Source organism: Platalea leucorodia, assembly GCF_965183815.1.
Source record: "Platalea leucorodia genome assembly, chromosome: 5".
NCBI classification, from domain to species: domain Eukaryota; kingdom Metazoa; phylum Chordata; class Aves; order Pelecaniformes; family Threskiornithidae; genus Platalea; species Platalea leucorodia.
The window spans coordinates 19618705-19672381 of NC_138827.1; the positions used below are offsets into that span (position 1 = coordinate 19618705).

At 38.7% G+C, this 53677-nt stretch overlaps 1 protein-coding gene across 1 annotated transcript; it reads right to left on the reverse strand.

Annotated features, from left to right (window-relative positions):
* Nucleotides 1-481: 481 nt before the first annotated feature.
* Nucleotides 482-50329, reverse strand: CPPED1 (calcineurin like phosphoesterase domain containing 1; the record flags this gene model as incomplete). The annotated part of the gene is made up of 4 exons (XM_082311850.1): nucleotides 482-852; nucleotides 17588-18010; nucleotides 38542-38760; nucleotides 50266-50329. 4 exons carry the CDS (start codon nucleotides 50327-50329, stop codon nucleotides 620-622), a joined length of 939 nt encoding a protein of 312 aa, XP_082167976.1. The 3' UTR covers nucleotides 482-619.
* Nucleotides 50330-53677: the final 3348 nt, after the last annotated feature.

Here is a 53677-nt window from a genome sequence, read left to right on the forward strand (position 1 = left end):
GGAGCCTCCTAGATAAACTGTTGTGACTAAAATGTAATGAAACTGACTCTTCAGCACAGCATTTAATCTCTCTCACCATATTTAAATATCTGTAATATCCTCTAGGAAAGGATGTTGTATGTGAGCATACATAAAAATGGATAGAATGCATTACTTTTTCAGCCAGTATTGTTTGTGTTCTTCTCTCTTCAGGTGCAAAAGCTGTGCTATCTGTATTTTAGATAACCCGTGGCACGGATTATAATGTGTTCAACTAAATACTTAAAAAGTAAAAACAGGTATGTATTAATTACATGAAGACTTTATTTTTTTTTAATTAAAGTAAACAAATCAGAAATACTTCCTAAAAAAAAAAATAGCTGGATTGCAGCGTGTAAATTTCTTTTTGTATCGTTTACTTTTAAAGACTTACTCCAGTGAAGAAAGTATACTTTTTAGGGTTTTCAACATTTCATATTGTATAATATTACAGTAAGGCACTCTTAAATTGCTTTCTTGTTATTTAGGATAATAAATTGAGAGCTGTTCTGGGGCTTCAGCTGTTCTTCAGCTTGGGGAAACTTTCTGAAATGGTTTCTATTTGTCTAATAAGGCAAAAAATCACATCATTTGACATAGCCTAATTTTGCTTAGCAAGCATGTCTAGCAGCTCTTTCTCTATGCCTTGGCTGCTCAGTACATCTAAACTGTAGTATCTATGAACAATCTTTTCATCTGTGACAACAACCACTCGAAGCCCATGCGTATCTTCTCCCAGCTGACATCCTATTGCTGATGAAACCACCATTTCCAGTCCTCTGTAGGACCCTCCAGCATTCCTATGGTAATGTCCAGAAAATACAGCTTTAATTCCTGTTCAAAAAAAAGAAAAAAAGAGACTTATGTATTTAGTTAGCAGTTGCAGTTTATGTATAAAATGTGTTTACAGTAAAAGATACTGCTGAGGTTATACGCTGAGGCTTACACAGCTGATGGGCTTGCAGAGAGAGTTCTGTAGCAAGTACAGCTACAGGTGTCATGTTTACTTTCATTCTTCAATGGTTCATAAAGCATAAAATTAAAAGTAAATCATTTACCTGAACTTGCATTTTAAACAAATAATTAGTAAACATCAATAAATAATTCTAATAGTAATAAATAATAAGTAATTAGTAAAAACTTTATTCTGCTCCACTAGCTCTGTTTTGGGTTACTGGACTCCGACTTCTTTATGCTTACTGCAAGGTGTGTTTGTCATCTTGCTCCTCCTTTGGCTAGAAAGAAGGAACACTCTAGAGGTAGCTGATTAAAATGAGAAAAAAATTTTCAGTAATTGATAACTGCCTAAAGAATGATGCTACCGAAACATGAGTTGAAAACCAAGGACTGTGGAGCCGTATTTGTCAATTAACATGCAGAAAATTCACTAAGGAGAACTTAAACCTGTTTACCCAAGACCAGTGACCTTAAAAAAAAAAAGAAAAAAAAGCAAAGACAAACAAATAAAAAAGTAAATGAGAAGATAATTTATAATCTTTTCTCAAAGACATCGGGGGTTATCACAGATGGAATAAAGCCAGGTACATCAAAGAAACCTAATAAGCAGAAGAGGTTGTGAGTTACACTAAGAGGGGAAGAAAGATGAGAGCAACCAAAAAAGGAAAGGTTGACAACCCGCAAGAGGAGTCAGGCTTCATAATGACATGAATTAACAGTTACCTATTATGGGGTACAAACAAGGCAGGTTTATGCTGATTTCCTCTGTATTTTTAATGACTTAAGGCTGTTCTGTTTCTTTCTTTTTTTAAAATGGACTATTTATATTTTGGACTGTATTGGGGTAAAAAAGCACTCCATTATAAACTTGAAAAGAAAGAAATACATTTGATCTGTTGCAGGAGACAACAATATGCTATATTAAAAATTTCTGGGTAGGTCGCATGCAAGTTATCATCCAAGCTTGGTCAGGAGTAGAAGAAAAGCTAAATGACAAGCAGCAGCAGGTAAAGAGGACAAACATACTTCATATTTAAGGCTTTATAATGTACTTTGACATCCTTGGTTGAATCATTGTCTAACTGATTAGCCAAATGAATGTTTAAACAAGTCCAACCATTCTTCCCCTTCTCTCAGAATATGATAATTTAAGAAAAAATTAATTAAGTTTGCAAATGCTATCTGATTTTGACCAGCTTCTAGAGATGATCCATATGCCAGGTCTGCTTTCCTGCCACACTCCTCAGTAGCTATGGGATTTTTGCAGAAACTTTGAAACAGTTTCAAATTAAATGAAATTGTGTCATCCTCATCTCCAAACTAGTAATTCCTACTTTTTGTTTCTTCTGCCTTGCAAAAATAAACAAAGAAATTAGTAGAAGCTGTATTCACTACTCTGAGTGCCTTTCTGATTGTCTTTACAGGTCAAATTCATGCTACCAAATAGATTATCTTCCCCTCCCCATTTGATGTTTTATAAATGTTAATCAAATGTTTTTATTACTACAAAATAATGAAACCTGGTTTAGTCTCATGAGTCAAAAAAGTAAAGAAAAAGTCACTTTGATGCTAAGTACTTATCTTTCATGTCAAAGTTAGTAAACCCATTAACAACAGAGTTGAGAACTTAGCTTCTTCCTACGAGAGAACATGCTATCATAGACAAGCATTTCATTGCCAGGTTATGCCAGCATCTTTCACCATTTAGCCATTCTATGCACTGTTGATAGATACAGCTGAGCATCACAGTCAACAGCATTCGTGGTTTGGCAAAAAATCATTCATCAGCTTTCTTGCTAATTTAAGATGGTGCATATTTTATTTTGAATGAAAATGTGGAGTTGGTATAAATAGCTAATTCTATAAACAGGTTTTGGGATTAATTTTTGGCATGCTCAGTCTAAGATCCTTGGATTTCAGACTATTACAGCTTCCTGAAGCTGCATCTAATGATGTTTTATACTGTTGTGAAACAGAAAAATTACTGGACCAGATGGCTGAAAATACTGGGAATTTTGTTGTTTGTTTATCATCAAGTGCAAAACGTGATTAATTTTATATTTTGTTTCAGAAAGTGTTTAGATCTGGTGTTGGTTTACAATACTATGAATGACAATTCAAAAATTTTCAAACCCACCTAAAGGATTTAGGTGTAATTTCTCTATTGAAATACAATAGGTTGTGTGCTCCTTAATCATAATGACACTTTCATGGTTCTACATAAAGCACCTGAAAATATATTAATACTGAGTGACTCAAAAAAATAATAAAAAGTATTCCCTGACAACTATGACTAGACAGCCAGCAGGTTATCAAAATAATTGGCTACTTTATGAAACTGAATCTTTCCTATTAGTTTGCTATGTTGGCTAAAAACTGCTGTGCTATAATAGAAAAATATTTTGCAGGCATTATTCTATAGATGCTGTACCTTGCTGAACATAATTTGTGTTTATATTGAAAAACAAACTAACAAGCAAAGGTCTAAACATGTCCTGAAGAGGACAGCAGAGAAGAGTGAAGCTTAGCACACGTGGGGACAAGTGCCAGCTATTGTGGGCCGTGTGAGGTGCTCCCCGATGGCACTCCTTTCCTCTGCACACAGCGAGGCTCTTGCTCACCACCCCAGGCTAAAAGCTATCCTTAAATATGCAGCACTGATAATGACCTTTCCAACCACTGTTTATACCAGAATAATAAGCAAGCCTATAAAGATACACGGGGATGGACACTGTGATGACACCACCAAACTTCATTTGTTATTTTTCATATATTCCAGCAATCTGCCATTCCATGCTTAACACAAAAGGTAACACATGCTTAGTCCTGTTCAACTGGTAGGCCAGAGAATGGGTGATTTGTGAGATACTATAACCTTAAATGACATTTAAAAAAAAAAAGGCTAGCAACAACTGATTTTGCCTTCAGATAGCAGAAATTGTGGAAAAGAGTAGAGGCAATTTAAAGGCAGAGAGCTGTGATTAGGAACACACTATAACTTCACAAGGAAATCCTTATTTCTCTAGCCAGAAAAACCTTCCACCCTTTCTCCTGTAGTAGAGTTAGACCTCTCTCACAGTGATTAAATTAAAAGGAAAGTAGGTGAACCTGTCGTAAGACAGTTGGCTACATCAATCCTTTGCTTTTGTGGGAGTGAGTGATTTGAAGACTGATATAAAATATATAAACTAGGCTCAAAGTATAGTTAAAAATTAAGGAGCTTGGAAAGCAAAATATAAATTATTCTGCTGTGTGCCTGGTAAAAGCTACATGGGTTTTCATATTTCAAAATCCAAACCCTTCTCAAATAGCAAATGACTTAAGGTGGAAAACAGAGAATGAAGTTACCTCTACATTGAATAGTGGTATATGGTCATTGTCAGCTAGAACTTGTCTGTTATCATATTTTAGTTTATCAGTACTAATTCTCTTTCTCAGTGTACCTTGCTCATCTATCTGGTGTATGAGTTACACCTGTAAGTCAGCATAATAACTTTCAGAGCTTGCTCTGACTCAGCTGCAGGAACCTAGCAAAACAGTTCAGGGTTGTTTTTTTTTTTTTTTAAATCTTGGGAGAAACCCAATCAGAATACCTCAAAAGGCGATGGTGGAATATAAAAGCCCTGTATAACAGGCTCTTGCAGAGATTCTGTACTTTCTAGATGTTATTTGGGTCCTTAAAATCATAATATAAAGATGTTTTACAACCGATGCTGCAGTCAGTTTGAGAGTGAGCAGTCATTTCTCAACTCCTACCATGTTGCAGCTTATTATAGAGACTGTCTAATGTAACATACTTAAGCAATTCAAGCAGCAGAACTGTTTCTTTCTTTCTCATTATATGCACACCTATCCAAACCATGAGGCTGCACTTGCCTCCTCCATCCCCCCAGTCTTTCTGCAGTGACAGGCAGAACGTGCCCATCCTTATGGTGTGGCTGGGCATTCTCTTCTCTTCCTTCTTAATATAGAGAGCAAAACTGAACATTATGGGAACTTTACGCATGACATCCTACTCGTTAAAGTGGAACCCATCTTGCCTTGTGGCATTGTCCATAAAAGAGCAAGCCCTGATGGGCTAGGAGAAGGTGCTGAGTAGATGAGGCTGCTTACTGCAGCCTCTGAGGTAAGGCATTTGTGGGGAGGACTTAAGACACACTAAGCTTAATGTTACCAACTTGCTTTCAGCTTAGAGCTGCCTGTAATGTAATAAAGATCTGTAAAATACCCGTACCAGCTTCCAGTAAGTGACAGTGCTACTACAGTAACAAGTTCTTTTCAATATTTTCCACTTTCTCTGCAGGTAAGCAAAACTACTTTTGTCTATGAAAAAATTAGGAAAAAGTAACAATCATAAAACCATAGTAAGGTGTAAACCCATGTGACACACTTTTAGTAAGGGAAATAAGTGATGTCTTTTTACTGGAAGCATCCGTGTTCCTAAAGTAGCATCTTCCCACCATCCAGAGAATTTAACCTTTTGAATTAAAAGAGGAACAGAAGCCAAGACTTCGTGTCATCATATATGTAAAGCAAACCCCGACACACAGTTTCAGTGTAATTAGGACAGAGGATACAAAAGTAATAAAGCAATTTTAATTATGCTATAAGAAAAACTAAAATCTCCCTTTTTCTGAGAATTCAAGGGAAGATTTTGAGAAACTCATCCTAGACAGAAGACAGACACCAGGTAAAAAGTTTGGCCCATGAATCATGCAGCTTTTTTCTTCTTAAGTAAATACTGCAACTTCACTACAATTACGTTTAATGTCTGCTAACTGCCTACACTCAAGAAGGTATTTTGGTATAGAACTAAGAGTGATTTGTAAGCAGTGCAAATATGATACCTGACACCAGAGAGGATGTAATTTAAAACCTCTTTTATCTCCTGTTGGCTATAGGAGGCAGATTCTGCCTAAACAAGCTGGTGTTTATGGGTACTGTTCATCCAAATTTCCCCTTTTAGCATATGTATGTCATTCAGATCCTAACAACCGAGATGGTTGTTCAGTGCTGAAATGCCCTTGTGGATCTATCTGCTCGGCATCAGCCTCTGCTGGAATTTAGTACCTGCTTTAGATACCTCCCAGTGAAAATTTTGCCCAGGCTTCAGTTTTCAGGTACTCTCTATTTCCAGTGCTAGTATTAATTCTTGTTATTGTTGTGTTACAATATGTTACATCTTGAACAAAGAAACAAACAGGTCACTGCTGTGTATTAATAGAAGTCTAACTGATGTTGTTCTTTCTTCAATAGCACTTTTTTGTTCACTCAACTGTATTCCACTCACTTTTGTTAGTCAGCGTAAGAAGGAAATCTGCACCAGTCAATGCAATAATACTAAGATGACAAGCAGGCAATTTACTTTGCTCTTGCTTTTGATCTTAAACATAAAAAGAATCTTAGAGATGTATGCACTCAAATTTAATTTATTAATTTCAGACGTTTTTCTGAAGTAATTCTGTCAAGTTGCTAGCAAGCCCTCCCCACTCCCCTTTTTCTTTTCTGAACTCTGTGAAAAAAGAAGGGTGTCCTGGCAGGCCTCATGTTTATAGCCCACTTTAAAGCATCCTCAGGTCAGCTAAATGCATCCAGCTATACACAAAAAGGTACAGTCCCTTGCCACTACCAAAAAAAAAAAAAAAAGAAAAAAGAAAAAAATAGAGCAGTGATTTGTTTTTAATCCCTGGTTTCTGAAATAGCAGTTGGGAAAAGCTTTGATATAAAAGCTGTTATGAAACACTAAAAAACCTACTGTTTAAATAAATGTCCAAAGGATGGCACCTTCACAAGCATTCATTACTTCATTTTTTATGAAATACATAGTGATTTGAATTTAAATGTGACTGGAGGTTTCACAGTATCCATTAACCAAAAAAAGCAGGATCCATTACTGCAAGACACTATTCATACCTAATGGATTATTCATTAAAAGAAAAAAAAGGGATTAAAATCAGAATAAAGTAAAAATCTGTGCAGATAGTTACTATTAAAAAAACAACAACCCAAACCAAAAAAACCCCAAACAAACCAAAACAAACCACACACACTGACTCTGATGTCAGACTGCATAACAATACAACAGTTACCGAGTATCTGCTAGGGAAAAAAGGCCTGAACTGCCAAATTCATTTTCGATCAGAACAGGACTGGAAGCCAGAGACTCAGGATGGGCACCATCCAGTGTTGGACACCAGGTCTTGCTCTGTCTGTTCTAAAACTGTACTTGGGTCATGAAAACACCTAAAACCAATGAGCTTCATGCCTGCACACCAAACGTGAGCTTTCAGAATCAATCAATCTGCAAAAAAAAAAATCAGTGTCTTTGTAAAAAAAGGTTTAAATACAGGAATTGATTCTGATTTTAGTAAAACAAAGATGTCCTCCTGCCAGCATGCAATTTACCATCATTTTCTGATCAAGCACAAAAAGTCCTTTTTAGTTCTGATCTGACAAAGCTGAATCTGAAAGACAAAAAGATTTACTGTTTCCAAAGATCTGATCATAACTCTCTTTCCCTGTAGAATAATGCATTCCTTCTGAATAATGAAATACCTATTATGGTACAAATTCTGTGAGCCCAAAGCAACCTATTTAGCGTAAATAATTCATGACTTAACAACCAACCCAAACATGAATTGTTCAAGACTCATCTGAAGAGATGTAATACTTACATATGTTGATAAGCCTTAGACTCTTCACTAGCTTGACCATGAAACAAGTTAATAAATAGAATCATAGAATCATAGAATCGTTAAGGTTGGAAAAGACCCTTAAGATCATCGAGTCCAACCGTTAAATACTTTGTTTTTATGCTAATTCACACAGTACATGATGTCACTTCAGATTGCAAGGCTACACAGTGGCTTTGGCAAGGCAAGAGGTAAGTGCTAAGGAGGGTAACTAATAGCTCATGTAATTCACCATGCTACCTTTGATGCTATCTGTACGTTCATTCATAGGCAGAACATTTCAAGCACAATTCACTTTTTAAAAAATTTCAAACAAAATTCATGTTTTAATTTTGATACCTTTTGCCAAGTCAAAAACATGGTACGAACATTTTGCTCGTGGTTTTTATTGCAGACATTTCTCAACGGAAAATTAAAAAACACCTCTGAAGACTTCCTACCCCCCCCCCCCCCCTTATTTCCAGTGTCTGCTTTCTAAAGCCAGGTCACCAAATAAGTAGTCATCACAAGAGCTTCAGCAAGCTCTTTTTGATTTGCATCTTTCTCAGTTTAACAGCTCTGGTAAGATGGACAATTTTTACTGGCATTTCCTATTTTCTCTTTTTCTCTTGGTTCTCTCTTCAAGCTTTGTGAACCAAAACAGCACACTGTATTAAAAAGGGCTTTTCTTACAGAGATGATGTAATGGGTACTGTTAAACTGACTCACTGTCGTAATAGTGAAAGAGATCTAAACAAGTATCTGAGATTTGCTTTGGATGCTTCATGGAAAAGACTGGTACAGAAAGGGATGATCAGGCCAACCAGGCTCAGGAGCAACTGCATGTGTATAACCATCACATCCTCGCAGACTGCAGTAGCTCTGATTTAGAAGAGATTATTCTTTGTAATGATGACCATCTTACAGCACTTCTGAGTTCCCAAACAACTCAAAGCAGAATAATGTTCTGAAAGAAACTGAGTCCTATATGAAATATTCACCACCTCTTTCAGGCCTGCTGATACTGAAAAAAATTTGAAAGGAAACTTTAGCTACCCCAGTGTTGTCAGCATGCTGTTGATTTCACTTCTGACAAGAATCAGATGAGAATAGTTCATTACATGAAAAGAAACTACATACTGAATATCATGCAGAAGGCAGTTTGTCTGTTAGCAGGAGAAGCTAAGGTTATTTTACAGAATTTTAGAAGTGCAGCATCTTCTTCCCACAAATTATAGTTTATCACTCAGAGAAACCCTTCTAAACAACTGTTCTGTGGCACCAGGGAAAAGGGTCAGCATGATTTTGACATAATTGCACTGTAAGAGAACAAAGGCATTTAGCTGTTAGGATAATTCCCCTGAGAGTGATTACATACCATTCTTAGCTTATTGTGCAGTTGCAGTCCCATAATTCCCAGGCTTTTCTCCCTTAGTACTCTACTGCTGTTGTATTCTGTAGCATAGGAAAATGCAAGGATGTGGAAGACTGGGCATGTTTTCAACTCCATTTAGGGGAGGAAAGAAATGGGACTATGGCTTGCTTTCTCTATGTGGACCAACAGACAACAACATCTTTTTTAATCACTGTTTTGACCAGCGTTTCTGTTCAAGGAGTAGTTAAGTCATTATAAAATGTCTCTATTTTAAAAGTGAAATGCTGGCCAAGTCATCTTTTTGCTTTATTAAACAGACAACAGGTACATTCCATAACACTATGCTACTGAACTGCAATGTGATTTTTAAAACTTTGTATTTTTTTCCCCTTTTTCTCTGTGTTCTTTTCTTTTATCACATAAACATTATTATTAGAAATACAATGGCTGGCCTTCTGTCCGTCCGCATTAAGGCAGGACTGAGGGGAGAGAGCAGTTTCATGTATGAGCGAGGGGGTTGGCCATGTCCCTCTCCCCGTGGGAGAAATCACCCCTAGGCAATCAAGACCATGTCTGTGTAGGGGCATTCAGGATAATCTGACACCTGAGCCTGCCAGAGGTGACAGTCAGCATGCACAGGATGCATGGGCTCTTCAAAGACCCTGGTTTAAAAAAAACAATAAATAAAATCAAGTGTGCCCTTTGGAAGATCACTCAGAAAGCTTACACTGTTAAAGTATTGTCATAAGCACCAAATGTCTTCCCACAGAGCGGTATTTCAATAACAATGTGAAGGAGAGACTTGCTTTTTACTGGCAAGACTTCCTCTACCAAGTTGTGAATGTTGTCATAAGTCTCCAGCTTGTGGTAGTCTGAGCTCTTAGGGTGGCAGAGTTCAACAGCTTATAAGAATAAAAGAACTGCAGTGGAACATTGTACATGACAATATTAATGAGATCTGAAGTAAGATTTTGTGAAATACATCTGTTTTCCTAACTTCTTGAGAACTTTGATGTTTGCTAGTTTAATTCAAGAAATAGAGACTGAGCCCCAATCTCAAAGGAAATCTAGTTGCAATGATTACAGAAATCCAAATAGGTTAAAACAGGATGGAAAATAATGCACCCACATTTATCTTGAAATATTAAAAATAATTTCATAAAGAAACATGCACCTAGAAAACAATTTTTCTCACACAATCAGATGATACTGGGCTGGAATTCAGACTGGAACTAGTTTAAATTCCAGGGGTGTCTGACTCCAATTTCTATAATTACACTCACTTCCATGGCTTGCTTCCAAAAAACCCTGAATTCAGAAGAAGCTGTTTTCCAACTCTAGTTCCTAAGGTACAAAAACCATTTTGAGGCAGGTTTGCTGTGTCCAAAATGCAACTGGTCTAGCCTCAGTTGGAAATCAAACTGCTCAACCCAGCACTATGGACAGTGCAAAAATATAGGAAGAAAATTACCAATATAAAAATAAGCCAAAGAAAAGCAAGCAAATTTTCCAAATTAGGAAGAGACTGCCCGGAATAATCAGCATAGGCAATCAGTAGCATGCTTTATTTAGACTGAGCCTTCAATTAAATAAATGCTTTTCTCAGCAAAAGCAAATGAGACTGTAAGAGAACGAGAAGGCTAAATTAGTGCAATATGAATGACATAATAAATATGTAATGGGTACAGTACAGACCTTGCTTCTCCTCCCATGCACTCTGTAGAGAATTTTGGGAAAAAAAGTGTTTCTGACCAAGCAATGAAATTTATCACACTTTAAGTGCTGATTAATGAACTATTTTTTACAGTAACTGCAGACATGAATGAATGTTCATTGCCTTTCATTTACAGATTTATGGCTCTCAATACAGACTACAGGTGAAGTTCAAAGCAAACAAAAGGAGGCATTTCTTCACATACCTGTGAAACATGAAACTCCCTCCTGCAGACCATTGTGAAAGCTGAGAGTTTTCAAAAATCAACTGAACAAATCTACAAAAGAATCACTAAATTGCACTGTATTGATAACATTAATATGATACAGTAAGTCCCTGAAAGAAAAACTGCTGGAGATAGGAAGAGTACTTGGTAGAAATACCATTACGCCCTTTGCTGTCTTGTGCTCTTTGCAAGGGTTTGGCTAGTAGGACAAGCAGGACACTGGGCTACAGGGATTGTCATTCTGGTCTAGTTACTCTGCTTTTATGTAAGCTATTCAAGTTTAATGATAAAATCAGGTTTGAAATAGAATTATGCCTGTCTAAAAATCACTGCTTCACCGGCCAAACCTCTTGCTCAATCAAGGACTGAAGAAAGAGGATATACTAGCAAAAGCTGATCCTATATATACTTGTCCCCAAAACTGCAGGAGCTAGAGAGGAAGAGTAGAGCCAAAATGGAAGCAAATAGGTGGAGAAGCAGTTCTGTAAAGAGATGAAATTGTACTGAGTGAAAAACCTGAATGTTATCAACACTCTAGTACCCTTTCAGAGCTTTCATAGGCAGGAGAATAAAATAACTAGTACCCAGGCACAGGAAGATGCTACTACAAGAGACGCGTGTGTGTGTGTACACCCACACACATGTATGTGTAGATACATACTTTTTAAAAGGCAATGTTTCTGGCAAATACAACCATTTAAGTCACAAGGATAAATTGATCTGGAGCACTTCCCCTGGAGTACGAGGCACAAACTGGCTTTTCTTTCTTCCTTTCACTTGCAGCATACAGCTGCTTTTTTAAGTGCCGAACAACGTGGTCGGTTCAACAGTAATACCTGTTCTCAGAACAATTTTGTGCTCCAAAATGATGTTCTTTCAGCTTCCCTACAAGAGCACACATTAACCATAGGCATTTTTTGCTGTACCTTTTTTCTCCCCTAGGCAGGTACTGTACATCATTTTTCCAAGACTCTAGCGCTACAAAGCGAATGATAATATTTAGTAGTCTTTGTAAACAAAACCTCTTGTGTGGAATTGAATTGATTTTATCTCATTTGAGAGTGCTCACATCACCCCATCTGCCAAGCAGGTGTTAGAGCAGCAAACAAAGATGTGAAAGCATCAGTCACAGCACTGTTAACAGAACTGTTCAGTGCTCAGGCGGTTCTCAGACCCTGTTATCCAAAAAAACATTTCCCATCAACAGAGCTCCAGTAGAAGGAAATAGTCCCACTGGTGAGTGTCAGGGATCATCACCCTCCATTTCATATCCTCTTCAGTCAACCTTAAACATTATAGACTAATTTTATGTAGCTCTTTAGAAGTTCTGTGTTATCCTACATTCTTCATCAGTGAATAAAATAGAACTGAATAATTAGAATTTACAGTGCATAGCACAATACGCATCTTAATAAAAATATCCCATGTACTGTTTGCAAACATGATCCTTCAAACTTGCAGGAAAACTCTTCCTTAAATTTGCTTTGTAGACTAAAGAATCCAGAGCTTGATGCAACTGGTGGTCAGTGGGTCTGTGTAAGTGGGAGACAAGATATTAGCTTGCAAAGTAATCTATGTCAAAAGTATTTTTATATAGGACAACACTGAATAGAGCTATACAGAAAAGGATCTTAGTCTCACTTGTTTTTCCTACACAATCAGAGGAGAAACAACCGGCACAGCTAGAGGGTGATTCCAGATCTAATTAGAGTGCTGGTCTAAAAAAGCCTTTAGAAGTGCTGTCTGTAGAAAGTCACTCTGTGCTTCAACTTAATTTTTGCAAATGCCTCATGTGACCTTTCAGTGGAATTTATTTCCTGGTTTTGCTACTTTTTCCATTTGAAAGTGAAGCCTTCTCATAGACCTGACCCAAACCCCAAAGAATCCTGGCTTGCCGTGTGCTCTAAGGATCAAAAAGCAGTTTTTATCAACCAAAACTACAGCCCAGCAGAGAAAACAGATTTCAAAAATTTATCTAAGAAGAAATATTACTTAATGTCATTACAGACTATACAAAATAAATGTATTTTGTACTTGCTGCTGAATTTCGGAAAAAAAAGTCTATGTGTCATATGTCTATGTATAATGTCTATGCCAGATTACATAATCATACCTGGTCATAAAAACCACTGTTCTTACACAGTGACATAGAAGATATCAAATTTGGTCACTCTACCTGTACCATGAGTGCATAATTTCAAGGTTGAAAGAGGGTGATCTAAATCACTTAAGTTGAGAGTATTTAAATCTAAATTATCTTAAATACTGACAAAGCGACACATAAGCAAGCACTGAGATTACTCACTTGGTGTATGGGCTTTGCCAAAATCAAGGTCTCAATGGCAGGAAGAAGAAAATATTACTCCCTCGTCAACTTCGATTACACAACAAAGAACGTAATGAAACATAGCATATGTTGTCTGGTAAATTTTAGAAACAACAGCTTTTAGCACTCCATGCTTTAATTTTGTGCTCAAATATATCTCAGCTGTGGATGTTCAGAAAGCTGCTTCCTCCTTTAATACTACTCTTCTGTCATAACATTTCTAAGAGGAGAATGTAGGTATCACACTCTTTCAGCAAGTACAAGTGTTAGAAGTTACAGCACCTACAATCACAAATACAACGAAAAAATATGCCATTTAATAAAGTTGTTATTTTTCCCCATATATACAAATTAAGTATTTCTAACCACATCTGAAAAATTGCTTTGAAGACATTTAGATGAACTTAAAACTTTTTAATTAAAAGAAGCTGGAGACTGCAAGGAATTCTATATTTTATATCTATTATCTAGTGATTCTCTCTTGGATGGAAAAACCTCTCGCCCAGATAGACCACCTATACTCTTCATCTCACTCTGAACCAAAAATTCTTTTCTCAACTTCATTGGTTAAAAAACAGCTATTAATTTAGGTTTTATTCAACAGAGCTCTTAAAACAAGTTCAGACATTTGCTTAAATGTTTTAGTTCATGATGGCTATTAAGAAACATTTATTACTATATTGTGTTAAGTAATGTAAGTCATTTCAGTGTGTCAGTGATGGTTCTCAGGATAAAAAGTCTTTAAAAGATTGTCCATAGCTCAACAAAAATACCCATACTTTTCAGGTCATAGAAAAAAATCTTTCATCCTAAGAAAATTATACTGGAATGAGATATGTAAGAAAATAGACGTCTTCTATTACATAAACTGCTTAATTTAAAAACTAATTTATTACTTATGTTTATCAAAGACACATGACATGCAGACCAGATTTTTGGTTAGACCACTACCTGGATTCTTCATTTTCCTTACAAAGCTATGAGCCAACCTATTTACATCAGCACTATAAAATTCTTAAAACCTGAATATGCATTTCATGCAGCAGAGTCGATTGACTCCAGCAGATGTCACAGATGAGAACATCAGGTCAGCTCATTCACAGTTCTTGCACGCAGGTTTTTTCTGTACTTAGCTTCTGCATGTAGAGGAGACAGAGCTTTGGCAACTGAGGCTAAACTTTCAAAAGTTATACAAATATGCTTTCAGAAATATATTTTCATTTAAATGATAAACTACGTTCTCAACGGAGTTGATTTTCACTGTCACTGAAATCACTTTTTCAAGGACAATACTTGTTATAACACGCTTAAAAACAAAATGGGCTAGGAGGATTTCTTAGATGTGCGGCTTACAAGTACGGTTTAACATTGCATGGTAGTAGTACACATTTACAAGTGCCAGATTTTCAATTTATAAATATTTATCATAAGGACATGATTTTATCTTTAATTAGCCCAACTGTTAAGGACACTTCTAATGTGAGAAATGTAATTCAGTATTTCGTACCAGATGTAGCCTCTATAGCGAGTCTTTTCTCTCTGCTTGCAATGAATGGATACTTAAACCAAAAACATTATGTAATATGTAAGTGATTAGAAGAGAATAATTACAGAAGATCTGGGCTCTGAATTTAAAATAATAATTTTCTGAAGTTGCATACCTCACTTTAAAGCACCTGTACAATATCACTATACTTTAAGTATCTGATTATTTCCTACACATTCCCATATGAATGTCTGTTCATGGAAGGACCTCAGTTACTAGATTGTCCTTCCTTTCCTGTCTCTCTCTAACCAGGTGAGTTATGGATCTGTATTTGACACTTTTAGAAAAAGTATAAACATGAAAACTGGGCTAGTTCCAGGTCTGATCCTGGGTTATCAACAACTGAAATATGAAGCCCGTCTAATAACATCGCATTGCCAAACACAGCAATGCCTAAAACATGCATGTTATACTGAAATTTTTCATAATTACACAACAAACCTTCAGAGTGGTTGGAAACACTGAATCAGAGAGCGAGAGAGCAGAAGGAAGGAAGGACTGGTGACAGGTCGGGGGTAGAAGAATAGCAGCAGCCTGGTGGACTCATTAAAAAGGCAGACTTACTTTCTTCTTCCAGAATAAATAGTTATACCAAATTTCTAAATTAGAGTGCCATAAGGGGTTAGCCTTCTTAAACTGCAAGTCATAATTAAAAAAAAAGAACCAAATGCAAAGTAGATTGGGATTTCGTTAGCAATATTCTGTGTTTTACTCCTCCAAGAATATATGAAGTGAACTGGGGGATAAACAATTTCATGTCTAATGATATGCTGAAATTGATTACTCTGGCAAAGCAGAGAGTCAGAAAATAAGTGGAGTCATTGCATATCTGTGCATCTATCCTACCATGATAACTGCCTGTTTGCAATCCACTGATAACATTTTGTGGTCTTACAAAGACTGTTCTTCAATTGAATAATAAAATGGAAACAGAACGCACCCGTTACTAAGGAAACTCTGAGCCAACTTTTGATTCAGCTAATTTCTCTCAGCAGTCTGAGTTACACTGAGCTGCTTGCTCTCTGTATTCATGTAATTAGCAAAATGTTTGATTATTAGATTGCGAATATTACCTATTGACTCATTTATTTATTGTATAAAACAGCAAGCAAAAGATCAATGTTTTAACATATTCATGGAAGAACCGAACAACACGTCATTTTGGGAGGATTTTTAGGGATGGGAACAAGGGACACAATGGGAAATGATGGAGGAAAGGTAAAAACGATGTTGGCACAGAAACGAGTTTGGGAATTTCTTCTATAGAGTTGCCTTGTACTGCTGGCTTCCCATTCTCTCTTCCTCTCCCCCATCATTTGAAGCCTACCCAACATTTGGTTAAGCCTCTGGATACACATTCGGAGAATCAGTCTGGAATATCCCTCCAAGAAACATGACAATGTAACAATGATAAATGTTACAACGGTAACATTTTGCATAATTTATTTTGCCTCTTGATTAATTATATTCCCAGTACTGTGTTGCCAAATGTTAGTAAACCATCTGGATGACAGAAAACTCAAGAACAGAACTGCTTTGGTTTCCACATGAACGCTTATTTACTGGGAGACACCTGTATGGCAACGTCCTTCTGCTAACAAGGTCTCCAATGAACTAGCATGTGTTTTTAGCCAACAGCACGTAAGCAGTCATTTAGCTGCCCAACTTTCCAATAGCAATACTTCCCACTATATTAGCACTAGCGCAAAAATTACAAAAGATATTATGAGGTATTCTCAGTGTGTCTCCTTATGGGAAAAAAACCACTTGTAAATCTGCAAATATATCAGTTCCCCGGAGAGCCCTCAGATAGCTGTGACTTTTGGCCCCACTGATTGGAAACAGTAGGAGATTCAGAGCTTGGAAATTAGGCTGGTTTTAGATGAGTCCAGGCTTAACAATTATATGGTAAATTAGGAACAATATCATAAACAATTTGCATTGTTCAGTAATCCAAATAACGTGCTCTCTTATAGATACAGAGAAAATGACACCGATGCAGGGACGACAGGCTGGCAGGAAATTTTGAGGGACTAGCACACCCCAGGAACACGAAGGCAATTAACAGGAAACAATGGGAACAGCATGGAGGAGTAGCTGCGTACTGTGTCTGTCTCCGTGGCACTCGAGTGTCATCAAACAAAGCTAAGGGATTTGGTACAATATACTTGTTTAGCGCATGTTCCACCTGCCCTTCATCCAGAAATGGCCCCTATTAGTAATGGATATGCAAAGGATTGATCTTCGCAGAGCAAGACTGTTTTTAACACTGAATAAATCTGGAGTACATTGCACTCTTGGTTTAAAATTGGCTCAGTGTGGGAGAAAACAACCTCCAAGGTAATTCTGAATTCTGCTTCCATGTTTTATGTAAAACATAAATTCTGTATTTTTCTCCTGTGGCAATACCTGATCTTCCGCTCCTTGGACAGGAAAAACTCAGGTTGTCTTACATCTATCAGTACTTGCAAAATGGAATCCTTACTATTTATTTTAAAGAGTTTTTCACTTTTAGTTTTTTACTTTTCACTCCAAGTTTTAAATTCTGTTTAGTACTTTTTACAGGTGATTAGATTCAGTTGATAATTTTGACCTATGGGGAACAATGAGGCTTATAAGCAGTATCTAAAATTCCTTGAAAACAATACCATTTAAGTTAAATGTATTTTGTCTGGCAGCATTAATTAATCAACAATTTGAATAAATTAATTAACAATTTGAAACATTCGAAAATAGGAAAATTTGAGAAAATACCTGCTTTATGAAACTTTTCCATTATCTCTTGACGAACTGATTTTTCCAAGTTGAAATAATCATGGTCTTCATCAGGTTTTCTCAGAAACAGAGGGATGTGCTGAAATACTATTATATGCTTGCATTTATGTTTTTCAGCGACAGCCAGTTGCTCATTGAGCCACACATCCTGGGCTTGCTTTAACTCGGGGCATTTGGAAGAATCGAAGTATAACTGAGAATTCAGCACAAGAAAGAAAACACCTCCAACCCAAAAGCTGAAGTAGTCATCTCCCCAGTTCTTGCAATAAGTATCTATTGTTTCTCTTGTTGGAGTATTGCCAATATCATGATTTCCACTGACAAATACCAATGGGATGTCCTGGTCAGTGTTCTTCAGAACTTTCTTTAAATCTTGCTCTTGGTCCTTTCTCCATTGAGTTCCTATAGAAAAAAAATAAACACATTTTAATATTTATGCTATCTTTTCCTACCCTCATTGTTAGCTTTTGCTTATGGAAATACACAGAGTAATACTCTATATTAGATGTGATCATGCTAATATGCAGGGATCTAGAATACATCTTCCCTGCAGTATTGTATGTCCAGTCAACCCTTTCCCTCCCACTTCTTTCCCTCCCTTATCAAATACTTAGCCATTTTCAATAACTTGCGTTAAGCAAGGCTCTGGATAGGAAACAACAGATAGCATAGCAGTAGGTGATATAAGTCAGTGTTTTGCACCAAAAGCTTTAGCAGGCTGATTCTTTTCATCTATAGACTGATGATCTGGTGAAAAAATGCAGCAACCTTGGATGGTGTAACAGCTTTACACAAGGGTAAAAACCAGGTCAACTTCTGGGTTATATTTTATGGCTGTGCAAAGGAATTAAGGTTTTTTTTTCATTAAGAGAACTACTTTAACAGCAAAAATATAATTAGTGTCTTGTGGCGGCTTGGTTATATGATGAGTCTGTTTTAATAATGAACATGGCATTAATTTCAAAGAAAGGTAATTGTGTACTTTGCCAGTTTTTCCTGCATCTCTGTTTTTATATTAATATGCATACCCAGACAGTTACTCTTCTGGTTGTCAGAAATTTGTCCTTGTCTAGGAAGGTTTATCTAATTGCTAGATTAATTTACAATCACTGAAAAAAATTTAGAAAGGTTTTTAAAAAAAAAAACAAAACAGTTATTTTATTCTAATGATGAGAGAGGTTTTTTTAAGTTTTCTAAAGAGCAATCTTTAATCAGAGGCCATTGATATGTTTATTACTGGTGAATTAAATTGAACATTTATAAATTGTATTTTGTCCTGCAATACATAACATGTATCTAACATGGGCCCATTTCACAAATAATAACTGCATTTTTTAATGAAGAAGTTGTAACGGGATTTTTACAAGAACCCTGAAATCAGCTTTCAAACATACATTTGCATACAGGTCTATGCAAATCAATCACCATGTATTTTTAAATTATGTTCTATTTTTGTAACTACACATATGTATTATACATAGAAATGTATTAGAGGGGCTCCTGTAATGTAAGTATGAGATCAAAGATTTTTTTCTCCATGTTTCTTCAAAATACTTATGATCCATATGTTGAAAAACACTGACCCTTGGTAACTATTATTAGCGAAGACTTCAATTCCTTTTCCATACCCTATAGATACAGGCTTAAGTACTACCTTATTGCTGTTACTAGAATTCTACAGCTTTAGAAAAATACTGGGAAAAAACCACACTCATGTCTAAATTATGTCTAAATGTAAAGACAGATGTGAGATTTGACATGTGGTGCATAAAGTCAAAATGCACAACTCTCTTGTGTTTAACTGCTGTACAGGGTAGAAATTTATTGTAACAACATCTTTGAGTAACTTGAGGAATACTGGGCATATGATACCCAGTGTAGTCTAGAAAGCAGTGGACAGTAGAACAGTTTGTGGGCTATGTTAAGGTACCAGGACCGTGGTCAGTTTAGGCTGTCCTTCCAGTTATGGAAAATATCCTTATTAATCCTAAAAAAACAGGGCAAATGACATCTAATGTTACTTGGAAGAACTGGATTTTAAAAAATAAAAACAAAAATTTAAATAAACCTGGCACACTTTGTTGTCCATGGGGTAGGGAACCTGGCTGAGAAAGCTGCATTTCCTGCCACTCCCCACCTTCCTATGCAAAGAGCTGGAAATTTCAAGCTATAAATATGAAAATGTACGGGGGAGGGGGGCAGGAAAAAGGCGAGGGGGAAGGTTCTTTTAAGATATACGTAAACACATTACACCATGTTAATCTCCATGCTATCACTTTGGGAAATTTAGCTAACAGTTTCAGAGTATAAAGACATTTATGCATAAGTTACAGAAATAATTTGTAGAATTATGTATACCTCTTCCCAGTGGTGAAATTCAAGCTCTAGAGACTAACACTTAGATTAGATTTGTCGACAGCAGGGCACTGGTTCCCTCATTTCATGCAATATTATTTCTATAGCAACAGAGAGACATATTCAGTGTTTTATTGCAGAAAACAGATTGCTCGAAATGGAAAACAAGGTCTTTGCCCGAAGAGTCTAGGAAAACATACCAAGTAAAGATTATTTTAGGGCAATTGCATCTTGGCTTGACCTTTTCTTGGTGGAAGGTCAAAACAACTTCAAAAGAAGAGAAACTCGGGGAGATAAAGGAGGGAGAAGGTGGAGTAATGTCTCTGTACTCTTTGGGTGCAGCGCTGGAGAGGAAGGGCTAGGACGCACACACTAACCGGGAGCTGTACTACAGTAGCACACGCTATTTGTGCTACCATGAGCCATGCCATGATGCAGTGCCCCCCGAAGGCACCTCCCTCTAAATTTACAACTGAGATAAGTAATAGATAAAGAAGATAAAGAAGAGCAGATAAAGAAGTGATAAAGAAGGAAACCACTAGCAAACTATAGTGGTCACTGCCATAGCATAAAAAATATCCCCCTTAATCTCTACCAGGCACAGAACTAGCTATATTTAATTATTCCAATTATTATGAAGAACATTTTTATTTGATGACATGTATTTCTTTAGCTTAGATAGAGGTTTGTTGTAGGTGAATAGGAAAAGAATATAATGCCAAGAGGCAATGTAAAATAATTTGGGAAGTGTCAGGGTAGATGTAACTGAAATTAATTTCTGTTCTGTTTATCCTGGCATCATGTGCAGTGACATTTTTAAATCCCAGGCTACAATATTATGTCTTTATGTTAGGTTCTGTAAATACAGGCTTGCCCGAGAGAAATGATTTCACAAATTAATAGCCCATAAAGGGCAGTTTGGCTTTTATGAAAAACATGAAAGTGAGAACTGTTGCTAGTGTAGTTACCCACAATTTTCTCTGCAGCTTCCCAGTCTATGAAAGCTGAGTGATGTGAAGAGGAGCATAAAGGTGCAATGTCAGTGTCTCTGTTGCAGTGCATCTTTGTGTTGTATGTTATATCACTACTTGCCTAAACATCTCCAATATTCTTTCCTGCACTGCTTAAAGGAGTCAAGACAACCTGCCTTCACCCACTGGAAGAGCAGATTTCAAGAGAGAAAGTACTCGTACAGCATTTTTGCTGAAGCTGGCTTTAGTCAGCAGAAGTAGAATTATTCTGCCAAAGAAGTAATCCTTTAGCTACTAATCCAGTTACAGTTTACTTTGGTATTCCACAGAATAGAGCACCTCTGTAACAAAGTGTTGGGTTTGGTGTTTTTAATGCACTAGCTATAAAAACAATTTGAAGCACTGTTTACCCCCAAACCATATCTCTGCAATGCACGCTGATTGCAATTTTTATAACTGAGGCAAAATATTTTGTATCTGAGGCAACTCTTCACTTAAAACTCTCCACCAACATTGTAGCTTTCTCCCCAAAAGTATTCCAAATGAAAAATTAGCAATCAATTAACAACAGCACCCATTTTTCTACTGATATGAATTAGGAGAGGGAAAGCGGGAGGTTATAATGGTATTATTAGGTGGTACCCCCAGGCGTTTCTGTGACGGTGTTAGGAGAACTCCAAGTACTCCCTGCCAAGGCAGGAGAAGCCTGCCAGCCCTTGTGAAGGGACACGGGTGTGGTGGGAACGGCAGGGGTACTGGCCTGCACCTCCAATCCATGTCATTTTCCAAGAGATGGAAGTTCTAGTGAGGTAATCTGACTTCTTTTAACGATCAAAGCTATTGGTCATAAATTCACAGAGAAAAAGACTGTCAGAGGTCAATTACTCAATATTACGTGTTGACGCTGCATTTCAAAAAACTTTCTACTCTCCATAGATCATCTGAGAAGTCACGCTGAGGGATCTGGCTGGCAGAAGCTGACTGAGCCACAGGGCAGAACTGCTGCACTCAACCCGTGATACTGATGGTGCTGTTGTCCCTAAACCTCCTTTTGAGGGTGGGTTTTCTCAGGAGTCACAACAGTACCTCTTGTTTACCTGTTCTGCAAGTCTTGACACAGCCAGTACCGTGTCATGGTTTGCTACAGGAAAGGCTATAGACATAAAAAAAATGTGGACGTAACATCTGACTTTAAAAGTTTGGCAAGGGGGGCCCTAACTGAGCCAGAGTACATATTTACATCCCCACTGACGCTTTGCACTAAGTTACGGTGGTCTCCCTGCAGCATCTTTGCTCAGCTTAGGCTGAGGACCAGCACAGGCACTTTTAGGATGAAGCTACCCAAGATGTCTTCAGCCATTTTAACATGTAAAAATGTAGCACAATCATTTCCTGGATTTCTAAATTACTCGGTCTCAGTATTTCAATGTATCTTAAAAGTGTCCTAAACTTAGAGGAGTTGCAAACACATAATTTTTAAGGGAAAGCACAAATTTGCAGTTTGAAAAAGAAGAAAGTTAAAAAGGAAATTGTTCAACTATGAGCTTTTATGCAAGCAACACTCTTGAGAAGCCCTGATATGACAACTGCAATCTGCCTAACATTTAACCCAAGAGACTGATTATCAAAGAACAGGTAAGAGCTAAACTGTACATTAAAATACTATACAAAATATCAAATAGAAATAGTAACTAAATCTGATAAAAGCAAAATAAAAAATGTCAAACCACCACTGACGAAAATGGAATTTATAAAAACGTTGGGCCCATTCCTCTGTAATTTATTATGATATCAGGAGAATTACTCTGACATCAAAATACAAGTAATTCTTGTTGGAAGCAATCACATGATTGTTATAAACAAACAAAAGACAGATTTGTGTATTTTCCTGGACCTTAAAGTGCATCACAATTGCTTTAATCAAAGAGTCTAATTATTTTGGGCACTTTCCTGTTCTTGAGATGTTTGTCTTTTTTTTTGTTTGTTTTTTTGTTTTCATGACCGTCTGCAGTTGCTCTTCTCCTTTTGCATGCCATTTAGAGGACTTTCCCTAATAGTATTCCCTAACTTTCTAGAGAAGAGAAGAGGGGAGTCCAAGGCTGTATTCACAGCGTGCTCCTTTTGTAAGTACCTCTGCTGAAACAAATTTAACTGCTACCTCTATCCCTCTGTGGGAAAGCAGTCTCCTCCTGTTCAAAATAGGATTGCCTTTCATCTCTGCTGTCGTTTTGGATACCTGGCTGTTGGCTCCAGCTTAACAGAGCTACAGCTAAGATCCTACATCATCCCTCTCAGCATCTCTCAGCTGCCCCCCTACCCAGTGGCAGCCCCATTGCTGTGCCTGTCATTTGGAAGACAGCACAGGTGCAAAACCAATGGTATCAAGATCAGACTGCATCTTACAGGCTCATTCTGCAATTACATCTTTACTGCATCTAATTTTTATGCGCTACCATAAATAAGTTTTTATGAGCGACCATAAATAAAAACTGAGCTCTAATCTTGTCACATCTCAAATACTGATACACAGTTTTCTCTGATCTTTGCAAACACAACCCAGCATCCCTTCAGAGCGCTGACGCAGATGGAGCTTTCCCACCCCAAAGCTCTGACACCATTCCTCACCGTGCCGCCTTCTTTCCTAACCTTCCCCATCTCATCAATACAGGCGGCTCCTCTTTACTGTCATGGCCAAACTCTTACCCTCTTCGCATTTCTTTACATGTTACCATCCCATAAAAGCAATGATTCTCTCATTCTCCATGAACAAGTAGAAAAAAACCACCTTGCTCTCCCCTTCACATTCCTAGGATGCTACAAAAATGTGATAATAGACAGGGCACTGGCATAGAAAGAAAAGATCTATTGGGCCACCCAGTTCAGTCTTACTGGTGCTCTTGTTAGTCTGTACTCTTCATTGTTGCGTGTTTTAAACTTAAATTTTCCCCTCTAGCATCTGCCATAATGAAGTAATGCAATACACTGTGTCATTCCAAATTATTAGATGCAAGAATAAGCTGATCAATTTTAATAAACTCAGTATGGTCATGTTCTGAAATAGGTTTTTCTGGCTTAGTCTGTGCTGTAATAACTAAAATGTCTCCTCTCTCTTCTTTAGACAGAGATATTTCTAATGTTCAAATAGCCTGAAAACAATTTTATGATGTACAAAAAAATTATTACACAGTTAAAAATAATGTAAATATGACTATATTCACTACTGGACAAACTGACTACTCGGTCTAGCTTATGAAGAACCTCATCTCATTGGTTCCACTGAAAAGCAGGAACTGAAATACTTATTTGTCTGCAGCTGTAAGCGACTGATTTTTTCAGTACATTAGAAACAAGTAATAATCTGTTCTGAGACACAAAAAGTGATCACACTAAAGATCTTCCCTGCGTGAAAATACAAATTAAATTTATTTTATAACTTCGAGCATTGAAACAAGAAGAAAATTTAAATCCCGTTTTAGCTAATAATAAACAATTATTACATTAAAGCAATGATAAAACCCCAAAAGTGAACGAGGAAGCCTATTAGCGGATCAACTGCTCCTAGAGTTTCGGTGCACGACATTAACTATAATGACTGCGAATGCCAACATTTTTCTGAGTGCCAGTCACACAGGTGCCCACTTAACAACGTAATTCGTGGCATTTACTGTTCCACCGTCTGCTGTGAAAATAAGTATTATGTTTCACTTAAGCACAACTCTGCTCTTCTTATCCTTACTCATCTCCTAGCTATGCAGAGCTGTCACATCAAGCATAGGCCATCACTGCCTTTGGGTCTGTTCTTCTGATGAAATCATCACAAGCAGGAAAAAATGCCACAATGTTACAGCAGTTACAACAACAAACAATAAAAACAAGCTGAAGGTACGAAAGTCTTGCTTCCAATAACGGTTTGTTTTTAACAGACAGAGCAAGATTTTAGTCTTGCGCACTTGCTTCAAATGACTACCTGTGCGAATTTTACAGCTTTTTGAGGCCTTCATCATATTTACAGTTTCATATTAAGTAGTTACAGCATGACTAATAACTCTTTGAAACACTAGTCCCTCAAGTCTGATGAAATTGTCCTCACTGTTAAACTGAGAAATGCTTGCAATAAGTGGGTATAATTACTTAAAAAGACATGTCTTTTCCTGATGTCTAAGGCATTGTCTACCCTTACAAAAACATCTTTGCCATCAGAACAAGTGCAGAATGAACAGGCAGTTAGTATCAGCCTGAGTCAATGGTTCAGACAAACCACTTCTTCCCTAGAATATGCTCTCTTAGCCCAAAGCATCTTTCGCCAGTTTGCATCTTTGTTCCACACTCTTGTTGGCTACAGGGTGTTCAGAGAAGAGCTTACAATACCAACAGACCGTGCACCATGGTCAGAGTGGTCCTGCAGCTTGCTCAGAGCCACAGAGAGGCACTGGATGCTCTAGCCCAGTTGCTACCCCTTAAAACCATGTTACCCTCCATTGACTACCTAAGAGTCGGCAGTCTGGAAAAGACTTGGTTCAGTTTGATTAACTGAGTCAAAATTCTGTGGGCTAGATCTTCTGCCACTGACTTCCAAGGAAGAAGAAGAAAATCCTTTACAATTCAGAGGATGGAAAAGCCTGGAAATGTCTCTTTTAAAAAGCAAACACTTTTAAACTAGAAAGACCGTTCTAATCACCTTGTCTGACCATACCTGCATAATCCAAAGCACTGACTTTCTGCAAGTTACTCTTTACAAATAGCAAATCCAATTCCAAGAAAAGAAAGGAGGCAACAAATATTCTAACACAGAGACATATTTACTGTACAATGTGCCAAATAAATAACTCACTGTGGATCTCTGCTCCACATATACATTTTCAAATGTTCATAGATAGGAGTTGAATTGCTAAAGCTGAGAATATGATAAACTAAACTAAAACTTTCTGGGCTGAGAAAGAAGCAAGAAAAGAAATTCTGACTGGACTTCGAGAGATTAAGTTTTTACTAAAACATGGAGAAAAATCTAACTATGCTTCCATATACATTTATTTTTATATATATATATGTATAAAAAAAACTAATACTTGTACTAGATTTTCAGTGCTAACACTGAATCTAGTACTTGTACTGATGCTTGTATCATAAAAGTATCTGATTTGAGACAACTGTCTAGTTAATTACATCTCAAAGATTTTCATACATAGAGAGTTACTGTCAACAGGATTCCTTAGTTCAACAGTGGACTGGACTAGAGATTATAGTCTAAAATACAAATAAGTATATACTTGCTGAAGACTAAATATTTGCTTCTGACGGCCCAGTGGTTTCTTTGCAATATGAGACTGCAATGTGTTGTTGAACATGCATGGGGAATCTCATGCTTCCTACTCTTGGGCTGATGAGAGCAAATTAAATTTCACACTAAGCAGTTTGGAGGCTTTGAATGCTCCATTACATCTTACTAGAATCAGATACTTACTATGAAATGTTTATTTATGCAACCATAGTGACATTTCTTGAAATAGGTATTATTAGATGTTTGACAAATACTGTGCTTATTCAAATTCTTAGACATTATTAATTAACATTAGCATAAGAGTTTGGAGAAGAAAACAGCCAAGAATCCTTTTGGTTTGGGCTCCATGCTACTGAGCATATCAAAGTTTTTGATAGGTTGCGATAGCAGAAGAAATGGATGCAGTGAGTTTATTTGGATTAAGCTACCTGTTTATCAGGGAATTAGGTCAAACTTAAACACTGCTCATGTTATTTCAGGTGATAATACAAAAAAAACCCATTCATCAGTCAGTGACACATTCATAAAAAAATTACCTTGTATTCAACAAATAAAATTTTTACCTATAGCCTGATTCAGTACAAACATTTCAAAGCCACTGCTTCTACCTCGCACTTAAAAAGTCAATCTGTGCCTTTTCTACTTTGTGCTCTATTGTAAATTTCCACTGACAAAGACTCAGGAATTGGGATTTAGCTGACAATTTTGCTGAAACTGCATGTGACAGTAGAATACAGCTGCCTCCTCCCCAGCTGTGCCAGGCTGATGGGAGTTAAAAAAACTACACAAACTTGCTTTTGTTAGTAAACCAAGCAGCCAGTTCAAATGGCAAAAAAGAGCAAATATAGTAAAGATGACATGCTTACAGTCATTTTTAAAGCTGGAATCATATTTTAAGACACCATTTTTTAACCTCATATGCTTGTTATATAGACAAATCAAACATCAGCATTCAGGCTCTTGCCTTCTAGACAAGAAAGGGAATTTTTTAAAGAACTACTATATTTTTATTTAAAATTAAAACTTTACAAAGTATCTCCTTATATACATGCTTCACTTAAGGACTAGCAGAGCAGCTTAATTTTATCTGGCAAGTTTTTTTTAAAATTAATGTTCCTTTGTTTTAGCAAAATGGGTTATTTAATGGTAGTTTAAAAGCAATAATAAAAGCAGTTCACAGCCAGATTTACTGTGGTACAATCACTTTTTGAGAAAAACATTAAGCATTATCAGGTATTTTTTTCCTTTGTAGAATGTCTTACTAATTCACTGTATATAACATTAAGAATTTGTATGGGACGTTTCTCTGCAATTTATTCAGTTCACAAATGTATAAATGGCAGTTTGTGCATTTGCATGCAGATTTCAGCATTATATTCGTATCACATCTTGTGTACAAAACCCACCAGCAGCACATCTCTCAACAACCCAGTTACTGAAGTGTGAACAAGCTAGTTCATATCTGATGTAATAAAGTACAAGTATAGCAGTCTGCCTCCTGGAAAGGACATCAGGCTGAACTGACTGCAAAACAATTGCAAATTTGCAAGTTTGTACATTAAACATCTATGAAATATTTCCTAAGAATGAACATGCACATGCAAATGACCGTGAAATTTATCAAATATAATAAGAGTTGTGAAATTCAATATTATCTCAATGTTCCGTTTTAGTGGATCCAAAACCGAAAGATAGGTAGGACTTCCCTGGAGGTACCAACTTCAGCTCTTACGGAAACCAAGTATTCACTGACCTTTCCTGGTCAAGCCCAAGACTGTTTTTTAAGTCAGAGAATGTAGAACATTCACAACAGGTTTTAAACAATAATGCTTTGACTAGGAACATTTGCTATGGTATGTGCTTTCCCTTTGATTTAGAAAATTGAACAAGTTAAGAGTTTTCTTAGAGTTATCCTGTAAGGCAGGTGTCTGTAATTATATGCTGCAGCCTATGCTTTAAGATTTAGTATCTATAAAAGCTACACTTTCAGAGGAAGTCATACTAATGCACCCAGCAGTTAACAGAAACAAGAGACAGAAATATTCTGGACTGCGGCAGTTGCACATCAAATTTGCGCACGGGAAAGAGGCTCAAGATAATCCAGTTAGTAACTCTCTCAGGAGAGACGATGCCTTCAAATGTTACAGTGATCATAAACAGAAATAAAACCATACCGCTGTCTGGACACCAGAACCATCAACTCTGATGTTCCTCAGCTCTGAAGCTGTCTATTCTGAACGTAAATAACTTCACTCTCTACAGTGTATGTGTCAGAGCTTATAAGAGGTAGTGACTGTATAAAAGCCAGTATGCCCAGCTCATCTTGTATCCTGATCATCAAATTGTCAAGCAGAAGTCAAATGGAGAAGTGCTGACTTGAAAATCATGTCCCTTAACTGCTGCCTAAATATGAACTCAGGATCCCAATATTTGGCACTTGCTTTGAAAAATCTTAATGCATATCACCACCTGTATTATTATATGAAAAAACACTGTTTGCATGGAAGACAGGATAGGGTGTATATTTTTGAGAAGACATGTAGCCAGTTTTGCTTTTCACATAAAGTACACAATGGTGCCCAAAATTGTAATTGGTCGAATTGAGCGGATACGCTTTATTGAGGCTTTATGGAGGAGTTAGTGTTAGTGAAACATGCAGAATTTGTGGGGGAAAAAACATGCACCAGAGATGCATACACACATAAGAGCACTGTATGCAGTCATGGGGAGTTGGCTGGCAGGTGAGAAGGTCTCAGAAGAGTCAGGGTCCCTGGAAGCAGCAGGTAGAGCGCAGGACAGCCACACATCCCCGCCAGGCAGGCAGGGGCCCAGGATTCTTGAAGAAGAGAGGGAGAGCAGGCAAAGGGAGAGAGAGAGAGGGAGGGATGCTGAGGCAGGCAGTGCACTTGCATCGCCAGCAATCTCACAGTGATACTGTGACAGTGACAATTCCCTCCCAAATTCATGATCTTGTCTTTTTACAGGATACCAGACATTCTAGGTAGTCCATACCTTTTCACCCCTACACATGGCATGGTGCTCAAGGGCACGGCTTTCCCCAGCTGCAGCAGGTGCCCTGCCCTGCTACTTGGCTGCTTTTTTCCCCCGTTATGCTTAAAGCAGTCTGTTTCCAGCTCTGAAGTCTGCATTGCCTCAGTGACCAGTAACAGACCATCAAGGAGCTGCTTATAGTTTGGGGACCTCTGTTTTCAGCTTGTGTCTCTATTGTCAAGGCCCTTCCTGTCACCGCATGTTTAAACTGCTCACAGTAACAACACACGCCCGGCCCCAAGCTCCAGTTCGCACTGCAGGTTCCTGTAACAAGCCGATTGCAAGCCCAATAGGCCAGGACCACAGCATTGCAAAGTCAGCCCAAAGCACACGAGCTGGTGGCCTATCAGTAGCAACGACAATACTCTTCTGACTGTGCTCCTGGACAACAATGGCATTCACACCTATACGTGACCATTCTATAATTGCCCAGGATAACTGACATCCTCTTTAAAAATTTGGGAGGTCTTGAGCAACAGGAAAGTATGAAATGGCATTCCCAAAGGATTACAGGTTTGCCATGGGTTTTAAATTGATACCGGCCAATTTACACCTGTAACTGGCTGTAATGCACCTATGGAACAGACTATGGAAAACTGTACCTATTGGGTACCATCCCTCTGCAGAAGATCGGTGCACGTCACAATTTACTTTCTCCACCAAGATCAGCAGTTATTTCCTCCTGTTGAGTCCCTAAAGTTATATTACAATATAAGACTATGTGTCTTCCATGTTGCCTCAGCATGTGTATCTCTGTTGGATTAAACAGCAGTTGTCGCTACACTGCTATTCTTTTTAGCACATTCAAATTTTACAGACAGATACAGAAAAAAAAAATGTAGCTGCCTCAACTGCAATTTAGACATTCAGACTAATAATCTCCTTTAGCTGCAGCCTAACTCTGTCCAGCTCCATAGGTGTGCCCCTGCTTTCTGTCTGGAAGTTCTGGCACTTTTTGTTGCGCTCACAGCCCGAGACATACATTAGATGGCACAGTAAAAACATGAAAATACTGTAACAGACACAATCCTGGAAGATCTTACAGTCCAACTATGGCCCAACAGAGAGAGTGAGAGACACAGACAGCAAGCACACCAAGGAGCAGGAAGAAAACATTATCAAATATGACTGCAGTTCTGTAAAACTGATTGAAGAATTAATCAGATGTTTTAACTTGTTCCATTTACAAAAGAGACATTTATAAATGCATGTATATTTTATCATGCTTTAAGGTACCAATATTCTGATCAACTCCATGTTGTTACCCTACCATAGAGAACCATCCAGGCTTTGGTTGACATTGGTGGGTTAAACAAAAACTATCCAACTAAAAAGCTGGATAAAATTAAGTTGAGAAGCTGGGTCTACCCACTAATAGCCCCTGTGGACAAATAATTTTAAACATTGTACAATTTGTTTTGTTGAAGAGCACTGGACTAGTTCATAACATCCCCCTGCACGCATTTCCATGCAATGTCATGGTTGGTAACAATCCCCTATGCTTTCTTCTGCTGTACCATGCAGGCTAGGAAAGCTTTGTTTAAACTTGACAGCTTCAGTTTAATTCTCTCCAACCACCTTCTGTTCATTAAAGTGTAACTAGTTTGTGTCGGGAGGGGGGGGGATCAATTTATGCCATTTTTACTGCAGTGTACCATATTCGTAATACTTAAAGTGTGAAATGTATTTCTGCATATATGTGAATGGAAGTACACATGCAAAAATATATATATTGGCACATGAAAACAAGGACAATGCTTATTCTCCCAGGCAGACAACTATTAAAAGTATATGGCAAACATGTATAATGTTAAGGAAACATTTTTAATAATAGAATACAAGAAGTTAATGAGACCTTGTCTTTAGCCAGGATACAAAATTCATATTGCAATCATATACAGTCTACAAAGCTACTGTCCTTCCTTGCAGAGCCCTTTACTACAGCATTGCAACCACTTGAAATAATACTGACACTATCTTGGAAAGACTGCAAGTATTCCCAATATTCTGGGACAGAAGGAAAAGCCACAGTAAGAACAGTGTATATCAGCTAGATATAACACATCAAATGAAGCTTGTTCTTCTCTGTGCCAACGACCCCCTGGCACCAGGCGTACCCATTTGCCACTGCTGAGGTCCAAAATGGCACAAAGCAGCTCTAACTCCAGCACACAAGCAGCCAACTCCTTGCAGCTTCCCTCCCTCCCCACAGCCTCTGCCTCGCAGGAGGGGGAATGCAGCACAAGTAATTCACGAGAGCTAAGAAAGGTAGGTTTAAAAAAAAATTACTAAAAGTGCCTGAAATGAGTAAGACCACTTAAATATTCTTATCAGCTATAAAATGAATAAAAATCTATGCAAAAAAAAAAGCTCCACAAGACCAGACCTTGGGAATGAATAAGAAAGCATGAATAGGCACACCTGCTTATCTTGTTGTGATCAAACTAGAAAGCAAGATGGACAATTGCTTCTGAAGCTAATGAGAGAAATGAAAGTATAGGCATATTAATTAAAAAGTAAGAAGAACCATCATAATTAATTCCCTAGGTATGTCAGAAGAGCAGACAACAGAATTCTTGTATTGGAATTCCATTTATTTCAAATACAACGGCTTAGTCTCCTGCCATCACATCACACAGCTGTCTAGATTGATTTGTTCTTTGCAAATGGATATTAAAAAAAAAAGGTGGATCCTTCAGAGAAAAGACCTTTGAAATAGCAGATGCAAGTGATGTGGGCATCCTCCTCCTCCCCACCTCTCAGCAAAACAAAGGAATTCTGAGGTAGAGCACAATGCTCACGGCTCTGACCTGTCAGGTGCTGTTTCCACTCACCTTAGCAGAGCCAAAGGTTTCTTCACCAGAATTAAACGTTTCAGGAATGTGTTATAAAATAACAGTTTGAAAGCCTTTAATTAAACAATTTAATAATATAAAACAAAGGTAGGAAAAAAAAAAAAAAGAAAAATTTCACTAGTTGGACTTAATTGACTGAAAAGGCTGATGTCAGATTATATAGCACTGAATTACCTGGGCAGGAAACGTGTATATTAGAGATTATGCCTTCAATTAACTAAAGGAATTAGTACAAGTATTCACAGTGTACTTCAAGTGCCATAATACTCCATTCTAGTGATTTTGATTTCTTCTAATTAACATATACACACAAATGAACCTAAAACTGCAAGCATAAACATTACTTGCACACTGATCCATTATCACACTGCTCAGATCAAGCTTAATCAACTTCTATCAGCTTTTTTGATTATACACATTATTAGACAAGTCTCGTTTCATTTAGTCTCTAAACAGCTACGTTTTATTACAGTCAGAGCTAAGTAAAGTTTGCAGGAGGCTTGCTGTCTTACTCGTTCTTTCACCCACGTAAGCTGAGCAACTAATGAAAAATAATTAAACACCTGGTCTAAAGGCACATCACATAAAGGACTTTGCTGGCTAGAACTGAGGTCTATCAAGTTCCTGACAGCAGTAGTATCATTAAAAAAATGCAGTTTAAATAACTTTCTCCAAAGGAATTCAGCCACATAAAAATAGCTGCTAGATTCTCAGCTTCACAAGTCTGTGTTTCTCCATGGCTTCAGCAGGGTGACCTTGGCTGCAAACAGCTGGATTCTCTGCTGTTGGAATGAAAGGTGTTGAAATGCAGAAGCTGTTTCCTGGACACCAATCTACGCTCGAGGTACGGGATGAAGAAGGAAGCACAATGCTTCATGTTAAACTGAAACAGGAAGGTCAGGCAAGAAAGAAGGCAGGGGAGTTTGCCCTCAATGTATGGAGGGAGATATTCTATGGAACAGACACCAGATTTGTTGAGCTTGTGAGTCAGGATCAGAGGAGAGGTCAGCCACAAAGAGTGGGGTTTTGTTACAGACCACCCAACAGGGGCAAAGAAGTCTGCTATAAGCAACTTGAAAAAAGTCTCCAGATCACAGACCCTGACATCTGCTGACAGCAATCCAGGAGGGAGTCTGGGACAACCTCTTGACACAGATGGGCCAACCAGGGCCCACTCTCGTAGCTCTGCTACTCACAAACATAGAAGTGCTAGGGGATGTGTTAATCCCTGCCAGCCTTGGCCATAGCAGCCACCAGAGTGGAGTTCAGGATCCAGAGTAAGGAAGTAAGTAAGGAAGGTAGATAGCAGATCTGGGGCCTCAGGACAGCAGACTGGCTTATGCAGGGAACTAGTATATAGCATCCTGTGGGACGCAGCTCTGAAATGCAAAAGAGTTTGAGAGAGTTGACATGTCTTCAAAGACAAGCTCCTCCTCACACAGAAATGGTCCTTCCTGATACTGAGGGGAGAGAGAGGTGGAAGAAACAAGAAGTGACAAGTGACAAGTACTCAGTGCTGCTGTTGCCTGTCTTCACGGAAATGTTCTCCCAGAGTTAAAGGAGCAGGGGAAATATTGGTAGTAGAATAGGATTCAGCCAAGTATCTCCTGAAAAGTTTCAGCCCAAGCAAGTCCGTGGGACCTGACGGGATGCATCCAAGAGTACTGAGAGAGCTGTCTGATGTCACCGTGAGGCACCTCCCTATAATCATCAAAAGGTTGTGGAGTTAGGATGTTGCAGTCTAGGTGAGTGGAGAACTAGATGGGTGAAAAACTGGTTGGACTGTTGCGCTCAAAGGGTATTGCTTACCGGAACAATATGGGAAGTTGTCATAAAACAAAACAAGGTTATACTTGATATGAGAAAAAACACTTTTAGAAATAAATTTCCAGAGGTTTAGAAAAATGCAGTGAAACAAACACACTATCTAATCAGCAATAGTTTGCAGATTACCAGCTTTGCCATACTAAGTTATGGTACACTCAATGCACACAAATGTCTTCAGAAGTAAGTCTTTCATTATGATGGTGTATCTAGGTGTAAGTATCGAGTTTGTAGAAATTATTTTCAGTAACAGTTGCACTATAAGGTATTGCTTAAAATTCTTGATTATGTACCACAATATTAGCATTACCAGGAATAGATATGCTATTCTTGATTATGTAATCAAGAAAAACTTCTGAAAATAATATTCAGAGTACAAACTACTTTTAATCAGCAGCTAAATACCAAGATACTGGCACTGATTACTTCGTTGCTCTAATGACATCTGTAATGGATTCCAAGTGCTGTGCCTGATTGCTTCCCAGCTGATCAGGATTCTGTTCATCACTTCTAGCTGCTGGAATTCTGAGATTTCTTGGAGTTCCTTTGCAAAAGGCTTCAACATTGCTTCAGCTAAACGGCTACAGCGCATGCTTTAAAACAGTCATCATACACTTTACACTTAGTACTCCATGATAAAACATTTTAAGAGAGGAAGATCTGGGGTTTTTTTCCCTCCTTTTTATTGACAGGCATTGATTATAAAGCAGTATAATCCAAAGAACTTGACAGACATTGGCCAATGGATCATATAATATAGCTGAACTTCAGTTGATCATAGCTTTCTTCAATAACCATGCTGCAATAGTAACTGTGCTACACTTCCATTAATGCTGTTTTCAGTTTTAATGTAGCTGATATACACAAGTGATTTAAAAGGCAATTTGAGACATTAAATAAGATACGCGTACAAGCCAAATTCACAATTGTTAAACTTAAATCAATGTCTTGTCTCATGTCATTTCTGATTTTTGCCTACTGAAAAAATGAATTTTTAATCCTTCATTTTATTGAACTAACATGATAAGGGAATTGACACAGCAATTATTCTTGGAGAGACTCCTCAGTGGAGAAGTATGAAACGATTGCAGTAGCATTCTACTACAGACATGCATTACGTAGGTCTACACATCCTTGGCTAGAACAGTGAAAATACTTCAATTACTCCAGGAAAAGAAATATTACTACTGGTCTTCAATTCTGCAAACATTTATATGTTCAAATTATCTGAAAGCTATTGACTATAAAAATTCTTTGATTCTGTGTTTGCTCTTTTTCATTAATGTAGTATTGCCGAAAGACTTCTTAAAATTTCAAATTTTTGTTGTAATAAATAATGAAAGTGCTGGCAAATTTCAACATTACTCTTATAATTTTGGAATGGAACTCTTTCTAAAATTTTTTTAAGAGTTTAATCAGTTGCTGACAGCTTTTTATCTCATTATGTCTTTAAGTTAGAATTGTTTAAATGGATTATGTAAAGAAGTATGAAATCTCAAGCACAATATTAGTACTGGAATTAATGGAGAGAAACTTGTGCCATATGACAGTGGAATATAACGGCTCCTGCTTTTTATCTGAGTCATAACCAGTGCAGAAGTACACTAGCAGTTCAAACACATACGTGTAAGAGAAGAAATTTAAGAATTCATTCCTCCGTGAGAAGGAAGTCACCTAAATTCCTAGAGTTTAGCACAGAATGTGGCAGAAGACTTGAGAATGTGACTGCAGTACTTCCAAGCTTTCCAAAAACTTTCACTGCCAGGAATGCAGAAAGTTTTCATTTCTAACATCAGAGGATTTCTATTTTGATAAAAGAACATGCAGCAAATAAGTTCTTATAAGGCCAACATCTTGGCTTCTTAATGCCAATGTCTTGCAATGTCTCATACAGTAACAGCTATTAACAAGCCAAACCAAAGAAATTGTCAATAAGTGTCTTTATAAGACATTTTTAAAGCAGGATGCGAGTTGTCTTGCTTTAAAATGTCTTTTCTTTAAGTTTATTTAACTCTTTTTGTGCTTTGAAAGAATTTCTATGCCAGAAGCTAAGTAAGCGAGAGGAAAAGGTAGGAAAAAATCCTTTGAAAAATCTATTATTTCACTTCCAAAATACACATTCATACAGTTTAAACTAGAGTGTTGTTTCAAATTCTTTTAAACACACAGATTTAGATTTATCTTCTATGAAGTATTTTTCTGACTCTGCATTTCTATCTCCTTTGCGGTATCACACGTCCCCCTGCCCTTCCAGGCAACTAGTCAAAGGGTGCTAATCCACAGGTATCTGCACAGTAGAGTGATTCACTTTTATCTCTCTCATCAGTTTAGACAGGAAGACAAATGGCTGACTGTAAAATTGTACTTATATGTACAATTTAATTGTAAATGGTACTTACATGTTTTCCAACTCACAGCACAGCAAGCCATTTGTATAAATACAAAGGCAGTAATGAAATAAGTAACTGTTCCAGTTGAATATTCTAAAATTCCTTTTAGTAGTACATTTCCTTATCTATTTTATATAACTACATAACACAGGCTTACAAAGTATTAAAGAGCATAATTTCAATCAACCAGAAATTATTAGATGAATTAAAATATGGTGGCTCAGTGAGGTAATCATAGAATCATTTAGGCTGGAAAAGACCCGCAAGTAATGAACTGCTCTTTCTTGCCGTCACTTGAAAATTGCACTAGGCAGCTTCAAATATTTATACAATGCACAGCACATACATCACACAATGTAAGCGATCTCAGCAGTAACACCCCTTCAGTTTCTTTTACATGTTTGTTAGCAAAATGAATATATAATAATGTTTTGCAAAACCCTGACAGGTTTGTATTTAAAATATAGGGAAGTCTCAGACATACACTGGTAAAAGGGATGATAATGACTACAGAGATCCATTACTAGAAAAAACAAACAAACAAACAAATGTAAAACCTGCCACATGCAAGACTTATTTATTGTACCTAGCCATTCAGTACCCAGTAGAAGTCAGAAGACTGCTGGCTCTCTGTAGTTGGCACTTACTCTCTGTCAACAGAAAAGCCTTAGAATAACGTTGTTTAAAGTCAATATAGACAAAAGGACTCAGAACTCTGCATTGTTTTATGAGTCTTTGAGAAACATCCAGGTAAAATGAAATTAATTTAGCTTCCTGGATTATTTAAATTTGTAAGTGAAAGATCCTTTTCAACAGGATGTAGAACACTTATTTGTCCTGAAATTTCTTCCTCTTATAAGGGATACTGAAGATAACATATTTGGAACACACAAATTAAAAGTCCTAATCAAAATACTTATTAAAACTCTGCTATGGGAAGGCCAGATGATTCTTAGGAAGAGATCATTTTATGATTCTGGGTCAAACCTGTACTTCCAAAATTAATGGAAGAACATAAACCATTAAAACAACTACATAATGGTAGACTTTACATTATGATCAAGCTACTGAGGTTTTACACAGTAGATTCTATCAAGCTTAGATCTGTTGGTTTTTACACTTTCCCACTCTATCACTAAAATTGTGTTCTGGTCAAAAGAAAGTCTGTAGCCTATAAATAATGTCAATCAATTTGACTTGTCAATTTGACAGCTAAGGTTTTAAAATCCATTTTGTGGGACACTGAAGGAATTAGTGAAAGATCTCTAACATCCTCAAAACCTTCCTGTGCAAACAAGAGGTGGGAAGCATCACCTGAGGTGCAAGTGGAGGGCAAAGCAGAGCACAGCATAAAGCACACAGGACTCTCTATTTGCAAGCTCACTTGGTGGACTGTAGTGCTGTCAGCTACACAGCTAAGGCTGTCTGCAGCTCTGCTTCTTATCAAGGCTAAGAACTGTAAGACACTGTGCTTAGATCTGCTTTTGAGACCACTTGTCAGCTGGTAACATCGGGTTTTCATTCACTTACAAGAAGAGTATTTATCTTCTTAAAAGAGAAAATATTACCAGTCTGTTTAAAAGTTATAACTGTCGAACTTTGTAACCCACCTTTCTAGATGGTCCGTTGTTCTTCCTCTGACTGTACACAGAAACACACTGATCTCTGAGTCCCACAGCAACAGGACAGAATGCTAAAACTTGAATTTGCTGACTTTTAGCATTCTAAGAATTTAAATATTGAAGCAGATTAATTTATTAAGCATCAGAAAGCCAGAGAATTCTCTGAGTTTTGCCCACTTTAGGTACTCAAAAAGCCATAGCTATTTTTTGTTCTTTTCTTGGCGTTGTTTTTCCCCAATGGCTAGAGTAGAGACTCTCAAAGCAATTTGTTTAGAAGAAAGAATTTTAATGTGTCTTCTTAGGACTTTTATTTCAAAGAAAATTTCCTCAGGGCCACTGAAAAAAAAGCAACTAACAAAACTACACCCCTAAAATGAATGACACAGGAAGTCAGATGAAGAAATCAGAATAAAGTCTCAAGAATCATCTACAAAGTGCACTCTGTTTCCCAAACACCAAAACAGTAGCATACCAAATCCTATGAAAGAATATTATGAAGTCAAGGAAATTAAATTAGCCTTGTTGCCAATCCGAGATGTAAAGGAAATGGAGTAAAAATTCCCATTCAACACTTTTAATTGCCTTACCTGGCATTCCATGGATGAGGTCTCCACACAACACAAAGAACTTGGGCTTAGGGTTTAGTTTGTTAATGGCCTGCACTGCTTGCTCTGCTAATTTGATCTCTTCTCCCCATTCATCATCTCCATTGTTAGTGTCTCCAACTGCCCAAGCTTTCATCAGTCCAAACTGAGGATCTGCTCCTTGGATGAAGTAGAAGGGCCCCTTCCATTGGTACTCATTATCTGAGAAGAAAAGAGAGGAGGGGGAAAAGAATTGTTAAGCACTAGAGAAACTTATAAAGAGATTGCTCTTCACCTAAGTAAGTTGGGGCTGCTTTAATGAAAGTACAGAATTCTGTAGTCATTCATATAGGACAAATATAAAGGCAGAAGTACAAAATTTTCCTCTCATGGGTAGCTGCAATAAATGAAAGTATATTAATCTAATTATACCACATGGTAATTACAAACTGATTAGAGGAAAAGTATGTGAAGAATTCAGCAAATAGTGCTGGAAATTACAAGACTACAATACAGCACAAGTGTATAACGTTAGATTTCAGTTGATTCTTTTAAGACTCCAATTATTGCTTCTTTAATTAACAAGTTAAAACATACAAAACACATTTCACATTTTACTGTTCCAGTAGACTTGTCCTTAAATTATTAAGGAGTTAAATGCTTTTTGTTCTTATACTTTTAGAAGGAAGTTGGATGTAGCACATTCTTTGGAGTTAGAACTGAAGCCACTCCACAGGACCAAGGTCAGCAAACACAAAATCCAGCAACATCAGAATTAGCAGCAACAATGAAAATCCTAATTTAGAACTGACACGATAGCTCCTGAGACCTATGATAAAAAAGTGAGAACTCAGAAACAAATTTCCACTGGTAGAGTCGGTGCAGATGGAGGGTACAACAGAATTTGTACTGCTACAATTTTCTTGTATACTTGTTTATCTGATACTATAATAACAAGTACCACAAAAGAAGCATGATACATAAGACTACAAGCACATTGAGAAAAAAATATCTCAACACTGGGCAAATAAAGCAACAGTTGGCTACAAATTAAAAACAAAAATGGATATCCTGTTTCCTAGACTTATGTCTCAAGTTGGAATTAAAGTACAAACACGAGTACACTGTGGTTTCTCCAGCTGTCCAAATGCATTCATTTGCAACCTAAATATTTCAGTTTTGACAGCTGTATTTGGCTTAATAGATTTAGTGATATTGTTTTTTTTTTTTTTAAACAGCATTTAAACTGTTAAAAACTCACTGACTGCATCAATCTATAGTTGAATCTAAAAAAAGATACAATAAATTATTTAAAATTAAAATATAATCCATAAATATACTCCCATATTACGTCAGTCTGATTGAAATACAGTTTGAGGCAAAACTAATCTTCCAATAACAGTACATAAGCAAGTAGCATGTCCACCGCATGGATTTACTTTTGGTTTTCTTTCAAGTGATCTAGAACTGGGGCTTCTTACATTGCAAGAAGGGAGGTACGTTTCTTTCAAGGAAGGTTAGAAAACAGAGGTCAGAATTCATCTCTTGCACCATGGATATGGATAGGCTGGGGTGGGGGAGAGGGAATGTGGGCAACTCCCAAAAGCTGCTTGTAATTGTCATCTGTTGCTATGGCATCAGATCATTTTGCCAAATGCAAGCTTCTACATTTTAGTTAGTGACATTTAACTTCTAAACAAAATTATTTATAGTCTGTTAACATTGTCTGTTAATTCCTACCAGCACTGCCTTGCTCTCAATAATAATCATGTATTTTATAGATAGAAACTTTTAGCCATTCATTAGCTTTTAATTCTGAAATGAAATTAACTTTTCCTATTACGTAACTTATTCAGAGAAGTGAAATGATCCATCATCTGTCCGTGAGTTTGCAATAGAAGACTCATGGAACCAGCCGAATGACACACAGTAATTTAGGTTTTTATTTTATGTCTTGCATGGCAAAATATGACTGCCATAAGAAACAGCTTGCATACTGCATCAAAGGCATTGTTTGTGCAGAGAAATCAACTTATAGTTTTTATAAGTGGAAAGCTATAGAAAAAACAGTTAAGGAAGCTTGCATCAGAAATCCTTTATGACCTATACAAAATAAAACTGAAAAAATGGGGAAGTCTGAAACAGGAACTTGTTTTGGAGGAGTGGCACAATCCTCAAAATAATTAAATGCGAAAAAAAGCTCAAATCTTTGAACAATGTGGCAGGATTTTTAACACCTGTCCTTTTTCCAGCAAGTCGGTAGACAGTATTGATGATCAATGTTGAGGAAAATCTACTTGTTTTGTATTGATTAATCTGAAGCCAGTAATTTTTACCATAATAGCTTAAGTAAAATGTAGAGACATTTATCTATTTATTTTTACAGGAAATACTTAGAAAAGACAGCTAGTCTTTGTTTTAAAAGACTGTGTTTCAATTATGGACATACTGTGTTTCCCTTTCCAGAGCCCCAGGGATGGTGTCTGGCAGCCAAAGGCAGCTGGAGCACCTGCAGCAGGCCAGGTAGCTGCCAGGCAGGCTGGCTGGTACAGGCAGCAGGATTGGACCAGGTCCCCAGGTAACAAGGAGCTTCACATATAATGCTTGAACAGAGAGAATTCTGGCAAGCAGACAATGTACCAACAGGGAGCATGCAGAGCTGACACAAAACAGGTTGCAACGCCAGACCAGGGGCTAGTCTAATATATGCTTCATGGGTATTTTTTTTTCCTGCCGTATATTCATGGCAATACAGTAGCTCTCTAGGTTTTAAGTACCTGAATGTTTCCAAGACTGCGCACAGATGCTCTGGTTTGAGTGGGTGAGTGATGGTCATGTGAGGCAGAGAGAGAGAGACACTGGTAAGATGAATTTGAAAGGAGAAGTTCAGTACACAGACAGAATCAAGAAGTGGCAGAAGAAAGGAGAAACAGAAGATGCAGGGGTGGAGGTGAAGAAGAGTGGGGAGAAAAGGAAAGAGATAGGAGGTGAAAAGAGAAAGGAACTGAAAATGATGCAGAGGTATATGCTATGTTCTCTTGTAGGAGAGAAAAAGATAAAACGAAGAAAGCGAAGCATGGACAACAGAAAAGATCCAGGAATGGGGGCTACATAAGTAACATTCACTTAAAATGTTAGTTTAATTAACTGGTCTTAGTCAAATAATTCAGTCAACAGCTATTTTTGTGGTATTTGATAATTTATCAAATCGTTACAAAAAATAACAGTAAGGTTGAATAAATATTTTCTACCTTTGTCTTGTTATTTGATCACTCCAACTAGAAACCCTATTTAAAAACAAATAAACCTAGTACTTAAACCAAATTCTGTTAGCTTATTACTTATCAAGTGGTACTTACTGGTTTAGTTTAGTGCTTCCTGATTTTGTTCCCCACGAAACAAAAGAATATGTGGGAACAAAATAAAATATGGACACTCAGTTTGAACTTACACCCTAAGTTTTTGTTTATCAGGAATGTGTTTCAATTACTATAAGGTACTATAAATAAAAGCAGAATATCACGAGGAGAGTTGTATTGGTACACCACCACTGGTGCAAACTTGCACCTGCACTAACTCTTAAGCCTGTTCTGACTTCAGCTCATCCAGGAAATAACTCTGAATTGCCCTCACTATTCTGCCTGCAGAGGAGTTCATACAAGTTTCTCCTTATCTGTGCAAGGCATAACATCAGTCCAGCTAAATTTTAAAGCGTTGCAACTAGTGCAATTTGGCTAACTTTGCTTAAAACTCCAGGAGCACGTCTGCTCAAGTTCTTTCAACAGACCAATATGGTAAGAGGGTAGCAATGAGAAACAGATCGCATAAGCATCTTCCACTACCGTAGATGGATCCAGAAGTCTTTTGCCTAACAATTAAATGATTTATCAATGGACTGTGTTCAGACAATTATTAACAAAACTTCTGTACCCTACTTCTCTCCCTCACCAGCTGCTTGTTAGCACCCTCAAGCAGATGAGGTACAGTGGGCTGTGCAAATGAACCTTATCTGCTTAAGCAGTGAGTCAGGCACCACAAAAAATTGTCTGAACCATTTTTTTGGACTTTGCACCGAATCCCAAGAACAGTGCTCAGACAAATCATTCCATTCCTATGCCAGGGGAATGCCAAAGCCTGGCAGAGGGTTAGTAACAAACAGCATTGGGCAGAAGTGGGAGGGGGAACAGCTGTTTTTGCAGTGCTCACCTAGTCATGATCCAGGTCCTAGATGTTACTCTATAAGGTTTCAGTTAAATAGCATGTACAGTTGCTTTCTTCCCTTCAAATGTAGCAAGCAATGACTTTTATGGGAATGACATCAAAGGCATCCTTCTCGCTAGGAGTTTCAATTTTCAAGACTGTAGATGAGCTATGTAATTGTATTAGACAAAGTGCAGGCTAGGTAAAGCAATAGAAGATTAGGATTCGATTAATAAACAAGTTTTTCTGCCTTTTCCCTTGCACCGCAAAATTGAGCAGAGCTGAGAACACCTGCAAATTGGCTCCTCATCCCTATGAGCACAGAGGCTGTTTGCAACTTTCTGAATTTACCACAGCAATAAGAAAACACAAATGGCAGACAAAAGTCAGCAGATTTCTCAGATAGCCGATGTACATACGGTTTCCATTTCTGAAGGACAAATGTCTGTGGAGCTGCTCTTACACATTGAGCCACACAAGACTCCTATTCCAAATCCATTTTGTTCCCAGGCCTCCTTAAGAGCTACACAGCTGATTGCCACGGAAGAAATCCAACTTCAGAACATGTTGTTATGCCTCAGTTTCGATAGCTTCCTACTCTTTTTCTGCTCCCATGCATGCCAAAGTACAGAGAGAGGATCAATGCAATGTATTTTTAGTAGCATAGGCTGAAAAATGGTGCCAGCTTCTAATTTTATCTAAGGATTAATTCTGTGAAGGGCCAAAGTAGTCAGCAGCAATTCACAAGAGAAAACCTCAGCCATGTATTGTGCTCACACACAAAAAGACACTTCAAGGACCTAGGTGGGATTTAAGCCAAACCTCACCATTTCTAGAGGACGATAGCTAATATCTTGCCGTGCCTTTATTTCTTCCTCTTTTGCTTTTCCTAATTTCTCGTCCCTTTTCTTCCCTCCTCTCCAAAGATCACAAAGACACATATATAGAGAATGCTCATATAAACCACTGCAAGCTGACCTCTGACAGCCACACAGTACTGGTGGGATTTCCAGTATTTCCCTGGTGGGATTTTTTAAAAGTACATTGGTTGGTTTCAACTGTACATTGGTTGGTTTCAACTGTACATTGGTTGGTTTCAACTGTACATTGGTTTTCTTCTTCCTCTACACTTTATGGCATTTCACGGAAACAAATTAGTTATGAAAAGTTACTCCTGTCCATAGCGTCTCCATAGACACTATTGTATCAGAGGAGAATGGACACGGACACACACCTAGTGCTTGCTCAGTATACCATGGGCAGTAATAAAGATGAAAAATGCCCTCATTCTCATGTTGGGTTTGCCAGGGGAATTCATTTCACTTCTCTGAAAGATCACAAAATAGCAGAAATAGGTACATGTTTCCCTGCCCCAAGCTGTCTCTGCCTACAAAGTGTGCCTGTGACTCTCTTTCTAGGTAAAACTGGACAAGAAGCACAACCTGGGTTTTTAAAGAAGCTATAGGCAGGAAGGAAAATGGAATCTTTTAAGTGAAGGCAGCAGTTATACATCATAAACAATACAAAACACAAAAGCTTTTTCCTTGCAACTGTTTTGCAGTTTACCTTTAAAGGAATTGATTTTCATTCCTCTCAGTCCTGGAATAGTTTGAAAAACAATAAAGGACTTATACTAAATCCTTAATAATTCCTCATTTAATATTAAAACATTATCAATTATTATGGCTTCAAAAGCACCATCATTATTGTCTGTATGTCCAAATACAAAAGATTTCAATCTAATGAAATATGCATTCCTTTCAGCTATATTTTCCATGTGTACCTGAGAGACTACCGAAGACGTTACCATTGAGGGTTCTGCTGTGTGACCAAGGCAACCTATTACGGAAGGCACAATTTTATGCATCAGGGGAAAAAACCCTTCAAAACAGGTATCAAAATACATTTTTCAGAGAGAAAATAAAACCTTTTAAAAGAGTAATTATTGTAGAAATGATGTACAGTGAGCCTAAACTATGGAGATAATGTCAGCAGAAACACTAACTGACAGAACACAGTTTCTCAAATAAATTAGGCAGTGCTACTATTTTTAAAAGATATACTTTTAAACTTCTTAGATAACTATCAAGGTAGGAAATGCCCCCTCAGATAAAGTTTATTTGTACTGAGGGCTACAGAATGCTAAAACTCTAGTCATGCCTTTATGCCCACCCCCAAATTTAACATGTAAACTCATTGCAGAAACTTTACAGCCCAAGACTGTAGGTGTGAAGGGGGGTGGCTTGCATAATGACAAGGTGAAGTCACAGAAAGTTGCTCAAAACCCACATAAAAATTTGCCTAATTCATATGAGAGTTGAAGACAGTACTGGGAATGGAATATGCTAGCTGGGAAGCAGTTCTGATCAGTGCTCAAAAATATTACTGTTGAAGAGCTCTAGAACAGTAATCATAATGTGCCAAGATCCAACACTCTCATGAAAGCAGAAAAAATAAGAAATCAACTGCGGTTGTATTTAATTTCAAAGGAAGGCGAATTATATGTAATTACGATGCTTTTAAAAAGTGCAAAAATCCTTGAAGGCAGCAGGGAAACTATTCAAAGACACTATACCAGAGGCTCAGACCATATGCACAGCATTTACTAAGAACTTCAGAAAGACCAAAAAGAATCCAGACTGACGAAACAACATAAACAGCAGCAGAAAATAGGAAAGATTTTATGCACTGGAAGGTTAGATACAAAAGTCCAAGAAGCCAAGCTAAAAAAAAAGTGAAGAACAATTGGAAATAGCACAAACCTGAAAACTAATAAAGCTCTTTTTACAGGCATTAGGAGCAGGTAGGTTGTCAGACACCCACTAAGGCTAACAGATGTTCCAGACATGGAAGATGCACCCAAAGATAAAGGCAGAGCAGAAAAACAATGTAAATTGTTGTATCCATGATTATTATGGAGGAACTTGTGAAGATCTAATTCCAGAATTCTTCCTTACAAACAGTGCATCAGATCTGTCTCAAATCAAAATATCAGTAGATGATTCAACAAACTAACATGAACAATAACAAACCACTCAGATCAGGTGGCATCCACAGAAGAACTCAGAAGTAAAAAACAGCTAACCCCGGGCAAGTTACCTCTTGCTTAAAACTGCCTTTGCACCAGATGAGCAGGAAGATGGCCAGTATCACGCCTACATTTAAAAGGGTTTCTGAGCAATCTGGTAACTACTGACTGCAAAACTGGCACCTGTACAGGCAAGTTAATGGAAACTGTAACAAGACAATAACTACTGCACTTACTGATTCTTCAGAAAGAGTAATTGATAGCTTCTATATGGACAAGGGAAATCCACTTGATGCCATCTACTTCAATCTCCAAGAGGTATCTGGCAGTTACTCACCAAAGATTCTTAAGGCAGCCAAGCTGTCTTGAAATATCAAAGTCCTCATATGCATAAAAAACTGGTGATAAAAAAAGAAATTGACAGGACACACAGATCCCACCTGAATCTGTCCTGGGACCTACACTGTTCAACAAATTCAAAACAATCTGTAACAGTAACTGAACAGCGAGAAAGTGAAATTTGCTAAAACTAAGCCATTTGGCAGTATGAAGATAAGGCCTGGTTGTGAAGAACTGGGGAGAGACTTCATTAACAGTGACTGTTCACAAAAACAGATGAACTTCAATGCAGAAAAGTGCAGGATAGTGCACATGGGAAAAACACCACCAACTTCATTCAAACAATGATAGTTCTAGCAAGTGCTACAAATAAAAGTCACCTCAGCATTCAGTAACAGCAAAAAAGCAGAGATAGGAAAGGAATAGAGAACAGAACAAAGTAAAAAATATGAGAAGCAACTGAATAATCTTAAAGAGTTTGCAAAAGATTGGTGAGGGAAGCATGAAAGAGGAACATAAAATCCCATGTGGAAATGAGAACGTGAGTATGCAATGCTGGTTATCCGCTTCTTCCAGATGACGGCTCTGGAACCATCAGCTAAAACTGGCAAAAGACAGGTTCAAAACAGAGACATTTCTCAACCAGTTAAGCTGATAGTACTATCGCTTGTTTAGTTACTTGAAAAAGTGCTCTACCTACTTTCATAGAAATTCTTTGCACAGCATGCTACTGGCATACTTGGGAAAAAACAGAACAAAACAAAACAAACCCAGGACTTTTTGGGAGAAGTGGTGGAGAAGACAGAATTTACCCAAATATATGCTCCTGTTTCTTCACTAAAATACTAATAAAAGTAGTAGACGTCTGAAGCACAATTTCACATGGGTAGAAAAGACAGAGAATATATCAAAAAAGTAAAGCCAAAGCATACAGAGGTCTCTTGCCAATAAGGTAGGGTATTTATGCACTGTTTGCTACTATGCTCCACTGATTACATGGATAATGTAGATCCCTAACCCTGAGCATCTCATTCACTATGTCACATATGAAGAATAGATTAGAGCAGGTTACGGGTATAACCTCCACATTATGTGAAAGCAGACTGAACAAATTACTATTAGGCGATAGGGCGTGGAAGAGTGATTTTGCAGAAAGGGTAGTAAGAAAAAAAGGAAATTAAGCTCTCAATGGTGACTCCCAAATTTTAAAAGGAAATAGCGTGCCAAGCCATAGCAGTGGTAGTAAATGTTTTGTGTAGCTACCTGCTTAACAGAAGGAGTGAAACCTAAAGACTGAGGAAAACAACAGAACACAGATAACTGATTTTCATCTTAAACTGCAAGAAACTTTGCCTCTGTTTTATCTTTTTTTTCCAATCATTGAGTTATCAAAAGGTTGTGTTGAACTTTAGCCTCTTCAGAAAGAGCTAAGTAAATTATTGACAAAGAAACATTTTACCCGAAGATGGCAGCTGGACTATGATAGCCTAAAAAGTCCTGAACAAGATCAGAAAACAACCAGTTGGTAAGAAAAGTCTTAATTAATATTTAAAGAATACCAAACAAAGACACTTCAGGAGAAGGAAACACATCTGGAAAACAGATACACAAATCACATTTTTTCTTCCATTTTTAAGGTAATTTTCAAGAAGTACTTAGCTAAAGCTTTTGTTCGGAAATTTTTACACTGCCATTGAACACTCCTTTTGTTACAATTTCACTATACAGTTGTATTGGGTTTCCATGGCAAGGTTTTGGTAGCGGGGCAGCTACGGGGGTGGCTTCTGTGAGAAGCTGCTAGAAGCTTCCCCAGTGTCCGATAGAGCCAATGCCAGCTCCAAGACAGACCCGCAACTGGCCAAGGCTGAGCCATCAGTGACAGTGGTAGTGCTTCTGGGATAACATATTTAAGAAGGGGGGGAAAAAAAACCCAAACAAAAACTGCACAACTGCAGCCAGAGAGAGGCGTGAGAATATGCGAGAGGAACAACTCTGCAAACACCAAGGTCAGTGAAGAAGGAGGGAGAGGAGGTGCTCCAGGTGCCAGAGCAGAGATTCCCCTGCAGCCCATGGGGAAGACCATGGTGAGGCAGGCTGTCCCCCTGCAGCCCATGGAGGTCCACGGTGGAGCAGATATCCACCTGCAGCCTGTGGAGGACCCCATGCTGGAGCAGGTGGATGCCCGAAGGAGGCTGTGACCCTGTGGGAAGCCCGTGCTGGATCAGGCTCCTGGCAGATCCTGTGGCCCCATGGAGAGAGGAGCCCAGGCTGGAGCAGGTTTGCTGGCAAGATTTGTGACACCACAGGGAACCCACGCTGGAGCAGTCTGTTCCTGAAGGGCTGCACCCCATGGAAGGGACCCGCACTGGAGCAGTTCGTGAAGAACTGCAGCCCGTGGGAAGGACTCATGTTGGAGAAGTTCGTGGAGGACCGTCTCCTGTGGCAGGGACCCCACACTGGAGCAGGGGAAGAGTGTGAGGAGTCCTCCCCCTGAGGAGGAAGGAGCGGCAGAGATAACGTGTGATGAACTGACCACAACCCCCATTCCCCATTCCCCAGTGCTGATTGGGGGGAGGAGATAGAGAAATCAGGAGTAAAGTTGAGCCCAGGAAGAAGGAAGTGGTAGGGGAAGGTGTTTTAAGATTTGGTTTTATTTCTCATTACCCTACTCTGATTTAATTGGTAATAAATTAAGCTAATTTCCTCAAGTCGAGTCTGTTTTGCCTGTAATGGTAATTGGTGAATGTTCTCTCCCTGTCCTTATCTTGACTTGCAGAGCCTTTCCTTATATTTTCTCTCCCCTGTCCAGTTCAAGAGGAGTGATAGAGCGGCTCTGGTGGGCACCTGGCATCCAGCCAGGGTCAACCCACCACAACAGTTGATATAACTAGATGGCTTGTCTGCCATCTGTCCCTTCAACAAATGCCAGGCATTCTGTTCCAAACCAACCACACCATCTGCAATTAATAGGTTGCCAGAATGACTGTATACATATACTTCACATGCTCAGAATTGGTGATTTTTCTTTATTTGGCAACAAGCAAAGCCAAATATTTCCAGTGAAACCCAAGAAAATACCACAAAATTGTTGGGATTGAATACCCTTGCCCACCTCATCGATCAATGCCCACCAACCAATACAACTTGTAATTTATAAACAAATCCAAGGAAATAAAATACCTTCCGTGTGTGGCAATAGGAAAAGACTTCTTAATGCAGAGCTAGTTATGCACCTGAAAAGCCTAGGCACCCTGCAGAACCTCCACCCTTGGGAGAATTTTACAAACAGGTGAGACACACAGAGATGTTCAACATGCCCCTCTGTTGGTCCAGCCACAAGACAAGAACCAGCAGTCAGCAGGTGACTGCCATCTTTGGCTTGGCAGCAGCCTGGTTACCTTATTCACCTGGGAGGAGGTAAGTCTAGAAGTATGTGTCCTATGGAGCTGGCTTATACGCAGGCACTACCAGCCAAGGGGGTTAACAGTGCGGTCTCTGCACAGTGTGGAAGCACCAGGGGAGGAACTAGCTGCTGACCACCCTGAGAGAGGCTGAAGCACCTTGAAGAAACTGGCACCAACAGTTTCACAAGCTACGGAGATCAGGTTTAGCAGCACTGACAAGCGTTTTAAAACAAATCTGATGTAGGACGCTGCTGGCATCTTCTCCGCGGGAGCCGGAGCCGCCGGCGCTGCGGACGGGCGGCGGGCAGGACCGCGGGGGCAAACGCTTCAGCGCGGCCCTGCTCTCCAGCTAACGTGGTAACAAACTTCGGAGGCTTCAGGCGCGCCCCGGCACAGCAGGGGGGCAGCGGGCTGCCACAGCTCCGCGTTCAGCCGAGCCCCCGCGCCCGGCAGCAACGCGCCGAGTGCCGCCTGCTCCCCCGAGCAGGGTGCTCCCTACCACGGGCTTCTGGCGCCGGCAGACGGCCAAGGGCCCCGTCCCAGTCCCTCCGAGCGCCTGCCCTACGTCTCTCCCTCCCCGGCAGCAGGCGCTCCTCCCGCTGCCGCCGGGGAAAGCCCCGGGCCTCCCCGCCGCACGCCCCTCCCGCACCACCCGTCCGGCTGCGCGGCGGGGAAGAGAGCCCGCCGGCACCCGGCAGCCCTATGCCGAGGTTCCGCCGGGCGCTCCCGCCTCGGCGCGGGCCCCGCGGCGCGTACCTTGGCGGAAGGCGGTCAGAGTCCTGCCCCGGGCTCTCAGAAACGCGTCCCCCTCCGCCGCCATAGCTCCCGCCCGCCGTGCGGCCGCTGCTGAGAGCCGCCGCCTGGCCCACGGCCGGCGAGGGGGCGGCACCGCCTCCGCCGGGGGCGGTGCCTGGGCGCGGGCGGGGGAAGCCCCGCCGCAGGCCCGCTGGCGGCGCGGGGGAAGGTCGGCCCGAGCGAGGCGGTTGGCGGGGAGTGTGGTCGGGCAGCTACGGAGGGAGCGGCTCCCCTGGGAGGGGCGGGGGCGCGGCCCCGGGGGGCGGGGGGCTGCGGCGTGGCTCCCCGGCGCCGCCACGCTGGGGAGGCGGCGGGGGCCGCTGGGGGGGCGCGGCGGCGGCGGCGGGCGGGCGGGCCTGCGGTGTCTGCGGGTGAGAGCCAGCCGGCGGGAGGGGAACCTGCCCCACAGATGCCGTGGCTTTTAAATGAATAATAATAAAAACTTAGTAGATTTCCTTCATTTTCAACCTTTTTCCTAACCTGCAAACTGAAGTAAACTGATGTCATCTAGAAGCATTGGTAGTCGTCCTCTGTATCTTGAAGGGATGTTTTCCAGGTCAGATTTCCTTTTAGCGTTAATTGCACTCATGAAGTTAACATCACCACCAACTGCTCTTTGAAAAATAATAATAATTAAAAAAAAAAGGTTACGTGAGAAAAGCAAAGGCCCAGCGTCTCTCAGCCCCGACTGCCTGCTCTCGCTGACCCCAGCCCGGCGCCTCCGGCTTGGCCCTGCCTTGCCGCTGGCTGCGGGTAGCGCGGTGGGCAGCTACCACGGCCCTGGTCAACTTGCATTTTTCTCAGCACCAGGCTACACGGGTAATAACTGAAATATATGGGAGACCCTTGCAAGGCAATGTTTTCGTAATCTTTTCTGGACTGGAGTCCCCCTTTTTGACCTAGCAATACAGGAAGGATAATACGGTTGTGATTTTGCAGTCGAACAGCCGCGACCTCGTTATTCTGCACCGTGTGACGTGCAGGGTTCTGAGTGCCTCTTTATTCATCTTGTGAAATCTGTAGTGAAAATAAAGTTCCTGTTATCAACTAAAACACATTCCTATGTCTGGATTATTTTCCCATCTGTAAAATGGAGGTATTATTATCCACAAATGAAAACAGTTTCATTCCTGCTTGTAAACTGCTCGATGATCATTAGATGGAAAGCGCTAGAGGAAGTCTTTTTTATTAAGCCATTTTTGTCAGTTCCCCTCTTTATGAGGCAGCATTTGGTACATTAAGCAAGTAAATACTAAAGTGCGTTTTTGACTCTCAGGTGCAGCCTACCTAAATATCCTACCACCATCACAGGAACCGGTGATCATGGTCTAATGCTGGAACCGCTCATGCTAATATAAAAGGAATTGGCTGAATGATCCAAAGAGATTTTTGACCTTTTCTGTTTCTTCTCCATTTTCTTCTCATCTGCTTAATAGGGCTGAGCAGTTTTGCACCAGAATATGACTGCTGCATGAGTTCAGCTAAACTCAGATTTATTTTGCAAGCGAAATACCATCAACACCAGGCCAAAAAGTGTAGAGAGAACATTACTGTTTTGGCAAGACAGCATACTGTGGTTTTGTAGCACAAGGACATGAGCTTGCGATCAGCACACCGAATAACCTTTGTCTTAACCTGGATGTGTTGCTAAAGGCAACCATTTTTCTTAGGTCAAGGTATGCACGTCTGAAAGACTGAATCAGACCTGGCAGAGATGTGGCTTCTAAGATCTTCTAGATTTATCTAAATCTCTGTAATTTCACAGCTCTTTTTTTCTAGGGATGTGTAGGGGGCTCTCTTCTACAAAATTCTGTTGTCAGTACTGTATTTGATCTCTTTGCAGAATGGGTCATGCATGAGCCTCAGGATGCTCAGGTCTTTCTAGGTGGTGAGTATGGTGAGTGTGCAGCCTCCTCTTCAAATGGAATCCTCTGATATTACATCAGCTTGAGTATTGTCTACTGTAATGAGGATGCCACAAGAAATTTCCATTTTGTAATTTAAACACATTTTCTTGTGATTTTGCAGCCTTGAGTGCAGAAGTGTTTTCATCTGCAGAAATAAAGGAACATTTGCATATAAATGTGAGAACTGAGATGGGGAATGTGTGTGCAGGAGGGGGATTTCTGCTCTCTCTTGCTTCCTTTACTCTGCCAAATTTGAAGTATGCATTTTTGAAGCCAAGATCATGGACCAAATGCTATACAGCTAAACTCATTTTACTATGACTAAATCGTTTAAAGTTACTACTGATCTATGTTAGTTTAATTATAGATTTTCATGGGCTTATTCCAGATGAGGCCTAGATAAAGCAGCAGAATTTTGTCATAGAACTTGATTTGTTATACAAAGTGTCATGAATATAATGACACTGAATAAATAATTTACAGTACCACGTGTCTGGTCTTATTTATAGAGTATAAATTGAGAATAATTTTTACTAATTTTAAAAAGTTAGTGTGAGCATACAGAGGAGAATACACCATTCTGGAAGAGCATGCAGTATATTGAAAATAAGATAGATAAAAAGTGAGAAATGGAGGCACTGAAAAGGCAATGCTTATATTAGGTTTAGCTTAGTAATGACTGTGATTAGATTAGTGCATATCTGAGTAGTCCAGATCTTGTAAGACTTATTCGAGTATGCATTAGATCATGCTGCCAATCCTTACAGTTCTTAACAACTTGGAAGTTCTGACAAATCCAGTAGCAGACACTCTACTTCATTTCTTACTGCAATTTAAAGTATGATTGTATGCACTTTGAGAAACCTAGATAAAGTACTAATAAAACAAGTAAGTAATTCTAAAATTTACTACATCTCTGATGAGTAATTCATATAAAGAGCAAAACAGTCAAAACAGCGGCTGAAGGAAGGAATGCTTTCTCTATTCTCAGCAAATCACAAGAAGATAACAAATTGCAAAAATAGAATACAAAAGGTGAAAAAGACAGAACAGGGTTGGTCTAGACATTGGAATTAAAATTACAAAGCACAGACAGATATTCAGACTTGAAACTAAACCATTTTAATCTTATACATAGAATAGAATGACTATCTGCCATCTGGAATTCAGGGAATCCAGTGAAGGTTGGAGGTGTAAGCAATACACACAGGATTATCAACATCTGTTTTTAGTGCATGCTGATTTATATGAGTCCTTGAGGGATAAGTTAGAGAAAATAATGGGAATTAGTAAAACCTGATGATATAAAAAGGATCACATCATTGTATTTGTTTAGAGACAGTATGGATTTACACATGCTGAAAATAAATAATGCATACAGTGTATCAAGTCTGTTTTCTATTAATCTCTTCTTCCAGCTCCCATAAATCCTGTAACAGGACAGCATTCCTAGCAGATGTAACATT